This window comes from Cydia amplana, chromosome 22, assembly GCF_948474715.1.
Source record: "Cydia amplana chromosome 22, ilCydAmpl1.1, whole genome shotgun sequence".
Classification (NCBI taxonomy): Eukaryota; Metazoa; Arthropoda; class Insecta; order Lepidoptera; family Tortricidae; genus Cydia; species Cydia amplana.
The window spans coordinates 7,965,335-8,017,310 of NC_086090.1; the positions used below are offsets into that span (position 1 = coordinate 7,965,335).

General features: G+C 40.6%; 1 protein-coding gene across 1 annotated transcript; it reads left to right on the top strand.

The window, feature by feature from the left end:
- The first annotated feature begins 209 nt into the window (after positions 1-209).
- On the top strand, positions 210-50,082 carry LOC134658512 (tyrosine-protein phosphatase 69D). The gene is made up of 28 exons (XM_063514198.1): positions 210-249; positions 3,144-3,327; positions 7,413-7,672; positions 10,062-10,804; positions 11,515-11,718; positions 12,587-12,693; positions 13,168-13,312; positions 15,170-15,261; positions 16,075-16,215; positions 22,783-22,995; positions 23,047-23,181; positions 24,527-24,603; positions 25,302-25,405; positions 26,381-26,511; positions 27,348-27,492; positions 31,169-31,354; positions 35,431-35,556; positions 36,922-37,007; positions 38,174-38,277; positions 38,807-38,952; positions 40,032-40,223; positions 41,000-41,149; positions 41,728-41,905; positions 43,548-43,663; positions 44,444-44,575; positions 46,385-46,548; positions 48,292-48,427; positions 49,905-50,082. The coding sequence occupies exons 1-28, from the start codon at positions 210-212 to the stop codon at positions 49,974-49,976; spliced, it is 4,509 nt and encodes a 1,502-aa protein (XP_063370268.1). The 3' UTR covers positions 49,977-50,082.
- The last annotated feature ends 1,894 nt before the right edge of the window (positions 50,083-51,976 follow it).

The following is a 51,976-nucleotide window of genomic DNA, read 5'->3' on the forward strand; positions in this document are numbered from 1 at the left end:
ATCGTGATTTTTATCCCTGATAATTATCGACTTGATAATAACCTAAAATATAAAAAAACACCCTGATCATTATTTTTTTACCATCAATGAATTCAAAGAAAATAAATATAGCATCATTCATGCCTGGTATAATTATCCGATATATCAGATAATTATCAAAGACTATAATTATCTAGATAATATTGAACCCTGATGAGAGAAACAACGATATGCGTGTAAATAGCGATGTGCCGCTCGCACACCGGAATGGTATGCAGATCCGCATCCAATGTGAAGAACCTTGTGAAAAGTTTTTAACCCCATTTGATAAGACTGACATTACAGTCATATTTTAATTAACACTTAGCAACCCCAATTCTCGTTAGGCACCTCTCAAGTACCCAGGGGAAAAAAAGGAAGGGTTAAAATTTCAAGGACTTTCTTTGGTCCTTGTGTCATGGTATTATTAAACATTAAACCCTTAAACTTTTCCCTGTCCAACAAATACGAACGATTACATAAAATAACTATATCATTAATATTTTCCTACGGATTTTTCTTGCAACTATGAACAATTTTTAGGGTTCCGTACCTCAAAAGGAAATAAAAAGCCGCCAAGTGCGAGTCGGACTCGCCCATGAAGGGTTCTGTATTTAGGGGATTTTGACGTATTAAAAAAAACTACTTACTAGATCTCGTTCAAACCAATTTTCGGTGGAAGTTTGCATGGTAATGTACATCATATATTTTTTTTAGTATTATCATTCTCTTATTTTAGAAGTTACAGGGAGGGGGGGGGGGAGACACATTTTACCACTTTGGAAGTGTCTCTCGCGCAAACTATTCAGTTTAGAAAAAACCGGCCAAGTGCTAGTCGGACACGGGCACGGAGGGTTCCGCACCATCAACAAAAAAATAGAGCAAAACAAGCAAAAAAACGGTCACCCATCCAAGTACTGACCCCGCCCGACGTTGCTTAACTTCGGTCAAAAATCACGTTTGTTGTATGGGAGCCCCAATTAAATCTTTATTTTATTCTGTTTTAGTATTTGTTGTTATAGCGGCAACAGAAATACATCATCTGTGAAAATTTCAACTGTCTAGCTATCACGGTTCGTGAGATACAGCCTGGTGACAGACGGACGGACGGACAGCGGAGTCTTAGTAATAGGGTCCCGTTTTTACCCTTTGGGTACGGAACCCTAAAAATGATATTAGAAACCTCAATATCATTTTTGAAGACCTATCCATAGATACCCCACATGTATGGGTTTGATGAAAAAAACATTTTTGAGTGTCTGTTCTATCTAAGTATGGGGAACCCCCAAAATTTATTGTTTTTTTTTTTCTTATCTTAATGCGGTTCACAGAATACATCTACTTTCCAAGTTTCAACAGTATAGTTCTTATAGTTTCGGAAAAAAGTGACTGTGACATACGGACGGACAGACAGACAGACATGACGAATCCATAAGGGTTCCGTTTTTTGCCATTTGGCTACGGAACCCTAAAAACGGAACCCTTATAGGATCACTCATGCGTCTGTCACAGCCTATTTTATCCAAAACTACTGGACCAATTAAGTAGGAATTTGGGACACATGTAAGTTTCTGACCCAAATATAATTTTAGGATAAATAGTTTAGCAGTTATTCAAGAAAATAGGCAAATAATTTACCCCCCCCTTTATCTACAAAACTACTGGGTCTAAATTTTTGAAAAAAATACACAAAATAGTTCTTTACCTATAGATGACAGGAAAACCTATTAGAAATGTGCAGTGAAGCGTGAGTCGGACTTAATGTACGGAACCCTTGGAACGCGAGTCCGACTCGCACTTAGCCGGTTTTTTTTAATCAATGATGCCTCGAAGATTAACAGCAGGAACTTATTTATATTTGTACTAGCGACCCGCCCCGGCTTCGCACGGGTAGGCAAGTTGAATAAAACATACAATATACACAAAACCTTAACAAATTGTACACCTAAACCTTCCTCAAGAAACACTCTATTGATGGATGAAAACTGCATGAAAATCTGTTGAGTAATTTTTGAGTAATTAATAATTTATCGCAAACATTCAGACAGACGCGGCGGGGACTTTGCTTTATAAGGTGTAGTGAGTATTTTATTTTCAGTGACGTCAGTGATTATTCTAGCGGGCATTTGCCCAGGTAAACTACATAAAAAGAGATTTAAAAACAAAAACAAAAATAATAATAAATGCACTTATCGCTTTATGGTATGCTTTCTGCTTGAAAACACAGGAAAATCCATCTTCTAACAATAAAACCTACTGTTTTATAACATAACTATATTTTTTTTAAATGTTAAAAAGCTGAAACGTCTGCGATCGATGCTATTAAGTTTAGAATAAATTTAAAAGTGGAAAAATTACTGTCCTGGGTGAGACTTGAATCCAGAGGCCGTGAGTTCAAGTCTCACCCAAGACAGTAATTTTTCCTCTTTTAAATTTATTCTATAACTAGTATAACTATGATTGACTGAGAAAAAAAAAACGTAAACTTGCTAAAACCGGGTAAAACTGTAACTGGAATTTTAAAGAACATGAATTACTCGTAGTCTCGTTAAAAACCGTGTTGTTTTTTAGGGTTCCGTGCGGGAAAAATCTGAAAACTGAAAATTTGTACTTGTATTTCTACGGAACCCTTGGTGGGCGAGTCCGACTCGCACCTGGCCGGTTTTTTTTTTTATATTTCTAATGTCTAATAAAAAAGTGCGTTGTTTGTATTGTTTTTATCGGCAACGGCCTACCGCGGACATTTAAAACCAAAATTTCGTTATTTGCCTCAATCACTCTTGCATATTTGACCAATAATTATAGGCTGATAACGAAATTTCAATATTCGATGTTCTCAGCTAGCCCTCAAGAGGGTTTTTGTTTAGGAGGAAAGGGAGGAGGGGAGATTGGTTTTTGGCTATCGGGCGTGGCTCACTCCGCGATTTCGTCGAGTCGCGACATAACCCTATAGTCGTATCGTATCGTAACAGACGCCCGCTCGCGCTTGCGCCACCTAGCGGTCATCTAGTATAAAAGACGCGTTTTGTTAGAAGTGAATCTTCTGTACCTAGTAGGTACTATTATTTATTCTGTGGCCATTGTTGATGAGGATCGTCAGTAACCATAATTCAATCTTGTTTCAGGTGAGCCCGACCCCCGACACATACAGAACGTAACCGCCAAAGGGGAGTACGGGAAGGAAGCGGTCCTCACGTGTCTTATCAGCAAGCAGGACAATCCGAACGTGATATGGATGGTCGAAGGGAAAACTGAGCCCATAAACTATGAAGTGACCGAAGCAACAACTGCCGCGGTCCCTGTTACGGGGTTGGTTTTTTTTTTATTGTAGTTTTTTTTTACCTTTTTTTTAAGTGGGGTTTCGTCACACAGTGACGATGTCACCCCCTAGTTCTAAGTTACAAGCATAGAGAAATATATAATATTAGTTGTAAATTGTTTTAGTAGTACATTTATCGTCAGTAGCGTCACTTGTGTATATGGTGTCAAGTAGCGGTACTGATAGTTCCCCTACTTGACGTTAGATGTCGACTACGAAATAACTCGCGTTTTTGTAAGAAAACTGATGTATGGAGTTACTTATATTTCTCTATGGTTACAAGCTGGAACCCGGCCGGAGACAGCAACAGCAGACAACGTGCCCCTGGGACACTGCATGGTTTCTATGTATTTCTAGTAACTTCGCGCCCCCTAACCATGAGTGCAGGGTTCGAAATTATCCAGATAATTATAGTCTTTGATAATTATCCCAGGTATGGATGGTGCTATATATATTTTTTAATTCTTTGATAGTCAAAAAATATTGGACGTTTTTTTGCTATTTTTTACAAATTTTGTTAGGTTATTATGAAATCGATAATTATCAGGCATAAAAATCACGATAATTATCAAGATAACTATCATTGATCCTATACTTTCGAACCCTGCATGAGTGTTAAGAGTAAATCCTTAATTAGGTGTAAAACATACATCTAATTAAGGGTTTACCCTTAAAGAAATAAAATCTGACAATAATTTATACATTACCTATTTGATCACACATAGGGTCATCGGTGAGGAAAATATGACAGAAACTGTATATAATACAAATATAACTGTGAACCCGAGTGAAGCTACAACAGCCGTACCATCTACTGCGGTTTCTGACGGAGGGTTCGTTTTTTTGTTTTATTTTTATTTTTTTCTCTTTTTCATCGTACCAGATATCAATCACGAAACTAGGGTTGTTTTGATTAGCTTTTTTAATTACACAAACGGGTCTACCGCGATGTAGTTTCATTGTTTTTACCTTAAATTCCGACGTTTCAGCTGTGGTCACGGAAAACACTGAACTAGGTACCCGAAATTAGTTTATAAAAATGTTTGTGTAATTAAATCGTCTGCAATAGACGGAAAGGCCTGTGATGATGAATTAAATATGTGTACAAAACACGAGAGCTTAAAGTGTTTCAAAGCTTTTTGTTTACTAACTTGTCAATCATTGATACACTGTATGTTTTTGACTATTTCAACTTTCGACATATAGGTTCGTCAGTAAGAGTGTGACTGTAAATTATACGGCTACAACTGTGAACCCGAGTGAAGTTACAACAGCAGGACCACCTACTAAGGTTTCTGACGGAGGGTTCGTAAATTTTTTTTATCGCCGTCATCTTAGGAGAGTTTTTTTATGACCAGCGTAAATATGCTGACGTTTTATTTAACTAACTTGACTAGATATTTATTTGACTATTTAAAAATAGGGTCGTCGGTGGGATTACGACTGTAAATTATACGGCAACAACTGCGAATACGAGCGAAGTAACTACTACAGAGCCAACTACTACGGTTTCTGACGAACGGTTCGGTTTCTTTTTTTACTTTTATGTTTGATTGTTATGCTTTAACATGTTGGCATTGTGGGCCCCGTAGATAATAGGGCTTGAATAAATAAAACAAAGTGTCTATTGTGCGCTTTAGAGTGCCCTGTTTCATAAAGACAGTCGGCAGAAAAGAAAAAACCGGCCAAGTGCGAGTCGAACTCGCGCTCGAAGGGTTCCGTACCATTCCTTGTCGAGCTAAAAACGGCAAATAAATCACGTTTGTTGTATGGGAGCCGCACTTAAATATTTATTTTATTCTTTTTTTAATATTTTTTGTTATAGCGGCAACAGAAATACATCATCTGTGAAAATTTCAACTGTCTATCACGGGTCATGAGTTACAGCCTGGTGACAGACAGACGGACAGCGGAGTCTTAGTAATAGGGTCCCGTTTTTACCCTTTGGCCATGGAACCCTAAAAACCATAGACTGTCAACTGAACATTCTTAAGGGGCCCACTGATTAACAGTCCGCCGGACGATATCGGCCTGTCAGTTAGAACAAAAAGTTGACAGCTCCGAACAACTGACAGGCCGATATCGTCCGGCGGACTGGTAATCAGTGGGCCCCTTTAGCGCCCTCTGTAGTTATTATTTTATCATCGGCATCGTCCCATGGTAAAGGCTTGGCCAGACACAGAGCGCGACGCAGCGCCGCGTCCGCGCCGCGTGATGCCGACGCGATGACTGTTCAAACAGGGCGCGCGCGGACCGCGCTCTCAACACGCCCTCATCGCGCGCGCGAACGCGGCGCGGCCGCGCGCCACCGCTCGCTGCCTAACGTCCGATCCGACTGATGTGACCCAGCGCGACGCGGCGGCCCGCCGCGTCCGCGCGGCGCAGCGCTGCGCGGACGCAAGGGGCCGCGCGGCGCAGCGCTGTGCGGACGCAAGGGGCCGCGCGGCGCGGGGCGCGACAGAAGCGGGGCGTGATACCGGCGGGACGCAGTCTGTTTGACGTCGGTAACCTGTTAGCATGTGCCGCGGTCGCGCGGCGCGGACGCGGTGCTGCGTCGCGCTCTGTGTCTGGCCAAGCCTTAACTTTCGATCGCAACTCCAGGAAAACTGAGTAATAGTGAGTTTCGCCTATGCTTGCGGAAAATGTGCATTTTTCCGTATGAGAACACTCCATTTAAACTGTAATTATGACGTTTGCAATTAGGCAATTGCTGTAGCCTATGAACGCGAGCAACATGCAGGCCAAATATGCGATTGTCAACGCTTACGCTTAGGCTTGTGTATGATTTTGTGACAGCTTAAATAACAGGGCGAAAACCCTGATGAAGATGGTCTTAATAGGGAATATTACGCAAAACTCTGCGTAGGTGGCGCCACGCCCACAACAAGTCACAATCTAAGGGTCTACCGCAAACGAGAGAGTCGAAATTTGTTATCTAACCTCTCTGTCACTCTTGCATATTCGAGCGATAAAGAGGCAGATAGCTGAGTTCTGATTTCGCGTTTCCCGGTAGGCCCTTTGTAAACAAGCCGCCTTGATCACCTTGATGTATCGATGTCATATTTGATTGTCTGTGAAAACTTGTCAAAAAACAGTTTAAGGTACAGTATGTATAAGTTACTCTATGGTATACTTACGTCGCTAGTACTGCACTCTAGCGGCAAAACTTTGCAGTAATACTCCCTATTAGCAGTGTCAGAAGTGAAAAGTTAAGGCCTGTGCACACCGAGTGCGTGTGCGTAATCAGGATAATAATGTGATTGCGTAAATTATTTGCTGAGCTGAAGCCGTGGTGCCTTACTTACGCATTTGGTGTGATTTGGCCTTTCGTATGAATACTAACATAATCTTGTACGAAATAATAATTATGATAAATTCCTAATTGTGTATTAATAAACATAGTTTTATTATATTGTTCTATTTTATTGACTTGTCACTAACTTGCAGATTTACTGTGCTCAATTGTTTTAAAAAAGCTAACCGGTTGAAACCGAGTTCATAAATGCCTCGCTACTAAACCATATTAGGTCCACTTGCACCATTCCACTAACCCGGGGTTAACCGGTTACACCTGGAGTTACCATGGTTATTAGTACAATTTGACACTGGGTTAACGGTTTAACCGCTTAACCCCGGGTTATTGGGATGGTGCAAGTGGGCCTTATTATAGCAACTACTAACCTCCTAAGGCCCAAGGTCCTACCCATAGTACTTATTAACTTTCTTATTCAGACCCAGCTCCTACAACAATTGTGTAGTCATAGCGTACCACGGTCCTACCAGTAGGACTTAATAGAAAACCCATTTCAAATTCTGCGCTTATCGAAATTGGCGTGTACGAACTTCTAAAGGACTGTTTTGTTTTGTCTGTGAGCCCTTTAACAAGTTCGTAAAAAAAAATCAAAGTGCTGTACAAATTGCTGTATAAATACAATAACATAAAAAAAGTGTTTTAAGTACTTGGGTCTGAATGAGTATAAAACAATAGTACTACTGGTAGGACTACGGGCCGTACTGACTACATACTCAATTTTTCGTTGGGCCTTAGGAGGCTAAAACTTATTTTTATTTACAGAACCCCGGAAACAGTAAAATACACAACCGAGATCAAAAACCAGTCTTACATCCTGAAAATCGCGAACGCCACAGAGGATGACGCAAGGAACTACACTTGCGTGGTCCGAGGGGAGGCCAGGACTGAATACTTGAATATAAGCTTTCCTGGGAAACCGGTCTCCATGAAATCTGATCCTAAGGCGGACTCCAATAGTATTGTGCAGTTCAATTTGCCGGCGGACAAGAATAAGACGCTGACGCTCACATGCGAGTTTGAGGGTATGTACTAATAATTATACCTTACCATCGTTTACACGGGGCCCGTTTCTCAAAGCTTGTAACTTGTAATACAAGCGGATGCCACTTTTTGACAAATAATAATTATTGTAAAAACCTAATAGTACGGGGTGCGGTGCTTGCGAGGCAGTACCAACACTACCAACACTCTCCTGAAGGTAATCGCTGAGAGTATGGACAGCCCTATTGAGAAACGGGCCCCAGGGGCCCATTTCACGAACGGTATTAGAATAATATTATTGTGTTGCCAACTTGCCATGGCACAGACAAGACATCCTCTAGACTGAGCATAGTAGCGCTACCCCCTCTGCCACAAATATACGGTAGTTTTACTCCATCTTCGAGTCAAAGTGTCTTTGTGTGACGTCCGTGTCTCTGAACGGACCAATCACGGCACGGGACTCGCTCACCTCGTCCCCCGCACCCCAGTATTTTTGGCAGCATCGGTTTCATGAAATAATTGCTCTAAACTCCGTCTAGAGGATTCCTAGTCTATGTGGCATGGTAACCCATACTATATGACAGTTCGTGGGCTAATAATATTATTATATTAGTCTAATACCGTTCAAGAAATGGGCCCCAGGGCTTTCAAACTTTCCACGACCGACCACTACACATGCGTGGTCCGAGGGGAAGCCAGGACTGTATACTTGATTATGAGCTTTCCTGGGAAACCGGTCTCCATGAAATCTGATCCTAAGGCGGACTCTAATAGTATTGTGCAGTTCAATTTGCCGGCGGATAAGAATAAGACGCTGACGCTCACATGAGAGTTTGAGGGTATGTACTATAGTTCAAACCAATTTGTCAGTCAGTAAGAACCAGGAAAACTATACTCATCGTTTTCAGTTTTCTTTTGGGTGCTAGTACTAGTGTAAGACAAAGATAGTATGATTTTCTCTATGTTTGTAATGAGACAGTCCTTTGACAAACTATGATTATTATACTTAACTTACCACTGTTTACACCAGTGCCCTGTTTATCAAAAGCTTGTAACTTGTAATACAAGTGGATGTCAGTTTTTGACAGCTTTTGTTAGAAAGGGACTTCCGCTTGTTTTACAAGTTACAAGCTTTTGAGAAACGAGGCCCATTTCGCGAACGGTATAGGAATAATATTATTAGTGTGTTGCCATGGCAACCCATACTATCTGACAGTTCGTGGGCTAATAATCTATTTAGTATGTATTAATATTTAGTTATCATAAAGTTACATTGCTAAGTACAATGGCACTATTAATCGAACACACTCTTCCTTAGGGAAACATAATTATAGCTGGTCAACTAAATCTTGTCAGTAAAAAAAGGCGCGAAATTCAAATTTTCTGTGACGATATCCCTTCGCGCCTACATTTTTCAAATTTGCCGCCTTTTTCTACTGTCAAGATCTGGTTGACCAAGTATATATATGATTATATGCCTACATTCACATTTACATTAGGTATTACAACACTGGGTAAATAAGCAACATTTTACATATCTTTTTGGTACATCTGAGTTGCGAGATTTTCAATTTTCCATAATTTCTGTAATTTATCTGCCGTATTTAAGGTTCCCTCACCCTAATCCCTTAATCGCTCAAAGGTTAACCGGAAGAGATCCCTTAAAGGGATAAGTTCGCCGTTGTGACAAATGTTATTTTTCCTATTTTGTTTTGATTTTTGTACAATATAGTGTTTTACTACTATGTACTACTAATCATAATCACATACTAGATTCAAACAGAGGGCCTGTAATTTAAGCATCAGAAAATAGTCTCTATAAAATCCAATTCAATACAAAATATGAACTACTAAAAACATAGAAGTATTAGTCATCGCTTATGTATGGTTGTTATGGGGGGTTTTCCGCAAAGACACGAGGATGCTCATCCATTTATTACAGATTAAACGTTTGACGTTATTTATATCGTTTTTAAATAATTGTATTTGATAAAGAGCCGAGTAGAGTTAACGAAATTGATACCCGGCTCATACACAGATTTAAAGCAAAAGTTGGCACTTCTGTGGACAGTTAACATCTTGTATGCATATACGTGATAAGAAGGATCAGGGATTCAAGGACATAATTCTAATATATAGATATTTATGGAAGTCAAAATATGGTAGCATTTTCACCGATTCTTGTAACTTATTTAAAAGAAAATTCTTATGTTTGATAACTGGTGTAGTTCCAAAAATTTTTTTATTTTAGTTGTAGGATTTAAAGCTGAACCTACAATTCTTTTTTTTTTAATTAACAAAATACGTAGTATTTGTGCCAATGTATACTTATGGACATAAATATTAGTAACATGAAAATAAAGTAGGTAGTTTTCATTTACAGAAGAATGCCCGCAAATTTTATTTAATCATGTATATTTTCCTTTACAGTTTACGACCAAACTGAGATCGAATGGATACTACAACGATACAACGAAGAAGATATTCCTTTAAACGGGACCACGACCAAAAACATGAAAAAGCTCATCAGCACTTACAGTACACAGATATCAAAAGAATCATTCGACATCCAGAATGGGACCCATATATGTCGCGTTTGGGATTCCCATGGATACAAAAACTTAACCAGCCAAATACATGTTAAAATTGTCGCTCATCCCGTGGTCACAATAATATTCGCTAAGCCGGTCAGCTCCTCAGCGATCTACTTAAACTGGACAGTAAAACAATACAACTCCGACATCAAAAGATACGAATTGAGATACAAAAATACTACGGAAACCGACTATCACTTCAGTCCGACTTCAATAAACAAAACTGCGAATTTCTATGTCCTTGGCGGATTAGCGAAAAACACCACGTACGAGTTGAAACTGAAAGTGGAAACTGGTGCTGGGAGCAATCACGATGAGATCTCGAATCTGACCACATTGCCGAAAGACCCTGACTTCGTCCCGAATATTTCTATCAATGGATTCACGGCACGTTCCATGACTATCGGTCTTAGTGCCCCGCCTAGCGACGTAGCCGAGTACGTACATTATTATCAGCTGGAGGTGTGGAAGAAAGTCGACAAAAATAACACAACTGAGAACGCGGTTCATATTAGAGACGACAGGAATCTGCCATACATGTTTAACAACCTCGATCCGCACACAACCTACGTTTTTAGGGTAAAGTTATCATTATTTTATCATAGAAAAAGTACTTGCAGCTTATCATTATCACTACATATGTAGTATAAAACAAAGTCGCTGTCTGTCTGTATGCTTAGATCTTTAAAACTACGCAACGATTTAGATGCGGTTTTTTTTTAATTTGTTAACCCGTGCGAAGCCGGGACGGGTCGCTAGTTCAATTTAAAAGCTTGCTTTATTAACGTATTACCATTGTAAAACATTATTTAGTTAGCATATCAAAGGGTTACTCGTTCAGCATAATAATTCAAATCTCCAATTTTCTTTTTATTTGCATACTATGCGAGCGATCACCTTTTTGGAAAAAAGGGAAACTAGGGGCTGATTTACAATAAGCGCTAAAATCAGGGTAATGACAATGACTATAATAGCGACTATTTTTTTATGGCGCTATTCAATAAAAATCTAACAAGCCGTTGATAATCGTTTATCCCTATCCGTCACTTATTCGCATAACTGTTAGATTGAAACAAAATTTAACTGTGATAAATTTTATGAAAACAGGTTAGCCTTAAGCCTCTGTTGTTTGGGGGTTTATTAAATTAAGGGATAGTCAAATGAACGGGTTACCAGTTATTAACCCTTTTAATGGGTTATCAATTAAAAAGGGTCTAGTTTTGAAAGCTATGTACAGTCAAGATGTTAATAAAAATGTACACAAATTTTAGAATGACAATCTGTTACAGGCGAAGGCTTGTTTCGAATATGGAGGCAACTACAACTGCTGCGGAAACTGGTCTAAAGAAATGGAGGCGTTAACTATGGACGGGATACCCAACGAGCCGAACAATTCCGTTATATACTGCGACTTCTCCGTGGAACAGGGGTACTACATGAATCTCACGTGGGAGCAGCCCACCAGGCCCAATGCTGAAATTAAAGGATACATGGTGGGTATTGTTACTTTTTTTGCAAATATTTTTGCCTAGATCGGTATGTATAACTTTGTGTTTTATTACTGTAAATGTATAAAATAAAATAAAATAATAAAACCAGTCAATAAGTGACAATGTATTAGGATTACACAAGTGCTATAATAAGTACACTCAGCAGCAGAAGTGTATAAGTGAGTGAGTTGTTCTATATGATCTTTACGCTCTTATTTTCTTAACTAAAAAGTTGTGTTCAGATGATTTTGTACAGCTCACCCGCTTACCTACTTTTGCGAGACTTTACGAATAAGCACAGGTACAGTTACGCCATTTAGGGTTCTAGCTTAATTGAACATTCCATAGCGCAAGTATGGAACAGGGATGTTGCGAATATCCGCAACCGCGGAAGTTCCGCATTATTTTCAACATCCGCATCCTCATCCGCATAAAATCGATGCGGATTTAATGCGGATGCGGATGTGGAACAGTTCGGTACAGGAACGTCTTAGCATCGGCGTAAGTGCTAGACTGCTAGGTAATTTAGTCATTAGCCAAAGAAACCTATTAGAAATTAGCAGTCAAGCGTGAGTGGGACGTAATGTACGGAACCCTTGCAACGCAAGTCCGACTCGCACTTGGCCGGTTTTTTGAAATAAAAATGATGAAAATGTAATATTTGACGTTTTTTATGTAACCTATCTTGACATCTGCGTCCGCGGATGTGAGCCTTTAAAAATCCGCATCCGCGGATGTCAAAAAATCGGCATCCGCAACATCCCTGGTATGGAACAACCAATTTAGCTAGGACCCTAAATAACGTAACAATCCCGTGTGGTGATTGTACGTATTACTTGTGGTATGGCCTTAACGTTTTACCTTTTTGCAGATGGAGGTGACAGGCAACGCGACTTATATCGACCGGTTCGGCAAATTAAAGATGGATACGTTCGGACCGCTCACCAAACTGTTCACTAACGAGACGTTTCTTGCCAGGTAAATTCCGTTTAACTGTCATAGTTGGCTTAATTCACCATTGGTGAACCTTACTGCGACACGATAAGGTATAAATTGAAATAGATGAAGATGACATACTAAAGAATAAGTGACCAAGCAAACCCCTAAAGATCGGTTTTCCTAGGATAGCGGTGCCGTCATATAGCGTCCGTCTCCATACTAAATAATACGGCTAAATATGGATGTAGTATTTGTATGGAGACGGCCGCTATATGACGACACCGCTATCGGAGGAAACCAAAGCTTAACTGGCCGAGGCTGGACCGGAATTGCCATAAAACAAAACTAACCTAACCTATCTATAGGATAACCTAACTAAAATCCTGACATGTTAACGATTTCAGTTTTATGACTGATGATAATATGATAAACAATACATTAGGACTTAAAACTTTATGGGAAACAACGGCCCCCCTTTAAAGATCAGTTCCTAAATTTGTCGAAACTCGTCAGGGTACCAGACCTGAAGCCCAACATGAACTACACGGTGCGGCTGATGGCGATGACGAGGTCCCGTCGCCGAGGACAGGAAAAGGTTGTCTACTGCACCACGGGCCGCGGGCCGCCCGACTTCCCGCCACGGCCGAGCTGGCGCAAGGTAACATTTAGATCCCGACAGGGTAGCCCCAGTCACCGCAGTACCGTGTAGTCACGGATCTGATCTCAAAGGCAGAAGGTGGTCTACTGCACCACGGGCCGCCTGACTTCCCGCCACGGCCGAGCTGGCGCAAGGTAACATTTAGATCCCGACAGGGTAGTCCCTGGCACCGCAGTACCGTGTAGTCACGGATCTGATCTCAAAGGCAGAAGGTGGTCTACTGCACCACGGGCCGCCCGACTTCCCGCCACGGCCGAGCTGGCGCAAGGTAACATTTAGATCCCGACAGGGTAGCCCCTGTCACCGCAGTACCGTGTAGTCACGGATCTGATCTCAAAGGCAGAAGGTAGTCTACTGCAACACGGGCCGCGGCCCGCCCGACTTCCCGCCACGGCCGAGCTGGCGCAAGGTTATACTAGTGGCTCTGTGAGCTGTAGACCTCGCGAGCATAGCTTATTGGGACCGTGCACGATGACAGCGCCACACAGCGGTTTGATCAATCAACAATATAAAAAAAAATACGAAGTTTAAGTGAAAAAAAAAATACAAAAAGTTATGTCTTACTGGGGATCGAACCCAGACTTTCTGTGTGCAAACAAAAAAAGCGATTGTTTACAAAACGCGCCATGATAGTTCTTAGCTAAGCTGACGAAATTCGGCTACTCATTCTCGAGTACAAACTAAATATCTAAATACCGCCTAAACCAGCAATACAATTTTTCTGCATTTTTTGCCATTTACTATGTAAATATGTCTCAAAAAGAAAATACTCTTATGATATCGATACGACTATTTGTTTAAGCGCGAGGTATCACAACTCCTCCATTTTCGAAAATTTCCAAAAACGGGATCGACAAAAAAATTTTATTTACTCATAGAATCTGGTCACAAAATTTCACAAGAATCGGTTGAGAATTGCGACCTGTAGAGGAGAACATCCGGACATACAAAAGCAAAATGCCCGAGTCAAAACGTAGACCTTCGCTACGCTTCGGTCAATTAGCAGAGCCCGGAATGTTCGCGGCAAAACAAAAGACTGTCGCAATCTTGCTAGAGTTCAGATACATTTTTCTAACTCTAGCAAGATTGCGCCGGTCTTTTGTTTTGCCGCGAACATTCCGGGCTCTGAATATTAGATTAAAGTCTATTTTTTTATTCGGTAGACTGAAATGACAGTTAATAGTATGAAATGACATTTCATGTTCATACAATTAACTGTCATTTCAGTCTACGGAATAAAAAAATAGACTTTAGATCCAGACAGGGATTACACGGTACATACTGATCTCAAGGGTACCTGAAGGTGGTGCAATGAACTGACAACCCTGACATATCTTTTGTGACCTGTAAAAACTAAAAACGAATTGCATCTTCGAGCAACACCGGCTTCCGACATGTCGGAAGGGAGGAGCCCAAGCGATATCTTACCGTACAAATTATTCTACCATTTTTTGCGGGGGGAAATGTGCACACAGTCGCACTTCTCGCTCACAAAATCCAATCTGTAATGACGACACAAATCATAGAAAACGACACACGTCAAAGACAAATCTTGCACATCTTGATCTTGAATAATTTTACGGTTTAGACTCACTTGTTTTAAGTCACTCCCCCTACCTAGGCTCTCCGAAACATGTCGCGCGAGTGACTTAAAACAAGTGAGTCTAAACCGTAAAATTATTCAATGTTAGCATGTCTCACAACAGTTTAAATTCGACATCTTGATCTCTTTTTGGGTACGGACGAGTCACCTGAGTTGTACCTTTGCTTCGGCAGAGGGGAAATAGTACGAATGCCGTCTCCCTTCCCGGTGTTGCTCGAAGAATTGCATTGTTCATATTCTATATTTTTTTGCAGGTTGAAGAGAAAAAGGGGGATACTTCTGAATATTCGCTCAGAGTACGGGTTCCCCGTATTCCGGAGCGAAACGGCCCTATTTGCTGTTACAGGTACGTAAATGCTGTCAATGGTTCGGCGTGAAGCCACAGAATAAATAATAGTACTAATATTGCACTAACTAAATAGAGACGAGTGGAGGAAGAGGGGGGAGGCCTTTGCCCAGCAGTGAGACACAGTGGGCTCTGAATAATAATAATAGGTACAGAAGATTCACTCTCCAACAAAACGCGTCTATTACGACAGATATGACCGCTAGGTACCTCAAGCGCGAGCAGGCGTCCGTTCCGTAGCAGTGCGCGGCAACTACTATGGCTAGACACCAAATTTGTTGTGGGCCGCATGTACTTGTAGGTACTTGTAGCGACGCGACGAAATCGCGGAGTGAGTCACGCCTGGTGAAGCTTTCTTGTGCAAACTAAACAACGTCACAGCCTGTGTGTCACAGGGCGGACACGCCATACATCAAAAGTCATTTGCGTTTATATGTGTGCACGGCACGTCTGTACACGCGTCATTGTGTATGTGTAGGTAAGTCGCTTTACTGAGAGGACGCCAGAAGTCCGCCAGATTCATGTCGCGGGGCGAGGTAATGCGAGTCGGGGCGGGGCGGTGCGGGGCCGTTCTGTATGATAATACTTTTACCATAGAGAAAAAAATACATAGATTGCTCACTCCATACATCAGTTCTATTGTCAAGTAGCAGTAGTAGCAGTACTGATAGTTCCGCTACTCGATGCTAGATGTAGACACTGAAATTAATAGTCTTTTTGGTACCAAAACTGATATATGGAGTGAGCACTCTTGTCTTACTATATTTCTCTATGCTTTTACTTATTCTGTGACAACGTGGCGGTTTGTTCCAGGGTGTACCTAGTGCGTCTACCTAAAGGCAAGGGCTGGATCTCCACCAACCCTCAGGACCTGCCCGTCATCACGTGGGCAGAAGCCCACGCTGCCAACTCGGACTACGAGGAGGGCGCTTACGTAACTGACATATTTAACCAGTAAGTTTACATTCGCTTTTACGGTTTCGCGGTCAACTAGGAACCTGGCCGCGTAGCCAACACGCCAATCGCTTACGCTCCGTAGCGATCGAAACGCAACTGTCACTGTCACACTTATGTGGAAGAGTGATAGAGAGACACAAAGCGATTCGATGGCGAAGCGATAACGATTGTCACCTTGGCTAGGCTGCCTGTAAGGATAACTCACGTTAGACCGGGCCGTGTCCGGGCTGGAGCTTCCGGCGCTTACTTTTCTATGACAAGTGATCACGTGATGCTTTCCATAGAAAACGACGCGCCGGAAGCTCCGGCCCGGACACGGCCCGGCTTAACGTGAGTCATCCTTTACATTTCGCCATGTCCGACTGTCTGTCTGTCCATTTGCCCTTGTAATTTAAACCAATCACGTTGACAAAATAGTAAAATATAAAACTAGACAAAAAAATTTTGGTGGTCCCTCCCGTCTCCCGTTAGGCGGGTCAGCACAGTTCATAATGTATGAGAGCTCTACATGAATTCTCACACTAGAGATTTTTTGAGATGTGATAACCTATGTTGCAAATACTATATTTAAAAAAAAATCTCCACAAAATATGTCACATGGTTTTAATAAATCCAAACTATTATTAAAATAGAAAAAATATATCAAAACATGAATCCGACACTCGAGATTTTTTAATATGCAGTTCTCAAACATATACTCATTATGTATTTATATTTTCTCCCAGCTTGACACCAAAACCAGCTCCCAATAATTTTCTTTATTAAAAATATTTTTTTTATATAAAAATAACAACTATGTGTACATAACAATTACATGTTAATTAAGCTCTGTATATTTACTATATCCTACAAAAAAATCTCTCACGTAAATTAATCCATTTAATTACTATTAACCATTTTTGTTTTGAAAATGTTTTCGTTGCTTCGAGAAAATGGACAGTGGGTTTGTTTTTCACTTTCTCAAATCTCTTTCTCATGTTAGTGTAACAACAAAAAATCTCCCACGTATATGTAATATTGTATGGAATAAAACCATTATTAAATCATCCAAGCTATTTAAATTACCCTAAATGGCGGGTACTGATTCACTGTAGAGAACGTTTTATCGACTTCCATATCTCCGTCTCACTTCAATGTTCGCGGCAGACGATTGTTCCGCTTCAACAGCCGAGAGTTCGCGATCCGGTCGACCGTTAATTCTCCCATGACTATCTTATCCAGTTTCATCGGTATGCGTTGCGCGCTTACTTAACACACCTCAGGCCAAGCTCCTATAAAACGCGCAATGCATGCATGCATTGCGGTATCTCCTATACGTCACATATGTCAGCTATGAGGCTATGACATGGCTATGACAGACTGTGGCAGTTAGTTCCAAACAAGTATACAGACTTGTCTACCCACCATAAAGTTTAGCGTAAAGAGAATATATCACTCCTTAGTGAAAAACCATACGGTTTGTGCGAAGTTGAGCGTTATGTCAATGCTAATAAAGATGATGGTTTGACTTACGGAAATGAATAATATAATATAATTTTATTTTATATTTCCAATTCCCGTTTCATTTACACCCAATATTAAATCTTTTTCCGTAATAAAATGCGTATATAATTACTGTCATCATCTGTATTTATTTTATTTCTTTAACCCCCGTTATTCATAAACGCGCTACAAACCTCAATTAGCTAATAATAGTAATAATCGTTTGTCCTTATCTGTCACTTTAACTTATGTATTTGTAAGTAAGGGATAAACATAATTGAACTAAATCAGGCCCGTAAAGTTTATGAATAAAGTGGTTAATCTTTATTGCACAAAAGAAAAACCTTATAGTACAAGAGGCGGACTTAATGCCATAAGGCATTCTCTACCAGTTAACGATGGCTTGTCCTCCGGCCCATTTGATCGATGACCTCCTTTGATTATTTATTTTTAATGGACGCCAAAATCCAGACAGGAACTTCGATTTTGACATTTACCACAGTAATGCAGTCGGTAGCAATGTCGCGCTTCAAAATTGCTGCAGTCGACTGCATTGCTGTAGAAAACGTGAAAAAGGTCATTCAAAAGGTAATAGGGTTATATACACCGCGGGATTTAATAACCCGAAAGATTTAAACCAACGATTTTAGAGCCTAATTAGAGTATATAAAGTTATATAACACATAGTCCAAAAACCCTTAATTTAAGAGATATTAATTATTTAAAACAAATCACAAGTAAAAAAATCTCAATTCTAACACACCCTTATGCGTGACGTAGCCACCAACTAATTTTACACGCAGACGCACTAACTACATGGTTATTAGCCAGTTTCACTTAATTAAGTTTGATATCCTACAAAAAGGTTTCACTACCGAAATTTTGTTCTGTTCTCAATCACGAGAGTACAAACTATTTACCTTTACGATAACTGGCTGATAGTTTGACGAAAATGACGAAATTGATGTCAATAAAATGACATATTTCATATGTCACACAAGATATGCGCAAGATAACATCTTTAAATTTGATTGACTGTAATAAATAAAATTCATTTAGCGGATATTCACTTTGTGTACGGATTTGGAAACCCGAAGAACTATGTGCTTCCGGCACGACGGACCCACTTCAGCCTAGAAGTTCGTAAATTGGCTAGACGAACAATACCCTGAGAGGTGGATTGGCCGTGGAAGCAACGTCCTAACCTGGCCCGCCCGGTCACCCGACTTAACGCCATTGGTTTTTTTCTATGGGGAACTCTGAAAGATAAGGAAGGAATACTCAACACCAGTGAACTCTGGAGAAGAATTATTAATAAAAATTCGAACGGCTTCCGAAGAAATAAAGAACACTTTTGTAAACCTAAATAATGAAATCCGTTTAAAATTAAATCTTTGTGCTGAAAACGGTGGTACACACTTCGAAAACCTAATTCATTAAATTAATAAAAAAGCGTAATTGTTTAACATAGTTGTTTATCCTCGACCGTTCCATTACCTTCAACCAGCACCTCTCCAACACAGCACGCAAACTCCAGAGTCGCAACAACATCGTGCTAAAACTAAGCGGCACCTCTTGGGGAGCAAGTGCCGAAGTGTTGCGAACATCAGCGCTATCTCTGGTGTTTTCTACAGGAGAGTACTGTGCAGCGGCGTGGCTAGGCAGTGCCCACACCTCTAAAGTTGATGTCGAGCTGAACAAAGCCATGCGAGTCATATCCGGGACGCTCCAGTCTACTCCTTGCCACTGGCTCCCTGTGCTGTCACGGATTGCCCCGCCGGATCTCAGGAGGAAGGACGCCTTGCTCCGGGAAGCGTCCAAGATCCAAAACAATCCTAACCTACCATGTTTCGAGGAGTTTTTAGAGCCAACCAAACAACGCCTCAAATCCAGAAATCCTTCGTGTAGCATCGCCAAACACCTGGTCGGTTCCGATTTTAATATTAAACACGAATGGACGAAATCTTGGGGCTTGTTAATGGCAGGAAAGCTAGGAAACGAAATTACGCCTGGCTCCAGAATAATGGGATCAGACCTCCCTAGAAGAGACTGGTGCAAACTGAACAGACTTCGTACTGGCCACGGTCGATGCGCCTATTACAAACACCGCTGTGGGTGGGTGGACTCCCCGGCCTGCGGCTGCGGTGCGGAGGCCCAAACCATCCAGCATATAATCCAAGACTGCCCCATAACGCGCTATGCCGCCGGCCCGCCCGATGACCTGATTACCCTGAGCGACGAAGCCTTAAAGTGGCTGAATGGTCTTAGTGTAGACTTATAATTATGTACGTTTCTATTTCTACAATAAGTTTGCCATACGATTAAATTAAATAAATAGTTGTTTATTTTACTTTACTCAGTATAAATCAACACATCGAGAATTTAAAATACGTACTGATAAGCATGATCGATATTTTAACAAAAGGTCATTCAAGTAATCATCCCTTTCCAGCTGTAGTATGAGTTAAAACAATAAGAGGCATGATTTCTTTCGGATATAATCATGGTTAATGGCTTTGGTTACCTCACTCAAAGGAAAAGATTTTATCGCAAAGTTTCAACAATAATAACTGCACTATACCTACTGTTGTAGTAATTAATAGTTTTGATACAATTTGTGGTATTTTGAGGTGCCAATCAATTGAAATAATTTCAACGTAAACATGATCCTAGACATAACTTGACACTTCTTGTCATGGAACACATGTCACTGCATTCGCCGTGCATCGTATGATATCGGAGTGATTCATGAAATGTCATGCTCGCTCTCTGTTTCTCTACTTGAGATTAATTAAACTCGCTCACTCTCTGAATAAAGGTTTGTTCACAAAGAAGCGGTAAATTAATATGATTTAATTTGTACTGAAATAGTAGTTTAATTAAAATATATAATTGGACCCATGTTGATATAACATTATTTACTCGTACTGTCGTCAAAAATACGTGATTTAAATCTTTCGGGTTATTAAATCCCGCGGTGTATAAAATGAAATGATGCATTAATAAAACTTTAGTTAATTAACAATATTATATTAAATCATTAACAACTTTGACAGCACGATCTCTTCGCAGGTAGGTGCTCTTCAAGGAGTTTATATTACAACATTATTTCCAAGAAATAATCTCTCATTGTTACGAAAATGTTGGTAGGGTGGCTTTAGGTTACTTTTCGTTCATATCGTCTTGGATATGGGTGAACATGGTGTTAATACACTCAGTATCAATCAACCTGTAAAGATATTGTAGCCTGGCCTTTTCTCGAAAAGTCTTCTAGAAAAATTTACGCTCATGTCGTCTCGGATATGAGTATATTTGGTATCAGTGCATTCAGTATAATATCCTGAACACAAATATATGAGATGACAAGCGCGAAAGTGGTGAGGGTAGTTGCTATGACGCAAAGTTTTTACCATTTTTCTTTTAAACATACCATGTGGGGTACCAAATGAAAGGGCCTTGTGAGTAGATCACAAATATATAACACACTGTAACACTTTTACTACTTAATCCAACAAATTATTTGAAAACGTTCAAAAATTTCACAATGAGTTGAATTCCAACTGCTCTAAATTGACTAAGATAACTTGATCCCAAGTTTCCTTGCAATTATACGTAATCGAGGGCCAGGCTCATACTAGTTCTCATGTCGCGATGCGCTAACGCTAACAAAAACTAAGCGTTACGAATTGCTGACATTTGCTTCTTTTAGTTTCACTCTACTCAAGCATCGGATGACAGGATCGTTGAAAAGGGACAAACATATCCTTTGACGTTACGTTACTCTTCTCGTGAATTGTCAAATTTTAAAATTCGAAATTAGCTTTGGAATTTGTCCGGGTGGCTATTCGAAGTATAACTTGGTGGACGGTACTTACTAACCAAATAAGCTTGAGATCCAGTATCATAGATAGTTGTAAGACTTCAAGGGTCTATTTATATCTGACTGTGCATCCTGTATTCTAAACGTTTTGTGAATAGATATAAAAATTGACACCTATCATTTTTCACATAAACACAGACACTTTATGCATTGAATTATTAAACCTTAACGCAATGCCAAAAGTCATAAGGTATATTTTCCTAATATACCTTGATGCTAATTCGAACTTTGTTATAAAAGATGTCATTTTATATCATTCGCGCGTGCATTTCACTCGTACTAGATGAAATATGTATTGGTGCGAGCGAGACGGTTGGGCGAATGATAACAAAATGATATCTTTTTGACATCTTAAACAAAGTTTGACTTGGCCTCTGTGGAAGCCTGGAAATACAGCATACTTCATTGACTTTTTATGCTGGAAATTGATTTAATAATTGCGAGAAAAATAAGTATGTTATTCTTCAATAACTTGTACAGTTACTGTCAAAAAACTAGAAGTGTCCATTAATTGTGTAGAACATTATTTGCTGTTTGTTTCCAATATCATGCTGCTATTCTGCGAATATAGCAGTTCCTCAGGCAGATAAATTAAACATGATCGAAACAAATACTATTAACCACAATAGTAAACTTTTCTCTCAGTGTGGGATATTCTCGGTCATGAAAAACTTACAAAGTTATTGTTTTTTTCATTAAATCTATAATTAATATTATTGTCGGGAGAAATTCTGACCGTGTAGTCGTGTAAGCTTCATAGCCCATTCTTCAAAAAATCTCTAGTGTGAAATTACTGTTTAGGTAGTATAAAATATAAAATAAAAAAAATGTTATTTCTCAAAAACGGGAACAGATATCAAGTTGTTAATTCGCAGCCGGGTAGTCAATATGATATATAATTCACCCGTGTAGAAACATTTGACTGTGCAATTAATGTAACTTTAACTTTATATTGACTCCACTACGTGGGGAATGGGGAAGAATTTTACACCTCTTTGCTTACTCTTTATTCCTTTATCCTTTACTCTTTTTTACACCACAGAGAGTTCTTAGATATTGTAGTTGTAGGTTTTTTACTCGCCTATGCCCAGAACTGCCCTATCCCGATGGGTGCCTTGGCTGAAAATGAAACTCCAACTGACCCAAAAAAAAAAACCCTATGCGGAACACTACTTATTCAGTCATCTATACTTTCCTTCCAGCGATAATTTCCCCAAAGTCGAACTGATACTCGGCGACGACATAAGTGAGACCATGCCACGTAAAGATGACAACAACACGTGCAGCCGCTGCTTCGAGCGGCCCCTGAGAAAAGAACCCCCTACTACTGCGAAGATTGCTATAGTCACCGCTGAGCCAGATTATGACGAGAAGACCACGGAAGTAGCGAAGACTAAAAGATCATTGGATGTGAGGTAAGACTATTATTCAGAGTTCAAGATAAGTGTGAATATACAGTAAGATAGCAACAACCGCTGTTTTTTTCGTCTACTGATAAAAGAACCCCCTACTACTGCGAAGATTGCTATAGTCACCGCTGAGCCAGATTATGACGAGAAGACCACGGAAGTAGCGAAGACTAAAAGATCATTGGATGTGAGGTAAGACTATTATAAGTGTGAATATACAGTAAGATAGCAACAACCGCTGTTTTTTTCCGTCTACTGAGAAAAGAACCCCCTACTACTGCGAAGATTGCTATAGTCACCGCTGAGCTAGATTATGTGGACGAGAAAACCACGGAAGTAGCGAAGACTAAAAGATCGTTGGATGTGAGGTAAGACTATTATTCAGAGTTCAAGATAAGTGTGAATATACAGTAAGATAGCAACAACCGCTGTTTGTTTCGTCTACTGAGAAAAGAACCCCCTACTACTGCGAAGATTGCTGTAGTCACCGCTGAGCCAGATTATGACGAGAAAACCACGGAAGTAACGAAGACTAAAAGATCGTTGGATGTAAGGTAAGACTATTATGCAGGGTTCAGATAAAGATAAGTGTGAATATACAGTAAGATAGCAACACCCGCTGTTTTTTTGGTCTACTGATAAAAGAACCCCCTACTACTGCGAAGATTGCTATAGTCACCGCTGAGCCAGATTATGACAAGAAGACTAAAATATCGTTGGATGTGAGGTAAGACTATTATTCAGAGTTCAGGTAAAGTTAGGTCTGAATATACAGTGTGATTATGTTACGCGAAGACAGCAACACGCACTGTTTTGATCTTCTACTGAGAAAAGAACCCCATACGCCTGCGAACATTGCTATAGTTACTGCTAAGCCCGATTTTGGGGACAAGACAACGGAAGTAGTGAAGAATAAGAGATATTTGGGTACCATATTAGTAGATAAATTTAGATCTGAATATACAGTGTGATTATATTACGTAAAGACTGCAACACCACGTGTAACTGCTTCGATAAGAACACCCTACAGCTGCGAAGATTGCTATAGTTATCGCCGATAGTTACCATATTGAGTCAACTGAGGTAGTAAAGACTGATAGGTATTTGGATACCAGGCCCCGTAGCCAACATGCCAATCGCTAACGCTGCGTAGCGAACTAAACGCAACTGTCACTGTCACACTAATATGGAAGAGTGATAAAGAGACACGAAGCGATTCGATGGCGAAGCGATAGCGATCGTCACCTTGGCTTGGCCGCCAGGTTAGACTACTGTGTTACATTCATAAAAAAAAAACAACGGGTTGCACTCCGGGAGTGCCGGCAGAAGTGAAAACTCAATGACATTGTAACAGTTTTTCGATCAGGTCACGTGTCCGTCCTACGAATCTTACGGTCACGTAACCTGTTGCGAACTTAACATTTTTTCCCCTTCACAAAAAGTGCTCACTTCAAAAAAATTGAACTAGACAACGGATAGAAGTGCTTATAAAACAGAGGTTTTTTATGGTATATCTCATGATACATTTTTGTTACAGAGAGGATCAGTTAATCACGCCGACAGACGGGAAATTGGACCCATCAGTGAACTATACGCTCTTCGTTGAATTAATACGTAAGTTTTTTTTAACATCTCTTAGGTATTCCACCCGTCCAATGTGCATTGCGTCTCACTCTCTCATTAAGCAAAATGTGAGACCAAAGAGAAATTGAAAAAGAGGCGGATTGTCAAAGTAAATTATGTAGGCACAGTAAATTTACTGCCATCTTTCGATAGAAGATTAAAACTGTTAGAACGCCAAAATTATAACATATCAATGAAACAATAAGTGTCAAAGTGAAATGGCGTTCTAACAGTTTTAATCTTCTGTCGAAAGATGGTAGTAATGCTACAATGCAAATGGACATGGATTATTCTGTATATGTAAGTGGGAAGTGAGGTTAAGAATGTTTTTTAGGGTTCCGTACCCAAAGGGTAAAAACGGGACCCTATTACTAAGACTCCGCTGTCCGTCCGTCCGTCCGTCCGTCTGTCACCAGGCTGTATCTCACGAACCGTGATAGCTAGACAGTTGAAATTTTCACAGATGATGTATTTCTGTTGCCGCTATAACAACAAATACTAAAAACAGAATAAAATAAAGATTTAAGTGGGGCTCCCATACAACAAACGTGATTTTTGACCGAAGTTAACCAACGTCGGGCGAGGTCAGTACTTGGATGGGTGACCGTTTTTTTGCTTGTTTTTTGTTGATGGTGCGGAACCCTCCGTGCGCGAGTCCGACTCCCACTTGGCCGGTTTTTTTTTTGCAGCGGGCACGGACGATCCCTCCCTATACAGCAGCTACACTAATGCACTCAACACGGCCATACCGCCGCAGATCATTGCCGCCAACAACATGGAAACTGCACTACAGGTAACACTATTTAATTTAATATGGACTTTATTTTGTTTGAGTTAAGGTAAAAAATCATATTTAATTTTTTTATATTTTCAACAAGCAGATACGCCTGCGAACGATGTTATTAAGAGTATTAAGCTTAGAAAAAGTTTAAAAGTGTAGAAATTACTGTCTTGGCTTGGGTGAGACTTGAACTCACGGCCTTTGGACTGTGAAGAGGCCGTGAGTTCAAGTCTCACCCAAGACAGTATTTTTTCAACTTTTAAATTTATTCTTAGCTTAAAAATCATATGTGATACTCATATCAACATTCTTAAAATCAGTCAGTCGTTCTAGTTTGCATTCCACCAGTTTCATTATATGTAGTTCAAAATTCGATTTCAATTGGTTCTTTTAAAAGGAACTCAGGACTTGGGAGGCTAAAAGTGAGATATGTCCTCCTAATTGATGGTTAAAATGAGTTTCGTGTTTGGAAGAGATCGCTCCGCGATAAGGCCGCCTGTTGTTTACCTCTGTCTTCATGTATTATTTGTGTTTCCATGTTCAGTCGCCATCAGATATATCGGAGCGGCTAAGGCGTTCACAATATCTGAACACGCACTCTCAACGACCTGACACTAGGCGTGCTCAGATATTTGTGAGCGCCTTAGCCGCTCCGATATATCTGATGGCGACTGTACATGGAAACACAAATGATTTATTCTGAGGTATGCAATAAAGAGGATTTGTAATATTTGTATTGTATTTGTTATGTCACAGGGCGGACACGCCATACATCAAAAATGATTTGCGTTTATATGTGTGCGCGGCACGTCTGTACACGCGTCATTGAGTTTCTGACGGAATCCTGACATGCTCTCAGTAGAGCGACTTACGCACACATTCATGTCGCGGCCAGTCGCGGGCGAGGTAATCCGAGTCGGGGCGGGCCGGTGCGTGTCCGTTCTGTATGATAATACTATTACTTATTCTGTGGTTATGTGTTTACAGATATGCTGCGGTGTGGCCGCTCTACTCCTATTGGCTACAATCATCTTCTGCGTCGTTCACACGCGGCGCGTACGCAAGCAGCCGCTGCGTCACGCACATGTCGAGCTCAACCCCATACAGGCCGCGCTGAGGTAATAATCTAATAATTAACACGGCATATGAGTAGAAAAGCGAGCGTGTATGAGAACTGTTATGAAAGTAACGGAAGCGAAAGAGGTATGTCAGGGTCGTAGCAAGTGGAAATCTGTGGTCTCTGCCTACCCCTCCGGGAAATAGGCGTATATGTATGTATGAGTAGAAAATATGTGTACCACCTAGTGAGCTATCTGAGAAAATTTTATAAAGAGAAAAGTACTTTCATAATACAGATATTGGCATCATCGCGGTCAAAAGGCGTTTTATCGGTACAATTTAGACAATACTTATGATTTAAAAAAACTTAATTTGTCCCTGAAAATAAATGTCGTCAGGAACACTTGAAATCCTTCGGGATACCCGTAGCGACCTTGTACCTTCACCAGTAACTGGCCACTGTTAGTAATTGGCCACCAAATGAATTCTATTCACCTATAAATAGAATTCATTTTAGGATAAGGTTTCAATAACTGGCCAGCCTTCAATAAGTAGCCGCCTTATACTAAAATGAATTCTATTTATAGGAGAATAGAATTCATTTTTAGTCTCGGGCAGCCAGTTACTGGCGAATTACCCTATATCAGCGGTCGGCAACCTGCGGCCCGTGAACCTGTCACTTGCGGCCCGCGAGCCTCCCTGGCTATTTTGTATGTCAAACGACAATGTCTGATAAAGTCATAAATATTAACAAAGTGCGGCCCGCGTCAACTTCGTTAACTACTATGTGGCCCTTGACTGCTAAAAGGTTGCCGACCGCTGCCCTATATCAATCTGTAATCCCAGCACCGCCACCATGTCTCTGTAGCCTTGGTAACGAAGGTCCCGTCCACAGATACGTGGTGGGGCATATAGGCGGGCGCACGCCGCTGGTGTCTGCGCCGCCGCCCGACATGCCGCCCATCGCGCTCGAGGACCTCGCCGCCGCATACGCCGAGCGGCAGGCCGACTCCGACTACGGCTTTCAGAAGGAATTCGAGGTATAGTTTGTAGCTTTCTAATAGACCCCGAAGGCTAATCCTATTGTCTATTGTTAAGAAAAACCGCTCGTGCTACGAGGGGCGTTCAAAATATTCTCGGTATTGATATCTTACGACCTCTTCTAAAATTTCTTTCGTTACTGGCCGCTAAGGTTTATTCATTGACATTAAAAAAAAGTATAATTCGAACGGAGATAGTCTTTTGTTTTTCTGCAATTGCTGAACAAACATGAACATCCTGTGCGAATTGACAATGTTAACTAAATTAGAACATCGATGCGTGATAAAATTCTTGACAAAACAGGGTAAAAATCAAAAAACCATAAAAGAGGAAATGGATTGTGTTTACCGTGAGTCTGCTCCTTCTTTATCTACCATTCAAAAGTGGTCAAGCGAGTTTAAACGCGGAAGGGAGAGTATTGAAGATGACCCTAGACCTGGCCGGCCTGTAGTAGCTACTTCACAAGAAAATATTGATAAAGTGGAAAAACTTATATTGGAAGATGGTCGAGTGAAGGTAAAATCTATAGCACAAGTAACCAATCTCTCTATTGGTACCGTACATGATATTATACATGACCATCTTAATATGTCAAAAGTAAGTGCAAGATGGGTTCCGCGAATGCTGACTCGGCTTCAAAAAGACATGCGTGTAGCTTGTTGTTCCGATTTTATTGACCTGTGCGGTGAAAATCCTGATGAGGTGCTGCAAAGAATAGTTACTGGAGATGAAACCTGGGTTCATCATTATGACCCAGAGAGTAAACAAGAGTCCATGCAGTGGCACATTAAGGGTTCAGCTCATCCCAAGAAGTTCAAGGTCATCCCTTCAGCTGGCAAGGTCATGGCCACGATATTTTGGGATTGTGAAGGAGTATTACTAATCGATTATAAAGAAAAAGGTGTAAATATCACAGGACAGTACTACGCTAACATTCTACGTCAATTAAAGGATGTAATTAAAGAAAAGAGGCGAGGAAAGTTAACCAAAGGTATTCTGCTTCTGCATGACAACGCCCCCGTCCATACTGCTCATATTGCCAAGGCAGCTATTGTTGAATGTGGGTTTAAAACTGTTACTCACCCACCGTATAGTCCGGACTTAGCCCCCAGCGACTTCTTTTTGCTCCCCAATCTTAAAAAGGATCTGCGTGGAAATAAATTTTCTGACGATGAAGCATTGAAGGCGGCAGTGGAGGAGCATTTTTACACGAAAGATAAAAAATATTTTTACGAGGGATTAAAAAAAATAATTGATCGATCTTTTAAGTGTATGAACATAGGGGGGGAGTATATTGAAAAATAAAAATATCAAACTTTTCGTACTTGTTTGTTTTCATTGTCATACCGAGAATATTTTGAACACCCCTCGTACAACCACCTGCATAAAAAATCGGTACTTCGGTTACTGAGTGCCGGCGAGTCGAACGCTAAGAACCAGTCTAAAATGTGTCATCGAGATGCGTAACAAAGGCGCGTTACCGGAGAGCGCACCTACACTGGTTTTTTGAGCGTTGGACTAGCCCGCGCTCAGGTGCCAAATAGAATAATTAGGACCCTTTTTTGCAGGTAAGTAGCACGTGCGGTTTTACTGAACAATAGATAATAGGATAAGCCTTCGGGGTCTACTAGAAAGCTACAAACTATACAGTCACCACACGGGATCGTTAGATAGATAGTCCATTTATTTGTTTGCCACAATACACACAAGATATTCAAAGTTACAACAATGACAGTATACAAAAAACAATCCACAAAATCAAACAAAAGAAAAATGGAAAATTACAAAGACAGATAATATATATAAGATAAGATAAAGATAAAGATAAAAGATAAAGATAAAAAATAGTTTATTCAAGTAGGCATAATTACAATGCGCTTATGAACGTCAAATAAAGCTAGGTAGACCGGCTCCAACCCTACACCTCTGCCCCGAGAAGATTTAAATCCCCCCTCAATTGGAGGAGGGTATCCCATTATGGGACCGGCAACAAACTCGGCGGGACACATCTTTTCAAAAATAATTACTTACATCTTATAATTAACATGCATTACGAGAAAATAAGGAAAAAAAATAATATATACTTGGTCAACCAAATCTTGACAGTAAAAAAAGGCGCGAAATTCAAATTTTCTATGGGACGATATCCCTTCGCGCCTACATTTTTCAAATTTGCCGCTTTTTTCTACTGTCAAGATCTGGTTGACCAAGTATAGTCACACAGATTTACACAAAAAAGAAAAAGAAAGAAAACATTACGTTACGCCATTTAGGGTCCTAGCTAAATAGGGATGTTGACACATGTTGAATTTTATAACAAAATCTAGTAAAATAGATAGCAAACGAGCAATTTATCACAATAATGTGGATATTAAAATAAAATATTGTGAAATTACAAAAATACAGGACCTGAAAGTTTCAAAATTTAAGTTTTTTTTTTAACTTCCGAAAACGATAAAAGTAAGGGTACCATTCGATTCCTTACATTTCACCAAAAAAAATATTGTATAGCAACTATATACTTAAACGCAATATTTCACCGACAAAAACGCAATTTTCTTGTTTTGTCCATACTACAACGTGGGCGATGACGTCACGGCCTCTGGCCGTTTTGTATGGGGCGTTTCGCGAGTGAAGTGCGACTGTCGGACTTTGACTACAATTTCTGACTTTTGTGTTACTTTAATGCAATGGGTCCGATATAGACATTTGATCCTAAAAACAAACCCGATCGATTGATACCATAAAAAAATTAGTCATGTAGCCTATTGGTTGTGTCATACTTACGCTATGGTGTGTCCAATTTAAGTAGATCCCTAAATAGCGTAGCAATTGCGGAGCGTGATGGTACAATCACCTGCAATAATATGTTACACTACGAAGGCCGCAAAAATATCTGACACGATCCTATTTGTAGAGTCATAAGAGCGTGTCACATATTTTTGCGGCCTTCAAAGAGTAACATATTATTAAGCAGGTGACTGTACGATATCTTACCAACTTCTAGCTGAAGATAAATAGAACATACAGTTTCAAAAATTACTCACATCTTTGTATACGGAACGAAATATTCCAATTTAAAAATGGATACTTCCTTTATGTCTTGTGATAATCCGATATCCAAAAACATTCGAGGTTTTCAAACTTTTGGCAATTTGCTAATCAGTACTCCAAGTGACAAAAAAATGCCATTGAAATCAACCTCGGGACGGAGCCTTTTCATTACAAACCCTTGTTTGTGTTCAGACACTTAAAGTCTATTTTTTTATTCGGTAGACTGAAATGACAGTTAATAGTATGAACATGAAATGAAAATTATTTCTATTCTATTCTTCTATTCTAAATGTCATTCCATACTATTAACTGTCATTTCAGTCTACCGAATAAAAAAATAGACTTTAATAATATAAAAAAGATATTCGGCTTGAATTCTATGATATAGTTTTCGTTTAACCACATCCTATTTTATACATCCGTATATAAAAAAAACTAGCGACCCGCCCCGGGTCCGGGGCCGCACGGGTTAACAAATTATACATAAACCTTCCTCTTGAATCACTCTATCTATTAAAAACCCCCGCATCAAAATCCGTTGCGTAGTTTTAAAGATCTAAGCATACATACAGACAGACAACGGGAAGCGACTTTGTTTTATACTTATATTTTTCGTTTCAGCTGCTACAGATGCTCCCCGAATGCTACCCGGACCGCACCACACACGCCTCCGAAGCGCGCGAGAACCAACCCAAGAACCGCTACCCCGACATCAAAGCGTACGACCAGACGAGAGTCAAGCTCTCACAGATAGATGGCATCACTGGCTCGGACTATATTAACGCGAACTATGTCATGGGATACAAGGTTAGTGCCTGAACCGCTACCCCGACATCAAGGCGACAACCAGACGAGAGTCAAGCTCTCACAGATAGATGGCATCACTTGCTCGGACTATATCAACGCGAACTATGTCATGGGACACAAGGTTAGTGCCTGAACCGCTACCCCGACATCAAGGCGACAACCAGACGAGAGTCAAGCTCTCACAGATAGATGGCATCACTTGCTCGGACTATATCAACGCGAACTATGTCATGGGACACAAGGTTAGTGCCTGAACCGCTACCCCGACATCAAGGCGACAACCAGACGAGAGTCAAGCTCTCGCAGATAGATGGCATCACTTGCTCGGACTATATCAACGCGAACTATGTCATGGGATACAAGGTTAGTGCCTGAACCGCTACCCCGACATCAAGGCGACAACCAGACGAGAGTCAAGCTCTCACAGATAGATGGCATCACTTGCTCGGACTATATCAACGCGAACTATGTCATGGGATACAAGGTTAGTGCCTGAACCGCTACCCCGACATCAAGGCGACAACCAGACGAGAGTCAAGCTCTCACAGATAGATGGCATCACTTGCTCGGACTATATCAACGCGAACTATGTCATGGGACACAAGGTTAGTGCCTGAACCGCTACCCCGACATCAAGGCGTACGACCAGACGAGAGTCAAGCTCTCACAGATAGATGGCATCACTGGCTCGGACTATATCAACGCGAACTATGTCATGGGATACAAGGTTAGAGATACTTTAAAATCGTGGATTAAAGAGAGACGCAAGAGAGTGTAACCATAGAAAAGAGTGAGATAAGGTCACTTGGTTTTTAGTTTATATTATTTAAAGACCCATATTTAATGGACTTAAGGCTTCGTCGCACAGGTGCGTTTTCCAGGCGGGGCGTGAGTGTTTTATATGTAAAAGCGGCGCTCCCCGCTCACGCCCCGCCCGGAAAACGCGCCTTTGTGACGAAGCCTTTAGGTTGGTATTCAGATTTAAGAATACCCAATGTTTGATGTCGATGACAAAAGCCTTGGAATAACGTAGTATTATTTAAAAAATTATTTTTTAGATATAATTTTTTATTTTAATTATTTAAAATGCACCAATAACATGCGATTTGCAAACTAAAGGTGGTGGTTGCAACGCTATAAGCGTGTGTTTACTGTTTATCGATTGATTTTGTTTTCCCCACATTAATTATTACATTTTATTATGTGTGTGAAGTCTTTCTGCACTAAACAATATCTACTCTGCTTCTTCCACTTTCTATTTATTTACAGTTAAAAGAGTGTGAGATGGAAAAGGTGGAATCCGAGGGGTATTGGGATAATGAACAGATTTCCGAAACCGGAGAGTATAATCATCGGGTAAAATACAATAGATATATGTTTCCTTGTATGTGACTAATATTGGCAGCTGACTGTACCTAATATATTTATGTTTGCCACCACTTAGAAGTGAATTTAAGACCCGTTTTTTCAATAAATTTTGTATTGAAGTGACGGTTGCTCGCAAAACGTATTAAAATTAGAGATCGCTAAGTTTATTTCTTTATGACTTATCAACAATTAGGCAAAATTATCATACCTACTAAATTTTTACAGTTACGAATTATATTGCAAGCTTTCCAATTTATTTCCTTTTTATATCGTTTTAACAACAAGATGTTACGCCATAAAATTAACGCAATAAAAACCTTATCGACAATCTTCTTATAGCAGCGTTTATTTAACCTTTTAACCGCCATAGACTGATATATAAGACATACAAAATTGGGCTCATTTCGCCGCGGTCAGATAATAAGACAAAACTTCGTGTCACTTCGTACCGCCGGCGACACGAGTACGCGCGATGACAAATTATATGGCGGTTAAAAGGTTAATTACTGCACCTGTGTCTTCCGTTTCTTAATTCAACATTGTACGATTCACATCATACGGTTGGAGTCAAAGGAATTGAAACCTTTTGTATAGTAGTTACAATCCATATTTAAATGGCAGCACCGCGCCATGCGTCTGCCGACGACAATTGGCTCTGCCGTTCAAATATGGATTTTAATTACTGTGTAGAAGGTTTAAATTAGTTAGAGTCTAATAAAATAGGTCCTGACTCCATTAGTTCGACGTGAATCGTACGTAACTGTGTGTTTTGTTATATCTAATGTGCATAGACTAGGAATCCTCTAGACGGAGTTTAGAGCAATTATTTCATGAAACCGATGTTGCCAAAAATACTGGGGTGCGGGGGACGAGGTGAGCGAGTCCCGTGCCGTGATTGGTCCGTTCAAAGACACGGACGTCACACAAAGACACTTTGACTCGAAGATGGAGTAAAACTACCGTATATTTGTGGCAGAGGGGGTAGCGTTACTATGCTCAGTCTAGAGGATGTCTTGTCTGTGTCTAATGTGCCTGTCTGTCCCTCTGCTTACTAAGGATCCATCGGAGCCTAGCCAGGTACTACTGATTGCGTTGCTTGTTTCTTTTGCTGTTTTCTTTTTTCTCGCTCTATCAAATGTGTATAACGCCTCTTTCACTTGTTCTTATTTGTATTGTGGTGCAACAAAGCGAAAGTATTATTATTTTACATATAAATGTTGCCTGTAAAAAATGTTTTTTTTAGGGTTCCGTACCCAAAGGGTAAAAACGGGACCCTATTACTAAGACTCCACTGTCCGTCCGTCTGGCTGTATCTCCTGAACCCTGATAGTTATCAACTGTCTAGGTTGATATTTTCACAGATGATGTATGTACATATTTCTGTTGCCGCCATAACAAAAAAATAGTAATAACAGAATAATAAATATTTAAGTATATTTAAGGGCTCCCATACAACAAACGTGATTTTTTTTGCCATTTTTTGCGTAATGGTACGGAACCCTTCGTGCGCGAGTCCGACTCGCACTTGGCCGTTTTTTAATGAGTGCGCTTTAACGCGTTCACTGTCCCCATATAAAAATGATATGACGCAGTCACACGTCCAAGTATGCTTCCACTTTGAAGTTGTGAACCCATAGTGGAAGCACGGACACCTGAAAAAAGCGGCCAAGTGCGAGTCGGACTCGCCCATGAAGGGTTCCGTATTTAGGCGATTTATGACGTATAAAAAAAACTACTTACTAGATCTCGTTCAAACCAATTTTCGGTGGAAGTTTACATGGTAATGTACATCATATATTTTTTTTAGTTTTATCATTCTCTTATTTTAGAAGTTACAGGGGGGGGGGACACACATTTTACCACTTTGGAAGTGTCTCTCGCGCAAACTATTCAGTTTAGAAAAAAATGATATTAGAAACCTCAATATCATTTTTGAAGACCTATCCATAGATACCCCACACGTATGGGTTAGATGAAAAATTTTTGAGTTTCAGTTCGAAGTATGGGGAACCCCAAAAATTTATTGTTTTTTTTTTCTATTTTTGTGTGAAAATCTTAATGCAGTTCACAGAATACATCTACTTACCAAGTTTCAACAGTATAGTTCTTATAGTTTCGGAGAAAAGTGGCTGTGACATACGGACGGACAGACAGACGGACAGACAGACAGACAGACAGACAGACATGACGAATCTATAAGGGTTCCGTTTTTTGCCATTTGGCTACGGAACCCTAAAAAGCTTCATGCCCCACATTGGGGGCACCCGGACAGAGGACGTGTCAAAATACTTCTCCATTTATGTTATAAACCCCCTCGTTTTAATGCCTTTATATTCTGCCGTGTTAACAAGATATGCAGTAATCGCAGTTTCGTTGAAAAGTCATGCAATCGTTTATCTTGTTCTCTTTGAATAAGTTCATTATTTAAACGATGTTTTTCATGCAAGTACTGGGCCCCGTTTATCAAAAGCTTGTAACTTGTAATACAAGCGGAAGTCACTTTTTGACAGCTTTGGTTAGAAACGGACTTCCACTTGTATTACAAGTTACAAACTTTTGATAAACGGGCCACTGCACGTACGATACGCAGGGCAGTATTGTACTAATTTCTGATATTTTGACTAACTTTAAGAATTGCTTCGTGAATAATTATATAACAGGTATCCTTATTATAGACCCTATTCTATAAACTATGTTTTCCTCCCCAGGAGCACAAGCAGTTCATTTGCGCCCAAGGCCCAACAGACACGACCGTCAACGACTTCTGGCGCATGATCTGGGAACACGGGCTGGAGCTGATCGTGATGCTGACCAACTTGGAGGAGTACAGCAAGGTAGTCACGATATCTTTAGATAAGATAAGCTAAAAGATAGTTTATTTAAGTAGGCATAATTACTATGCGCTTATGAACGTCAAATTAAGCTACACCGGCTCCCACCCTACACCTCATCATCTTTATCATGTCATCATCTTCCTCGTGTTGTCTCGGTATTTTGCCACGGCTCATTGGAGCCTGGGGTCCACTTGGCAACTAATCCCAGGAATTGTAGTAAGCACTAGTTTTTACGAAAACGACTGCCATCTGACCTTCCAACCCAGAGGGTAAACTAGACCCTTATTGGGATTAGTCCGGTTTCCTCACGATGTTTTCCTTCACCGAAAAGCGACTGGTAAATATCAAATTATATTTCGTACATAGGTTCCGAAAAACTCATTGGTACGAGCCGGGGTTTGAACCCGCGACCTCCGGATTACAAGTCGCACGCTCTTACCGTTGGGCCACCAGGCTCTTTCGAAACCTTACTTACGAAACGAAATCTTTATCACGTATTTTAGGTAATAAAAATAATGTTACAAAACCCCCATAATTACTATACAGCTATAAAGTTTAACACAATTCAGTTTAAGAACCCGTTAACGAATTTAGAGCCAAAATGTAAAATTGATAGATTTAGCCGTTGAAATTGTACACTTTTTAATATGTCATCATTTTATCTTCTTCATCAACAGTTCCACTTAATAAAATGGTACATGCCGATTATACCCAAATTACCTACTAGGTTCAGGTGGGGTAAATATAAGACACTGGTAAAAATAAGACAAAGTTTTTATCACTTAAAAACTTATTCTATTTCATTTCTATTCCATTTAAAAAGAAGTCTACACACAAGGCTATTACCCCATTTATATTTACCCGACCTGAATGTGCCATTAATGTTTGAATATTTCCTTCGATTACTTCAAAATTCCATCAGCGCATGGCAACTATACACATTCAAACGCCATGTGGACCGCACTATTCCAAACTTGGAGGATACAACTAAACGGAGTAGCCATTAACAGGCTTTCCCCTCTGTCGAAAATAGGCGGCCAACGGTCATACACAATGTATGGACTGACGTTTATCTGACATGGCTATTTTTACGTTACGCATACATTTGACGTTCCCCTCCCCCGCAAAAATCGGCAGACTGTTTTGTACAGAAAATTACAGACATGGCGTCTCCGTTTGATTATATCCTCCAAGATTCCAAATAACGAAATGGAAAAAAATATTACGGTGGAAGGGCGTCAAACCCTTCATTTACAGTTGTATCCAGGGTGAAAGTGGTTGTCCTTATGGGCTGACACGTACCCCGACTGACCTTAATGACACAGTTCAAGTTGTTGTTATGTAAAGTTGTTACCGCACTCCCAGGTGAAATGCTCCAAGTACTGGCCGGATGAGGACCGTGGCTCGCGGGCCTTCGGCGCCATCACAGTGCATCACGTCTCTGAGAAACGGTGAGGACACACGCTATAGGCCCTGGTCTCCGGTGGGATCTGCTTGTGAACACAGTGTATAGCCATAGAGAAAAAAATACATAGAGTGCTCACTCCATACATCAGTTTTAGTACCAAAAAGACTATTAGCATCTAGCATCGAGTAGCGGAACTATCAGTACTACTACTTGACAATAGATGTAGCACCGACCGGAAAGTCTTATGCTGTTGAGATAAGACTTTCCGGTCGGTGCTACATCTATTGTCAAGTAGTAGTACTGATAGTTCCGCTACTCGATGCTAGATGTAGACACTGAAATTAATAGTCTGAACTGATGTATGGAGTGAGCACTCTTGTCTTACTATATCTCTATGGTATAGCCCACAGCACACAGTGTGCACAGGGGTCACCAAATGGCGGACCGCAGTCCGGATCCGGACCGCCAACCTACATTATTTTTTTACTTATTTAATAAACTCAAATAGAAACAGACCACGATGGTCATATTATTTTAAAAACCGGACCCTTGAAGTAACGAATTGTTGACCCCTGGGGCCCTTTTCTCAAAAGCTTGTAACTTGTAATACAAGCGGATGTCACTTTTTGACAGCTTTTGTTAGAAAGGGACTTCCACTTGTATTTACAAGTTACAAGCCTTTGAGAAACGGGCCCCTGGTATAGATTCATCATCTTCCTCGCGTTGTCCCGGCATTTTGCCACGGCTCATGGGAGCCTGGGGTCCGCTTGGCAACTAATCCCAGTAATTGGCGTGGGCACTAGTTTTTACGAAAGCGACTGCCAATGCCATCTGACCTTCCAACCCAGAGGGTAAACTAGGCTCGTATTGGGATTAGTCCGGTTTCCTCACGATGTTTTCCTTCACCGAAAAGCGACTGGTAAATATCAAATGATATTTCGTACATAAGTTCCGAAAACTCATTGGTACGAGCCGGGGTTCGAACCCGCGGCCTCCGGATTGCAAGTCGCACGCTCTTACCGCTAGGCCACCAGCGCTTCACGGCCCCTGGTATAGATTAATTAAAAAAACCGTGAAATTAGTTTTTTTTAAACATCCTGATATGTGCAAAAAATGTATTAAGATTGGTGTTGGAACGTTGGAATGTTTGTAAAATTTTATTATTTCTTTTCGAGAGGTATAATAAAGTGATAAACCTATTTGTTGCAGATACTCTGATTACATAGTGAGAGAGTTGAAAATCGTAAAGCAGGCCACCAACTCTGAGGGCCAGCCGATAGTTGAAAACAACGGCGTTGCCAAGAGGAACGGAGGTAATTTTCCTCTTTTTTTTATACCTTGTACAGTACACTATAGATTGTAAGTCGTGTAAAATATTGCGTAAATAATGGTGATTTTATAATAACTGGATTTTTATACGCCAGAGATTGACAGCCTGGTAGGGCTAAGATGGCCGGCTCTTTATCATTTGTCACCATGGCTGTCACGTTCTAACAAATATGTAAGTGCGAAAGTGACACATGGCATGACAGGTGATAAAAATGCGACCATGAAAGCTGGTCTGTTTACTGCGTAATATAGGGTGGTAAAGTAAGCAAAATGTGATGTGTGAATATAGTTACGCGACTGGTTCTTACGCGACATACGCTAAAAAATTACATTTTTGCGCCCATAAATACGCGAAATAACTACACACGTAGTACACGTAGTATGTACACACATACGCTATCGTAGATAACAATGTTTGCTTTCAAAATGTACATTTTCTTCAGCATCCGCAGTCCATACTCAAGTTTATCAAGGTAAGGAAACTTGTAATAAAAAATATATAAATGTGTTCAGATTGCAAAGACCCAGAGAGCGGAAGCGCGCCCACGTCCCCACGGGAAGTAAAAGACAGCACCCGCGTCGTGCGGCAGTACCACTTCCTCATGTGGAAGGACTTCGCAGCGCCGGAGCATCCGCAGTCCATACTCAAATTTATCAAGGTAAGGAAACTATTAATAAAAAAAACAACGGGTTGCACTCAGGGAGTGCCGGCGGAAGTGAAAACTCAATGACTAGTGCAAAATGCACTATGTATAATTGAGGTTAACGCCATCTAGCGTTAGCGTTAATTACTTGAAACCCCTAAGCACAGCAACAGTGCTGTGCTTAATATAACTCGAGTACTAACAGTAGTACTCGAGTTATATTAATACCAGTTAGAGCGAAACTCACTAGATGGCATTTAAATCAATAAAGAAAAACTTAATGACATTGACAGTTTTTGTCCGTCTTACGGTCACGTGGCACCTGTTACGAGTTTAAAATTTTTTCCCCATCACAAAAAGTGCACAGCGCCGCTAAAGAAGTTTTCACTTCAAAAATTCGTAATTTAGATTGACTCCGGTAGTTTCGCAACATGTTTGATGGTTTTAGGAGTCGAAAGCTGCTCACCGCTGCCCGAGCAGTGGTTCACGTGGCACGATCAAGATGTATGTACATGTATTCATGTATAGACTTGAATGAACTTGTTGTAGACGACAGCCCCGCTCATTTCTTGCTGAGATAGCAGAATGCACATGCACAGCCTCTTCTCCAAGCAAATTGTCTTAGTTTTTTAGGGTTCCGTACCCAAAGGGTAAAAAACGGGACCCTATTACTAAGACTTCGCTGTCCGTCCGTCCATCCGTCCGCCCGTCTGTCACCAGGCTGTTTCTCATGAACCGCGATAGCTAGACAGTTGAAATTTTCACAGATGATGTATATCTGTTGCCGCTATAACAACAAATACTAAAAACAGAATAAAATAAAGATTTAAGTGGGGCTCCCATACAACAAACGTGATTTTCGACCGAAGTTAAGCAACGTCGGGCGGGGTCGGTACTTGGATGGGTGACCGTTTTTTTGCTTGTTTTGCTCTATTTTTTGATGATGGTGCGGAACCCTCCGTGCGCGAGTCCGACTCGCACTTGGCCGGTTTTATTTGCTCTATTGTTGATGGTGCGGAACCCTCCGTGCGCGAGTCCGACTCGCACTTGGCCGGTTTTTTTAATATAAGATTATTATTTATTTTCGGTTTTAGCGTATGAACGAAGCATGGTCGCACCTGATGGGCCGGCCAGTGGTGGTCCACTGCTCGGCCGGCGTGGGCCGCACGGGCACGCTGGTGGCGCTGGACTGCCTGCTGGAGCAGCTGCGCACCACGCGCCGCGCGGCCGTGTTCACCACCGTGGCCGAGCTGCGCCGCCAGAGGAACTTCCTGGTGCAGTCGCTGGTGAGTCTGATCAAATAACAAGATAGTGCTTATTGTATATATCTGGTTTCGAGCGGGTGATGGGAGTAGAAGTCAAACACCTTATGTGTGATAGTATAAGAACATTCTGAACGTTTATTCTCTAAATGCCTATTGTTTTATACACGTAGGTTGCGCTGACACAAGCAATATGCGTTTATGTCGCAGTAAACCAAAGCGTTACTGCTATACACTAAAAGTGGACATTCACCACATTACACCTCCCCCGAAAGTTCCTCTCACTGACGGCCGCTGGCGGCGCTGCTGTATCAACGCACACTAACAACTTACAAACTATTAGTAGACCTTATTTCGTTACAATAAGGTTAGCGAATGGTCAATTAATTCAATGGTCAATCAGTCAAGTGTGTCGACGATGTGATAATTACTGTCCAAACCATGCACTACTTAAACAAATTGGACTCGCAGTGCAGTGACGAGCGAAGCGAAGAGTTTTGTCTTTTATACCTTTTCTATTGTAGGTACAATATGTCATGCGTGCAATAAAAAAGTATAGCCTCGAGCGCCGGTATATTTTTTTCTACTTTATATAGATACTCGTATTTGTAAATTTTCGTTAATTATGCAATAGCAATGCTCAGCCGGGCTAGCACACGATTGGCGCGACAGTGCCAGTAGATAGACTACCCGTCCCTCTTTTATTAACACAATTAGAAGAAGATGGGTAGTCTATCTTGCCGCGAGATACTGTCGCGCCAAACATGTGCTAGGCCTATAGAATGGATGTATTTTTCTAGAAACAATACGTGTTCGTCTACCGGGCACTAGTCGAGTACGCTCATTACGGCGACACAGAGATCCCAGCGTCGCGACTCAAGTCCAGCATCGATCGCCTGAGGAACACGGCAGAGGGCGCTGACAAGTGCCTCATGGAGCACGAGTTTGAGGTATTGACATTCACATATATGTATGCTATGGCAGGAACCAATCGAATTTATTTACATGTGAGGTAAAGTAATCAAATGCAAATTTTGAGGTGTTTTCTTATGTTTGCTGGTAGAACTGACTTGTGAATGATTATTTTGAATGATAAATATTCAATTACATTCATTTGGATTTGATTTTGTTTGAATCTTACAGTTCATATTTTCTTCGGGTTGGTGTGGTGAAAAATTTTGTGTTTCACTCGGGGGCAAATTTTGTTTAACCCTCGTGCTTTGAAACCCTCGCAACGCTCAAGATTCCATTTTTCGAATGAAGTTAAATTTTGGACACTTTCGCTTGCTTGGGTATCAATATTAGCACGAGCGATTAAACAACAACTTTGCCCCCTTGTAAAAAACAAATAACTATTAAAGGACCCGATGTCTACCACAGCACACACACGCTCACATTATATGAGAGTCTTAAAACAAATTCAAATTTACAATTTGATAACTGATATAGATGGCGCTGTATGGATTCGTACTTTATACGGTATTCAAGTGTCAAAAGTTGACATTTGACAATCCTATTATTTTCACAGAAAATGATGAACCCGCCTGTAACAGAACCAGTAAAGTCCTGCTCAGCGGCCTCCGTGGAAGAGGCCCGGGTCAAGAATCGAAGCCCGGAATACCTGCCCTATGACCGCAACCGCGTGATATTGGCACCAGCCCCGCCTCTGCATTATTCCACATACATCAACGCGTCGTTCATTGAAGGTAAGTCAAGAAAAGGTTGACGATACAGGAGGATGTTCATACAGAGAAGCACAATTAGGCCAAAATAGGACGGCAAGTTGCTAAGGTTTTTCACTGTTAAGAAAAGGTTGACGACCTCCCCGATTGAGGACTTTTACAGTTAAGTCTTCCACTCATTGAGTGGTGGTTGGCGAGCAAAAGATTGCCGACCTCTGGAGCCAGAAATCGAAGCCTGGAATACCTACCGTATGATCGCAACCGCGTCATATTGGCACCAGCGCCGCCTCTGCATTATTCCACATACATCAACGCCTCGCATTCGTCACAATCGTTGGTGGCTTTCAATGTAGAATGCGTGACGAAAGCAGGACTAATTTAAGAACTTGACGAAAAACTAATGGGACGACCCAAGACGATACTTCATTGAAGGTAAGGTTTACTACAAAGAAAAAAGGTTGACGATCCCTTATGTTACATTAGTACTGTATTATGGTGAAGGTGTGCAACCCTGAAGGTGTTGTGGAAGCTTACAATCGGTACAGCAAAATTAGGTCCTCTGATAAGTGTATGGTTGATGAGCAGAAAGTTACAGACCGCTGGTGCGGAAAGCCGAAGCTGAACTCGACGTTATATCCAAGGCAATTGAGTGCATATTCAATTATTTTAGATTACGAGTATAAGTGTACAAACCAAACTGACTGGACACTCGAGAGAGGAGTGTGGCGTCATGGCGTCCATGTTAACACATTAATTGCCACCCAGCCAAACAAGACATCCGCGCCAGGCCGCAAAAATTTCGTCATATAAAGCTGTAGTACCACGATACCGACTATCGGGTCGTCCGGCCTGGGAACGAAATCATAAAATACCCGATAGTCTGGTTTTCGGCACTGAATGTGTTAAATGCAAGCGTAGGTGTCACACTATCGGGTCTCACTATAAAAAAGTTTAGGAAACTTGAAACCCGCCGCGCTGCACGCCTAGTCGAACGCTCCGCTACACGCTTGCTACTGAGGTCCATATATGAGGTCTAAGATCTTAGGTCATTTCTTTGATATGCTATCTTCCAATAGGCTAGATGACAAATTTTCATTTATGGTATCAATCAGATTTGTTTTTAGAATCAATTGTCTATATGGGACCCATTGCATTGAAGCAATACAAAAGTCAGAAATGATAGTCAAAGTCCGACAGTCGTACTTCACTCGTGAAACGCCCCGAACAAAACGATATGTGACCGTGACGTCAAGGTCACAGAGAGTCAATCTTGAAGTATGAACAAAACAAGAAAATTGCTATTTTGACGGTGAAATATTACGTTTATGTATATAGTTGCCATACAATCTTTTTTTGGATATAATGTGAGGAATCGAATGGTATCCTTAAGGCTTCGTCACACAGGCGCGGCGTGAGCGTTTTATATGTAAAAGCGGCGCGCCCCGCTCACGTCCCGCCCGGAAAACGCGCCTGTGTGACGAAGCCTTTACTTATTTCGTTTTTGGAAGTTAAAAACAAACTTTTGAAACATTCAGGTGCTGTATTTTTGTATTATTTCCATATATTCTTTTAATATCCACATGTGATAAACTGCTCATTTGCTATCAATTTTACTAGATTCTGTTATAAAATTGAACATGTGTCATCATCCCTATTTTGTTGACAGCATACGACAATTCGGAAGGGTTCATAATCACGCAAGACCCGCTACCAAACACCATCGTGGACTTCTGGCGGATGGTGGCCGAGCACAACGTATCCACCATCGTTATGCTAAGCGAAGTACGTATATTGTATTTATACACTTCTCTTTGAAGTGAAAACTTCTTTAGCGGCGCTGGGCGCTTTTTGAGGTGGGGAAAAAATGATAAACTCGAGAGCGTAAGGCGATCACGTGACCGTAAGCCCCGTAAGTGACTCATAATTTAAATGGCATTTAAATCAATAAAGAAAAACTCAATGTTATTTGACATTTAGGGTAGTTTTAATCCCAGAATTCACCCTTTAAGGGGGTGAAAAGGGGGGTGGAAGTTTGTATGGGGAATCGATAAAAAGACGCCGATTGGGTAAAAATAAGCTACCTACCTAAATTACTAACTCCACGCAGACGAAGTCGCGGGCAAAAGCTAGTAATCCTATAAATAAGCAGAATTTTGCTTGAAGAAATGTCACAATCTTCTGGGAAACCTGCATTTTTGAAGTGAAAACTTCTTTAGCGGCGCTGTGCACATTTTGAGGTGGGGAAAAAATGTTAAACTCGCGACAGGTCACGTGACCGTCTTACGGAAAACTGTTACAATGTCATTGAGTTTTTCTTTATTGATTGAAATACCATCTAGTGAGTTTCCCTCTAACTGGTAATAATATAACTCGAGTACTAACAGTGATGTGCTTAGGGGTTTCAAGTAATGCGACGAAATAACGCTAGATGGCGTTCACCTCAATTATACATAGTGCTGCAGACAGTGCAGACATTTTGCACTAGTCATTGAGTTTTCACTTCTGGTTTTTTTTTTTTAATTTTTTCGGTTGTCAACAAGTTTTTTCTGTACATTTTTACAGCTGGGCGAAGGCAAGTGCCCGCGCTACTGGGACGACGGTACAGCGCAATACGAGCACATCTCGGTGCAGTATGAAGAGAGCGAATCCTGCCCGTACTACACGAGGCGGCAGTTCCGGGTCACTAACAACAAGGTATGTATGTTACATGAGTGGGGTCCCCTGGGATCACCCCGCTCGTGAATTGTTCAAGGATGCCAAGATCCTTACCCTCCCGAGCTTGTATATTCTCGACGTAAAGCTTTGGATTCCTCCGAAAACGGTGCCGTCATATTACGGCCGCTATATAGCGTTGACTGACATCACTAGAACGTTGTCTATGTAAACAAGATGGCGCGGTTTCCTAGACAGCGTTACGTTACGTTGACTGTCAACATAACGTAAGATGACGGCCGTCATGACGGTGTCGAAAGTTTCGTGAACGTTTTATTAGATAGCGGTGACGCCATTTTGAATAAATGACACGAAATTTGAATAAATGATTCCGTACTACGATTATTTTCCTCTTCTGATGATATTTCATCCTCCAAGTAAATTATAGATGATCAAGCAAATCTTGTCAGTAGGAAAAGGCGCGAATTTCAAATTTTCTATGGGACGTTATCCCATCGCGCCTACATTTTTCAAATTTGCCGCTTTGACCTTGGTGGATGACGGTGTGTTATGACGCCGTGGTACTTTCCACATGTCGTCACCGTAAAGACGGCCGTCTTTTGCGGCCGCTATATGACGGCCGTCATATGACGGCACCGTTTTCGGAGGAATCCAAAGCTTAACTAAGTATGTGAGAGGTAACCTTGAACAATTCCCGACGCGCGGCGACTCGCACAACTATAATACTAGGCGAAGAGGCGAACTGCGTCCACCATGTACTCGTCTAGCCAAGTCTAAAAAGTGTCTCCACTCAATAAGTCCTAAGATATATAACCACATACCCTTAGAAATTAAAAATGCGAATAGCAATCGAGGTTTCGTGAATAAACTTAAGGCTAAACTTATCTCTGAAGCGTACTACTCTGTTGACGAATTTTTCAACGGCGTGCACTCTTGAACTGGTTCACAATCCCAAACTGTTCAAATATGAATTTAACTCATAAACACCCAGATTATATAAAAAATTGTAACCACCTGATGTATCTTAACCAATTTAATATTATATACCTACCTGTAGACTGTTATGTTGTTATGTAACTAACCGCCTTCATTTAGACACAAATAGTTGTAAATATGAAGTGTACCTAATTGACGTGTAAAACTATGTTTTATAAAGGAATAAATGAAATTAAAATGAAATGAAATATGTATGCGGCACACCGTTGCGGTGTGAGAGCGAGACAGCACTGTACACGTGTATAGCGATATCCTGCTCCAATGTAAAGACAGCAACACTTCTTTCCATTTCGTTCCACCTGAGGGCCAGTGTTGGAACAAACACAAAGTCACACACATACATAAACAGACATAGAGACACATACCGTAAACTCGGGTTATTTTGACCCAATTAAGGGTAATTTTGACCCACATGAAAACCTCATTTAAAAGGGTCTAATAAAAAACATTAAAACGTCAAAGGTTAGCTAAAACCAACCTCATGGCATATTTCCATAATTATAGTGCAATAATATAACCAGCCCTAGTAGCACGGTCGCATTTTTATCATTTATCACCATGCCTGTCACGTTCTAACAAGTATGTAAGTGCGAAAGTGACGGGCTTAGTGATAGTGGATAAAAATGGAACCGTGCTGAGCCCGCTGGACCGAGTAAATCTCAATAGCCAAAGCTACCCTCCAGGGCTAAAGTAACCCGACTTTACGGTATGTGGTTTATCACTTAGAATGAAACTGAATTATTTACGGTTTTAATGCGCTCATGACTCGCAATAATTACTCTTGAAACTTGCTAGTAATAAACGGTTGTCAACACCTGATCTTAAACATTTCAGAGCGGCGACGTGTGCGTGGTGCGGCAGCTGCAGTACCAGGGGTGGCCAACCGCGCCCGGGCACGTGCCCGAGGTGACGCGCGGGCTGGCCGAGCTGGCCGACGCGGCGCGCCAGCAGCCCGCGCCGCAGCAACACGCCGAGCCCACCATGCTGATGCACTGCCAGTGAGTATACTTACTTTTAGGAAAAGGTTGCTGACCGCTGGTACCTAAGGAAAATGTTGGGATCTCTGGTATTGAGTACATACACTGATACTTAGGAAAAGGTTTGTGTACCACTGGTACTGGAGGAAAATGTTGGGGATCTCTGGCTCGCCCTGGCGCTATACAGCCAGTGAGTAGACTTACTTTTAGGAAAAGGTTGCTGACCGCTGGTACCTAAGGAAAATGTTGGGATCTCTGGTATTGAGTACATACACTGATACTTAGGAAAAGGTTTGCGTTTAGTAAAAATCTTTTGAACTGAGCTTGTTCACTTACCTGCACTAATAATGGCATTGTATTATAACAATTCTATTATCTGTTTTTGTTTACGTAGTCGCCAAATAGTTACTTACAAAACAAGTTAGAAGTACATTGCATTGTATATTGAATTTTTAACCTTATTCCTTGTTGAATGGGGTTAAAATGGTCTAAAAAGATAATATCTTACCACTTATCAAATGTAACAATGCGAGTACGACCCTGGCGGCACATCTGTTATCTCTAAATGCAAAACGTATGAAGTGTTATTTTTTACTTCAAAGCATTTTACTTCAAAGAATAAAAATGCCGATAATATAATGAATTTTATACCACTTTTACTGAAGGAAAATGTTGGTCATCTCTGGCCCGCCGTGGCGCTGCACAACCAGTGAGTAGACTTTTAGGAAAAGGTTGCTGACCGCTGGTACCTAAGTAAAATGTTGGTGATCTCTAAACTTCGCAAGAGAAATACCTGTTTTTTGCCGATATAATAAAGTTTTTTTAACTAAGTACAATGATGATGGCAAACAGGAATACGCCTGTGGCATCCATGGGCTACGATTACCGCTTACCATCGGGCCAGGAGTCAGGAGCTTTTGAGAAACGGGCCCCTGTGCCCTGTTTATCAAAAGCTTGTAACTTGTAATACAAGTGGAAGTCCCTTTTTGACAGAATTTGTTAGAAAGGGACTTCCACTTGTATTACAAGTTACAAGCTTTTGATAAACACGGCACTGGTCACACACATGTGGAGGTTATAATTAAGCTGCGCTGCGTCAATGATTTATAACAATTATAACTCAAGATAGGTTATAGGCGTTCCAAAATTGAAGCGCTTAACTTGTGACAAATTGGACAAGTTGCCTTTAGACGCGGCTGGACAAGCGAGAATTGTGCACGTGCTAACGAGCTCCCGCACACCGAAAGAGAAAGAGACGACCTTATGTTTAACAACGAGTGTGACTAAGTTGGATGGAATGAGAAAATTAATCAATAATAACAGATTTCTTCGTAGGCACAGAAATAAATATGGAAGTATTTTTTGTGCTCCTCAAGTATGAGTATAAACTATCTATGGTTATATAATATCATTGCGCTGCGTATTTTGTCTTGTTTGTATATTTCAATTTGGATCAAATATTTGTAATTTTGACATTTTGACATGTACGCGCAGGCGCAGTCGGCGCAGAGCGCAAAGTGGACGCGTTTGCGTTCATTTACTTATAGGGTCGTGTTGTACGGTTGCGTTAGTGGCCCACAAATGGTCTCGCCGGAAGACCAGACTTTCGGGTTAGCATTATGCTGAGGCGAGACCATTTCGTGGTAAACCGTAAACTATAATTTCTGTTTAAAATATACTTTTTGTAATACGTTTGTATTAAATGTAGTTTAGTTTGCCATGAATAAACGAATTCTTATTCTTATAATTATGTTTTTGTTTCAGGTATGGCACGGAGCGATCGGCGCTGTTTGCGGCGCTTTGCATACTGATCGCGCAGCTGCGCAACGAGCGGCGGGTCGACGTGGCCGCCACGGCTCGGAAAGTGCGCTCGCAACGCGCCGGCACCATCAATACATTCGTAAGTATCACATACTATAGTTCGTTTTTTTTAGCATTAGAAAGAACTTGAAAGAAGGTAAGCGATTTTGACATTTCTTTTAATAGGGATGTTGACAATTTTTTGGAACTGGTTTCATTTTGTAGATAGACACGTAATAATTACAGAAAAAAATATTAAAAAAATATATTCATTAATTTTGAATAAAAAAACATGTATAATAAGTTTCGTGTTTAAATTTCGCGCCTAAACGCTCCAAACTGTCACGTGACCTTGATGACGTAACGGCGTTTTAAACAAACAGCTGTCAGTCATTTTTTTTAATTTATATGGCAACTGACAATTTTTTTTAAAGCCTTAACACACTACCGCATCGGACAGCGACCTTCTTTCTCGCTCTAACTTATAGCTGCGTCCTTAACGCACCACCTTACACACTATCGATTCGTGCGCCGCACCGCACCAAGATCGCGTTTCGGTACGATAATCTGTAGACACTTAGGCAGGTTTTATAACTTGTCTTTGGTGATTCCACTGTGATTACGTCACGCGCTCCGATTGGCGTTTGCAGTCACGTGATACTGGGCATTATTTTAAATACTTTTGATTACTTTTAATTCATTTATTACGCATATTTACACTTGCAAAATATGATTTTCCGCGTTCTAATATTCCCTGCTATGGTAAAAACATAACATGCTATATATTCGCGATTCATGTCAACATCCCTATTGAAAAACACTTTTTATTAAAAATCAATAACTATTACTTATGAAAGCAGAAGACTATAAAAGATCGTTTTAGATTCATAATTGTTACATATTTACCGTAACTTATTTTTAAAATGTGTTTTTCATTTAAAAGACACATCAAGATTGTTTACCTTATTTCTAATGCTAAAAAAAAACGAAGTATAACACAGAATTAATATAGTACATTGTACATATGATGATTTTTCTAATGCTAAAAAAAACTCATCAATTCATCATCTTCCTCGCGTTGTCCCGGCATTTTTGCCACGGCTCATAGGAGCCCGGGGTCCGCTTGGCAACTAATCTCAGGAATTACAAATACAAATGCATTTATTTCATTACTTTTTTACATCAGTTCTTAGGTATAATATAAGGGTTAGGTAGGTAATTAGTCCATCTTAGGTATATGAAGCAATTGGAATTGGAATTGACGTAGGCACTAGTTTTTACGAAAGCGACTGCCATCTGACCTTCCAACCCAGAGGGTAAACTAGGCCTTATTGGGATTAGTCCGTTTTCCTCACGATGTTTTCCTTCACCGACTGGTAAATATCAAATGAAATTTCATACGTAAAATCCTAAAAACTCATTGGTACGAGCCGGGGTGTGAACCCGCGACCTCTGGATTGCAAGTCGCACGCACTTACCGCTAGGCCACCAGCGCTTAAAAAAAATTGACAACATTTTTGTAGTATCCGACTTGTGTTACTGTCACTTCTCTGACACAGATTAATTTTTCTTTACAGTTGCAATACGAATTCCTCCACCGTGCCATACTCAACTACGCTGAGCTGCATAACCTACTGGAAGACAGTTAAACTATCTTCCCCACGCCTTTAGCGCTAAAATGGACTTTATCCCATGCACGGTAGGCTCAATTTACCTGCACACCCCATGTGGGCAACGACGCTCAAACTTTTGTAACGGAAATACCGTTTGTCCTACGATATTTTATCTGTGGTATACTCGAGCGTGTATGTTGATTGTTATGTGAGACGGCACTAGTGAGGGTGTTAGCGAGTGAGCGAAAAGAAAACTCATTGCCTCAGTGCGTTTTTGTATTATGTTCATTCAGTTGTAAAAATGTCTACGCTAGATGCGTAAAAAAAAATACACGTCTAGAAGTTTGACTAACAAATGGTGAACCAAGTATTATAGGGTGGTATTCCACCTATCCAATTTATTTGTCCAATGTGTATTGCGTCTCACATTTTGCTTAATGAAAGAACGAGACGCAATAACATTGGACACTCTGACAGGTGGAATACCACCCATAGCAACACTAAAAGTCGTATTAATGTGTATTTTTGACGAATAGTGTTGCTATGTCTATTTGTAAGTCAAATTGTGATTTTTAAAGATGTGGATTGATCTATTCCCTTTGAAACATACCCGCAAAGTATACAATATTTGAGAAAGTCTTTTATATGTATAAATTGCAGTTTTCTCGCTTGTTTTTAGGAGCTTATTCATCGTTCCCAGTGACGTTCAATTTGCCTTTTGCTCACGAATTTAACCTTATTTTAGAAACCATGTTTATTTCTATTTTTATTACGTTAGTCGGTGTACAAATCAGTGATCACTATGTTTTTGTATCTCAGTATATGTTTATTATGTAGTTATTAGATAGGTTATGAAAAAAAACTGCTTTTCTTACTGAATATTTTGACATGATAACAATTTTGAAACGGAATGATAATTTATTTTTTTGTTGAATTACCATCGTAATATTATGGTATGTTTAGTTTCTGTACAGGTCATTATAGACAGATGGCGTAATGCCTTCATTTCTTTAGTCTACAATAGATACCTGGTCCCGTGCGTTCGAATAACTTTTTTCAAGTTTTTATTTAGTGTCTGTCCCTGTCTGTCAATCTAATCTTGCAAGTTTTTCACCCATTACTCCGTTTCCGATCAAACTGAAGATTAGCATACATATTTAACTTGGGTGTGAATGCTGATGGAGACCGAACATGGGTATAAGTAGCATTACCACGAGTTTGACACTGACATATTCGCTACCGTGTGCGTAACTTACTTTCTATGCATCTCGCTCGTACTAGCATATTAGTGCAAGCGAGGTGTATAGAAAGTAAGTTACGTTGACATTCGCGAATATGTTAGTGTCAAACTCGTGGTAAGGCTAAAAAAACTCTGTATAAATAATCACTATATCACCACAGAATAAATAATAGTACTAAGTACAGAAGACTCACTCTCTAACAAAACGCGTCTATTACGATCAGCACAGATATGGCCGCTAGGTGGCGACAGCGCCACGCGCGGCTTATGGCTTTCCCCAAGATTGGGGCCGGAACGGATGTACTTTTAGCTACCTGTAGCAAAGCAACGAAATCGCGGAGTGAGCCACGCCTGATATCACCTAGTAACTAATGATCATACTAAAGCTTGTACCAAAATGATATGTCTGACAGACTTTATATTTTGAGTATCGAAAATAAACAAATTCCTATTAAAAATAATACGTCCATAAAATGGATATATTTCCAAAGTTTGAGATCAAGGTACTCTCACTGACTTAATATAAAAGAAATAGACACACAAAGCAGAACAAAAACGTCAAGAAATGTGGATCCCAATGACGTTTCGCACCATTTGCATTGATGATAAAAACGCTTACGTAAATTTTGAGTCAAGATAAATGTTTCGCACAGAAAAGAGCTTAATGTCGTAAGCATTAAGTGTCAAATTTGCAAACATAAGTACCAACACTGTTAAAAAATTTAGTCCGATGGCACTAAACGTAACGTATTTACGTCAAACAACGTCAAACGAGAATAATGAACGAATAGAGTCA

Bases quoted from the DNA above. Each gene is read 5' to 3' on its own strand.
- LOC134658512 (XM_063514198.1), top strand. From the start codon at position 210: ATGCGTGTAAATAGCGATGTGCCGCTCGCACACCGGAATG. The intron at 40,224-40,999 runs GTGAGTCTGATC...GTATTTTTCTAG, and splicing joins ACTTCCTGGTGCAGTCGCTG to AAACAATACGTGTTCGTCTA. The intron at 43,664-44,443 runs GTACGTATATTG...ACATTTTTACAG, and splicing joins CCATCGTTATGCTAAGCGAA to CTGGGCGAAGGCAAGTGCCC.